This window comes from Kogia breviceps, chromosome 15, assembly GCF_026419965.1.
Source record: "Kogia breviceps isolate mKogBre1 chromosome 15, mKogBre1 haplotype 1, whole genome shotgun sequence".
Lineage (NCBI taxonomy): Eukaryota > Metazoa > Chordata > Mammalia > Artiodactyla > Physeteridae > Kogia > Kogia breviceps.
In genome coordinates, this window is record NC_081324.1 from 44,407,190 (window position 1) to 44,479,278 (window position 72,089).

Consider the following 72,089-nt stretch of genomic DNA (forward strand, 5'->3'; position numbering starts at 1 on the left):
ATAACATTAACTAAATTGTTTTAAGGTAACCACAATACAGAGTGTATTCACTCCTCATGGCATTTCCACTGATAAAAAAGTACATAATATGGGTGAGGAACACCTTTAAACCCTCATAAATATATTTATTGAGAAGAAGCTGAAATTGGAAACCTGAGAATTTAAGGGGAAAAGACCAGAGCAGCATCTGGATATTTCTGAAAATCATTTCCCTTTTTCATTTTTCTCTTCTCCTTTGTTTGTCTGGGTTTAGTATACGCATAGTTTTCTCATGAAAAAATTTCAGGCTGGCAGCAACACTCACAAACATAAAAAAGAAAATGTAGTTAAATGTTCTCTAATTGCTAATAGGTGTTGGTTGGAGAATTTTAAAGGGAGACCGCATTTTGCCTTCACTACCCCATCCCTGCAATTCAGAAACTAGGCAGATCTATCCCTAGTCAGGGAATGTATTCCAAATAACACTTAGTTCCTCTAGAACCTTAGTTTAGCATTTTTGCAAGCATAGGCAAGAATCTAGGCAATTGGAAGGCTGGCATAGTATTGTAAAATGAAGAGAAATGAATTATATGTTAAAGATATTTATGGGACAGAGAGCAAGAAATTATACTTAAGCAATGGGAAAAAAAATGAATTGTTATGAAGAGGCAGTATTTGGATATATCTGCCTAAGCCAAACCATATATTTGGGGATATCTGCCTAATTCAGAAATGTATAAGCTGACCTGATAAATCATGTATATGGTTCACATTTTAAAATATATCTTTGGGTGGTCCTCCAGATTGTCTAGAACTAATACACATACATTCACGGGGTGGATATTAACCCATTACTTCATTGTATGCTAGATTAGTCTTTAAAGCAAGAGTTATGGAAACCTATGCTTGAGTAAATAATCATTTAAAACATTCCCTTGTAACTGTTTATATCCAACTGAGCTTCCATCCTTCTGTGTTTTCATGAATTTTTGTCCAGAGGTTTGAAATGTGCCAACTGTATCTACTGTAAAAATTTTCTTTTATAGCTAGATCAGAAGAGCATTAAATTATTTTTACTCTTCAAGATATATCCTCTATCAAAGGTGTCAGTGAGCTTTGGGCTTTTGGAATGCACAGCATTTTCCCTTTGTTTTTGTATATATCGAAGGTACAAATTGTGCTACTGCTTGAGATTATTGCCAAGAGAAAGGGCGATGTGAGGGGGTTCTCTCCAATCCAGCCTCCCAAGGACCTTTTCATTGGCTATAACTGCACTGTGGCCTTGTTTTTATTTTTTAAAATTTAATTTATTTATTTTTTAGCATCTTTATTGGAGTATAACTGCTTTACAATGGTGTGTTAGTTTCTGCTGTATAACAGTGAATCAGCTATACATACACATATATCCCCATATCTCTTCCCTCTTGAGTTTCCCTCCCTCCCATTGTATGAAACATTTGACTTAGTTTTGAATAAAGAAGGATGATGAGAATCTGCACTGTATCAGTGAGTGGGGATATTTCTTGGCTAACTGAGTATTTTTCTATCCATAGGAACACACCACTAACAGCTCTGGAGATGGTTTGTGTCTTGTGGAAATGTAATGTGCAATACTGCTTAAGATTTGAATTACAGAAACATAGGAGGAAAAAATAGTGTCTCAAATAAATGGTATTTCAGGCTTAAAAAAATGTATGGCTGACACTCTCTTTCTGTGTGCTACCCAGTTTACCATGGCCCATGTACATAAAATTCTTTCTGGTGTCTGCCTCAAAAGGAGAATATGAGAGGACGGTAGAGAGCGTACAGGAGCTTCACTATTTCCAGTACTATGCACTGGGCCAAGAGGCAAGAATAAATGTGGGAGGTCTTTGATTGCAATGGGAGTCACTGCAGAAAAGTAGAGAATGGGAGAAGCCAGCAGGAATTTATAGTCCATAGAGGATTTATGGTTCTGAACAATGGGTGAGTCAGAGCTTAAGAAGGAACTAGGCGATCAGAGAGAAGTCTGTAGCTATCATGATGGTTTTATTTCCATAACAACTTCCAAGCAAGCTCTGAGGCAACCTCTAATAGTGTATTATACTAACATCATAATATGGAAAATTGACCATTGTTTAGCCAGTTAAAGACATTTATTTTTGTTTTATTTTAGTTAATGTTGAATTAGAATACTTGAATTTGCCTAAGAGAATTAATGAAACAGGTCTAGATCCCTATTGTTATTGTTTTTCACAAGGGGAAAATTATACTTTTCCCTTGCTGTGTCATATGGAGATATTTTACAAGGGTTTACCTCCCTTTGTTTATATCATGCTTGGTTGATTTCTTCTGATATATAAAATTTTCTATCGATCTAACTTGCTATTCATTGGGTGAATTTCAAAGAAAAGAAACAACAATCAGTAGAAATAAGGGCTATATAATTTAGATGATTCCTCCAGATTTCCCCATTTATAACTCCTGATTTCCATGCTCCCCAGAATTTGCTGGAGATTACTCTCATAAGCAGATTTAAAAGATTCGGCAATAACTGAGAAATGACCACTTTATGCCCTATGACCTTATTTGTACTTATTTTTGGGAGAGTTGAGGGGATTATCTCAAAGTAGAATCCTCAAAGAATTTTAGTTAGTGAAATCCTTTTCTAGGCAAAGCACATGGTTTTGAGCTTAGATACATAAACAGCAGCTACTTCTGTTTCTCTTGTGAGGTACCAGCCATCAATGACACAGAGCATGAAATATTAATGCTTAAAGATAACCTAGAGATTATTTATCCAATCTGTACCCTCTTCCTTCTCTTGTCTTGATGTTACAGTATAGCCCAGAGAGGCTGAAAAGTTTATTAGTACTATGAAGAGGGCAAGAATTTTACCTCCTGATTTATAGTCAATTTATATATATACCAAGCCACTTTTCAGTATTGGCTAGATATGTGAAGGCAAAATGGAAAAGAGTGGACAGCTGAACGTTATTATTTTAAAAAAAACCTTTCTATATTGTAGAGTTGACCAAACTATTGAGTTTAACAGCTGACTCTGCAAGCGGAAATTTTCAACTTAAGTTTGCCCTTTTATTTATGTTTGAAATCAAACCAGTGGTATTTCATTTGCTCATATGAAAGTGTACATTGAATTTCAGGGGTGCTTTTGATATTTAATTATTGTTCTTGTGCTTCTGTAATATTGTCTCATCCTGCTTCCAAAGTTGTAGGACATTTTCATTCCAAATGTCATAACCACCTAACATATAGTAAGCACTTTAACATGTATTTAAAAAAAATAATGCCACAGAGGACAGCTAATTCAATACATTCCAGTACAAATTCTTTTTGAAAAAAAAAAAGAAATCTTTTTTTATTATTTTTTAAATTTATTTTAATTTTTATTTCTATTTTTATTATTATTTTTTAATTTTTTATTATGAAAATGGTGTCAGGACAAAGTTTTACATCAAATTATCACAGTTTAGGGTTACTGGTGGATATTCTTTAAGTATCTAAGGGCAGCTTAATCTCTTGAAAACAGGTGTTAGAGGAAAGAAAATTTAGAAAATATTTATGGTCCCAAACTATGTCAAGTGCTACAGACAAGGAGGTTCTAGAGTTGACTCAAGCAAAAGGGTTTTCATTAGCATGGGCCTGGAGGGATGGATAAAAGGTAAACAAAGTAGTTACTGTGAATACATGTCTGTTCACCTTGAGATAACGGCATTGAAGATAAACAACCTGTCTCCTCCTTAAATCCGGCTTATGTATGGCAACAAGGGTGCTGGCAAACCAGGTTATTTAGTGGGTGTTAGAAATCATGGAATTAAATATCAGTTTTCTAAAGAGTTATGCTAATAACATAAGGATGATGTTAGTTTACACCCTAAAATCATACTTACCCACAGACAGAAGTGCCTTGTTGGTTCTCTGTGACTTCATGCCCTTGGTGTGGGATGTATTCCAAATAAAGGCAGAATGAGTAGCATGGCTTCTAGCTCTGTATTAATTAAAGTGCGTTACTTACATACTTACTGCATACTTACTACATACTCATTCCCCAAAATGTCACTGTAGTTCACCCCCGACTCCTGATCATGACAGCAGTGGCAGCGGTTCCACAATGTTGTAATTACTTAGATGTCATTCTGGTTACTTTGATGACACTGGCAGTGTCCTTCTCTGGCAAAGTTGTAATGTATATGTATATATATAGTTTGTTTTTGGTATAGTTATGCATCTAGTAGACTCTGAATGGGATCTGGGCTCAGGTTGTTTTGGAAGAAATCCAGGTATAGGAAGGTCAAAAGCTAGGCAGTGTTTTTAGAAATATATTTCTTGGGTCACTTGCAAAATCATATGGTCCAGTACATAACAAAAGCAGATTTCTCGGCCCAGATTTACTGAATCAGAATCTCTGGAGGCGGGAACTAGGATTAATTATTCTTAACAAGCTTTCTAGGTAATTCTGGAGTTGCAGGCTGAAGTTTAAGAGCTACTAAACCAGGTAATTAACCTGGACCTATGGGTAACCCGAAATGGCAGCAGGTAAACCTGGACATTTTTCTAACATGATAAGATTAGCACCTCTTCATGGGAGGGAAGCGGTACTGGCTATTAGTGTTTCTTTTTATGTAAAAAGCTTGCTTCCTTTTTCCTTTTTCCCATTGTGGTACTGAGGTCTTAATTATAGATTTATAAACTTCTTATGTAAGGGAAATTAACCTCTGTCATATGCGTTGCAGTTATTTTTACTTATTTTTTTTCTCTTTTAAGTTTGTTTTGGATTTTTAAAACATTTTGCAATTGAGAATGATTATATTTTTACATAGAATAGGCTGTTATAAACAATCCTGCTATCTCTTAGTACCCTATTGCTGCTGTAATAAGTTATCACAAACAGTGACTGAAAACTACACAAATTCATAATCTTACATCTCTGATGGTTAGAAGTCCAAAATGAGTCTCATGGGGCTAAAATAATGGTGTCAGCAGGGCTGCAATTCTAGAGGCTCTGGAGACGAATTGTTTCTTTGCCTTTTCCAGCTTCTAGTGGATGACTTCAGTTCTTTGGTTCATGGCCCCCTTCCAGCAATCCTATCATCTTTGCCTCTTTTCTCACATCTCCTTTATATCAGTACATGTACACAATTTCCCTGGGGCGTATACAAGGAGCAGAATTTCTGGGTCATAAGTTAATTTTCTTGAACTTGTTTTCCCAAGTGGTTATACTGACCTGGGCTGAGTTCCCATCATCAGTTTTGGAGAGTTTGCTTTGCTCACCCACACAGAAAGCAAAAGCATTGTCAGACTTTTAAATTTTATCCAATTTGCAGGGTGGGTACCTGTATCTCCTATGAATTTCTCTGATTTTTGTTGAGTTTAATATCTTTGCCTATGTTTATTGTCCATTTGGATTTTTTTCTTTTGTTAAAGGCATATTGAAGATTTATTTCCCCATTTTTAATCAGATTGTGCCTCTTAAAAAATTGATTTGTTGTTCTTTACATTACACATCTTGTGTGTCATTGTTGGATATATGCATGCAAGTATTTTTCACTCATTCTGTGGCTTGGCTTTTTACTTTTTAAGAAGATATAATGTATAGAAATTTTTATTTTTGAAATTGTCAAGTTTATCAGTCTTTTCTTTTATGGTTAGTGCTCTTGTGTCTTAAGAAAGCTTTTCACACACTTGTAAAATATTGACTTTCAAAGTTAAGTTCCTAAATCATCTGGAGATGATTTTTGTAAATGGTATGGGATCGATTTCATCTTTATTTTTTTTATGTGTACCTTAATGACCAGACACGTTCATTAAAAAGAGACTGCTTTCTGCACTGCTTTCTGTAGTACCAATTATAAAAAATCTGAGAGTGTGCATAAAATATATAATATACAAATAAAAATTTAAATAAATAAAATATTGAAAAATAATAGTGTGCATAAAAGTGTGTATTTGTTTTTAAGCTCTGTCTCTCCCTCTTTTTCCTTTTGCCTATTCATCTATTCTTATGTTAGTGCTAAGCTGTTTTAATTGCATAGCTTTGTTCTATTCAAGAGTGTTTGGCTGTTCTTGACCAATAGCATTTCCTGTACATTTTAGAACCAAGTGTTTCACAAACAAGCTGCAATTTTGATTAGGATTGTATAATATTTTAACAGAAATTAGAAAGAATTGTCAAAATTTCAATTTTGAGTCATGTATCGGAGTACACAAACAAGGAGATTTCTTTATATTTTTAGGTTTTATTTAACAAAGTTTTATTTTTTTCATTGTTAAGGTCTTACGGAGACCTTTTAAAGGTTATTCCTTGGTAGTAGTATAATAATATAATGTTATATTTTCTTCAATTACAATTTCTAACACATTTTTTCGCTTATAGAAGTACAATTGATTTTGGCGTTCTGCCATATCCAGCAATTTTGCTAAACCCTTATTTTTAATTTGAATGATATATCTGAAGAGTCTTTTGGATTTTTAACTACACAATCATTTAATCTGACAATAATGATAGTTTTGTTTCTTTTTTTCCAATCCCCATAATCTTTCCCCCCTACTTTTGTACCATCAGCAAAATAGTAAACAAAACTTTGATAGTGAACATTACTATTTTATTTCTCTATTTCATAGAGAAAGCTTTTAATATTGTACTATTAAGTATGATATTTATTTTGGGGATTTTATGGATAGTCTGTATAAAGTTAAGAAAGTCTCCTCTATTCATAATTTACTATGAGCATATGTTTTACTAAACATGTCCTATATATTGGGAAGATTATATAATTTTTCTCACTTAATTTGTTTCGGTGGTGTATTACATGGATTGAATTTTCTAATGTTAACCCAGCCTTGTGTTTTCAGTTATAAACCCAGATTTGGTCATCATCATTTTGATATAGTACTAGCTTCAGTTTGTGAATATTCTGTTTAGGAATTTTCCACCTATGTTCATGAGTGAAATTGGCATATAGTTTTCCTGTCTTATGCTAGTCTTGTTGAATTTTTTGGTCAAAGTTATGCTAGCCTTCTTAAATGAGTTGAGGATTGTGATGTTTTATTCTCTTATCTAAAAGAATTGTATTAGGTTGAAATTATTTCCTCCTTGAGTGTTTGGTTCTTAAGACAGTTTGAGTAAATTGTACTTTTTACTATGAATTTCTCCATTTTATTTAAATCTTCTAATTGATTGGCAATGTGTTGTTTATAATAGCCTATTATTATTTTCCTAATATCTGTGGAATCTATAGTTAAGTCCTATTTTAAAGAATTCTTGATATTTTAAATTTGTACATTCTCTTCTGTTTTGATCTAGTATAGTATACTAGGTATATGAATTTTATTGGATTTTTATTTGCTAGTACATGCCTGATGATTTCAATATATGAAGTGTTTTAAGGTGCTTTTCTGCATTCTGTTGTTTCTGCTGGTTTTTACTCATGAAGTTTAGTTGGATTGGTCCCTGGGTTACCTTGAATGTGCTATAGTATTCTCTTTCTTCCTTCCTCATGTCTATGGGGTCAGGAAGTAAAGATGGCATCTTTAAGGAGTCTGTCTTTCAGCTTTGACTCACCTACTGACCAGTGATATGGAACGGGTTTCCTATAAGAATGTTCTCTGACAATTCTATAACTTGCCTACATCACTGAATCTTGAAAGACTGTGTCATTTACTTTTAGAGAAATCTGCACTCCACAGGAGATCTGGAGGAATATTAACTACCTCTAGAACTTCCTAGTTTTGGTCCATATTTCAGTGTACTTAGCAGACATTGCGTGTGTGTGTGTGTGTTTGCTTTTTGAAGGTGGATTGTTATGTTCAACTATTATTTTGTTTATTGTTATTTTATTTCATAAAGTTGAGTAGAGTAAAAATATCTTGACTCAACTATCATTAATTGGAAATCTTCATTGTCTTCATTTTTATCACATTTGTTAGTTTTTATTGTATAGAAGTTAAAATATCTTTTAATTTTATTTATTTAAGGTGTCATCTCTAATTAGAGCATGTTGTTTGTCAAGCGTGTAGAATTCTCTATTTACAGTTAAGATCAATGTGCTATGCCAGTGTGGCATATTGAAATGGATAAAGATTTAGATATGGTTCAAATTCCAGGAATTTCACTAACTGGATTTGTGTCCATGAGTCAGTTAATTTATCTCTGTAAATAGCAAATTCCTTATCTGTTTTCTTCCCTGGAAGATTTTGGGACATTAAATTAGATACATTTTAATAGAAAAAAACTAGCACATAGTGCATTCTCTTTGAGTAGTATTCTTTTTTTCATAATTTATAGAGTGTATATATATTTAACAGACTTGCCATTTATTAAAACCTCTGGCATTAGGTGTAGATATAAGTTATTTTTTCTATATACTAGTATTCAGCTTTTACTGTTAGTCATTAAATATGATTTTCTTATTGTTTGCTACTCTAGTTTATAACAAATTAATTTCTGATAATTTTGCATCTGTGTTTAAAATTTTATTCTATTTAATTGATTTTTAATCCTCATTTTGGTTTTAATAATTTTTAAAATACAATATATATCTTAAAAATATATGGCTTATTATCCTTACTTTGCAAATAAGAATGTTTTAGAAGGAAAGCTTTTGGGTTGTTAGTGATGAGTGTTGCAAAGAGAAGTCCAGGCAGTTAGTCACCCAAATGGGACCTATTAATTACTTAACTTGCCCTGAGTTCCCCATTGCATTGTTTACATCTGAGTTTTCTAGGCTCACATTTATTTTTGTCTTTATATTGAAAACAGATAAGTTTTCCTGGTGACTGATGCTCAATAATCATGTTTATAGATGATTTATAAACTAAATATTAATTTATGAGTTTGCAGTGGGGGGGATTTTTCCATGGTGGGATAACTGTAAAGTTAATATTTTCTCTCCAGATGCCCTCTACTTGCCCTAGCTAGAAAGGTACCAACCCCCAGATTGTTTATTGATCATGAATAGAGAGCAAAGATGGATAGATATTTTGACATGCCCTTCATCTAAGCTGCAGGACTGTCTAGTAAAATATTCTTCCCCTGTGAGAAGGAATATCTTTAATTATTCTCCCAGAGAACAGCATGTGTAAAGGTCTGAACTTACATATATTTGATTTCATCTATCAGGTGATAGTTGTTATGATTTGTTTATCTCGTAGGGTCCTGGAAGCACTTTTCTGTTGCTACGATGATCGTTGTCATTTGAAGAAGGCTACATTCCCATTCCAATATTTTTGGACTCATTTTTCAAATATTTAGTTATATTTGGAAATAAACTATTCTTCTTTAGTTAACCGTTTAATTCTAACTACATATAGTAAGTTCTATATATCTAGTCTTTTTTAAGACATTTGGTAAAGATACATGTTACAATCTAAGAAAATTAAATTATATTGTCCCTCATTTTAAAGAGGCATCATTATGCCAAAGAATAACTTTGAAAGAGAAGTTCTATTGGGAATGGCAGGAATTTGAGAAGCTCTATGATGTAATCTAGGGTCTCAGTTCTCACAGAACCCAAGACAAGAATGGATTTTAGAAGAACTGAGGCATGAATGGATTGCATTTATTCATGTATCCAGCAAATATTTTTTCAGTTTCTGCTTGTCACTATGTTGACCTCTCTACATCATACATTAATTCAAAATTTTTAATTTAATTGCTTCCATATTCAAATCATGACAATAGAATTTTTGAGGTACCTTTTTCCATTTTTGCAATAATATGTCTTAGAAACAGAGTGAACTGTATTGTTGTCGTTAGAAATAAGCTATTAAAGTGTTTGGGCTATGTATACAAAAAATGATGACTTTGACTCATACATAGCCCTTGTTTTTTGGCAGTAAATAGACATCAAATCCAATTATCTATCAAGGTCACTCTTAAATGTGTAACAGTAAAGCTAAGTCATGTGTTATAGGAGAATGATTATATGTCTAAACACTTTACAGGGAGAAGCATCTAATTAACAGAAGTGATATAATATCATAAAGGTACAAATTAATGACAAGGGGAACCTGAAGACGTTCTTATTTTATACCATTGGGTTTCATTATCCAATCTATCGATCCATTCTTATTTACAGTGGAATGTTCAAGAAAGGCCTGTCAAATCAGAAAATTCTGAGGTTCCATGTCACATATTTCATCAGAGAATGCTCTGGAGCGCATACCAGTGGTTGTAACAAATCCTTTCGGTACCATTTCCATATTTTGCCCTTATCACTTCAGTGTCCACATGCCCGATTTCTAACTGCCAGCTCCTGTGTTTCTTCATTTCGTTGGCGCCATAGCCACTTTATCCACCTGTGCAACAAGCACAGGGAATTCTGTGCCCAGGGGCGGTCCTTAATTACTAACTGATGGTAGCCGTTGTCTGAATACAGCATCACCTTCATTTCTGGGACGATTTAGCTCTATGATGCAAGTACCATACCAGCTCCTAGGAAGGGTTTTCCCTTCCTAGGAGGGCTGAGCTTCAGTTGTCCATGGTGATCACTGGCTTTTAATGGCTGCTTCCCCTTCCCTCTTTCATCTCCCCATTTACTACCAGTGGTTTCTTCACCTCCATCCCTTCCTCCCAGATTGCGCTCACATCCTGTCTCGTTCAATTCAATTGAACGTGTGATCAAAACCAACTGAGAAGCCTGGGTCAATAATTTATCAAGCAGAAACTGGCATACATTTTGAAAGAGATATCTATTAATTTGAATGCAGCAAAGTATTTTCCTTTGAAAAATGTGACCAGTTACATTCTGGGTCCAACCAGATATGAACTTTGATAAGAATTGGAGCCTGATATTTTGAGCAATTGCGGGAAAGTTCTTGAGGCAGGAGCTTTCCTCCCTAGGTTTTATACAAGGAGGATGGCTGGGACCACACAGGCACAGAGCAGACCGGGATATCCCAAGTTTGGCATAATTAAGCTTTGTTTGTAAAATTAGGAAAAGTAAGTCTCCCAGAGTCAGCTGGAGTTTGTCTAATTTGAACACAATCAACAAGTACATGCCCAGAAACTGGCATCTGTTTCAAACTTTTTAAAGTCAACTTAATATTCTCCATTTGTATTTATTATGCTTCAGTTCTTTCAAGTGAGATTTTTATATATTATAAAAAGAATGAGATCGTTTATGTTTTATTTTTTGGCCACAGCTTGTGGCATGTGGGATCTTAGTTCCCCCGACCAGGGATCGAACCCACGCCCCCTGCATTGGAAGGTGAAGACTTAACCACTGGACCGCCAGGGAAGTCCCTATAGTAAGATTTTAATTTAATCTATTGCTCAGTGCCCTTTTTCCAATTTCTTTTTGCATGTTGCTATTAAACTATCTAGGGCTCTTGGTTTATTTTTGTCACCCGTTTTGCTACCAAACTGTATGGTCAAACCAGGTAATAGGACTGTCTCATAAGAGAGCTAGCAACCGGTGATCTTTTAAAAATACAATCCTGAGCAGAGCACTCCTCTGCCCAAGCTTTCCAGTGGCTCTCCATCTCGCTGAGAATGTCAGAATTCTTACAATGACTTGCAAGGTCGAACTCCATCTCATCCCTTGTTACTTCTAGGATTTTATTTCTTATTGCTTTCCTTCTTTCACTGCCACATGTAGGTCTCCTTCTTCTTCCTTGAATACCCCAAGCACATGCCTACCTCAGAATTTTTGCAGTTTTGTAGTCCCCTCTGCCTGAAGTGCCCTGTACCCAGATAGCCACAAGGCTTGTTCCTGAATGTTCTTCAGGTGTCTGCTCAAATATTGCCTTATAACTAACTCTGCCTCAATTGCCTTATATAAAAGAGTATCCCTCCCATCCTGCACTCCCTAGTCTAAGTTGCCCTGCTTTTTCTCTTGACCATTTATTGCCATCTAACATACTGTACACTTACTTGTTCATTGTCAGAACCCCCACCCCATCTGGAACATAAACTCCATGAGGAGATTTGTTCACTACCATATCATCACTGCTTGGCAAAACTATTAGGCATTTAATAACCATCTGTGGAATGAATCAATGAGTGAATCAATGAATGAACAATTTGGACAAGGAAAGAATTTATGAGGAAATGATACTTAAATTGCTACCTAAATGATGAAAGGATGCAACCATATGAAAATGAGGAGGGAAATGTTCCATGCAGAGTGAATATCATTTGCAAAGGCCAAAGTATTTCCTCAATCCATTTCCTCTCACATTCTCTATTATAACTATTATAGTCCAAGCCACCATCGTCTTCCCACCACCATCCTTTATGCCAGATCAGGCAGGTCCCTGTAGGCTGTTCTAAGACATGCAATGAAAATCCATTGAAATTCTTAAAATAGGGGATTGACTTAAGCCACATAGGCTCATCTGTAGAACATTGTTTAAATGGGTCCAGTGTGGAAGTAGAGAGCCTACTTAAGAGGCAGTTCTGGTAGGGTGGCAAATAGGGATGGAAACTATTTGATGGCTTGAGATATATTCTGGTTATAAAATCAACAGGGTTTACTAATGGATTACATGTGAGGAGTGAGGGAAAGGATAAAAGTCAAAGGACTACGTAGATTCTGGGTTGAGCACTGGGTCATTGTAGTCATATTTACTGGGATGAGGGATATTAGAGGATAAACTATAAGCTTCAATCCCGAACAGTTAAAAAGGGGCTTGGATGAGTTATCATAGAGGTAATGTAGAGTGTTAACAGGAGAGGTCTTGGGACAAACTTTAGGGGAACATTACCATTTAAAGATTGGGTAGTTGGAGAATAAACAAAAAATAATAAGAGAGAGAGTAGCCAATGAAATATAATCAATATCCCTAGAGGATGGTGTTATAAAAGCCACAAAAGAAGAATGTTTCAAGGGAAGAGAGAACAGTTACTGTTTTCAGATTCTTTACAACAAATAAGAAAGGCCAGAACAGAAAAGTAGGCCTTGTACTTGGCATTGTATAGGTCTTAGACAAATTTGACAAGGGCCATTCTAATGGGCTGATGGGTGAATGTAGTCTCACGGGACATGGTAAAGAAAGGAAAGCATGCGTACATGAGTCTTAGGAAATTTGGTGAAATAAACAAAGAAAAAATGAGACAGTAGCCACAGGGAAGGGTGCTGATGGAAATGTTCTGGGGTTGGGGAGAGAGTGAGAGAGAGAGAGAGAATAGGAAAGAGAGTGTTAAGGAAGGAGCGAAGTCCTTGTGCTTAAATGGGGAACTGTCTTTTTATATGAGTAGGACACTAACTCCATTGCAATATGGTGGGGGGATAATATGCATGTAATGGGTGGCTGTGCAGGTTTGGCAGAAGAAGATGAGTGGATTCAAGATTGATGACTTTTATTTTCTCAGTGAACAATAGGATTGGGTTATCAACTGAGAATAAGGAGGGAAGAGGAGGTGTGGGAGGGTTGAGGACAGAGACAGTATGGAATAGTAATCTGGTGTAAGGAGATGAGAAGTCTCTCACAGAATCAGCTAGGATTAGGGAAGCATTTGATGTTAACCTGAGATCTGAAATTGAGTATTTAAAATGAAAAAAGTCAACTCACTTGAATCATTTGTTTAGCTGTTTGTGTGCAGACAGAAATGTGGGGGTAAAGATTTGGGATATGAAAGGGGGCGCAGGACAAGGAGGTAGAAGGTATGCTCCAAGAGGTGACAGTAGTTGGACTCATGAAGTTTGATTAGACAAGGAGGGAAGTGAAGCTGACAGATACTGAGAAAGCGGTGGCAGTCCAAAGAATGGAAGCTTTGATGAAGTGGAGGAATTGCAACAATCGGAATTCATAAGCAAGTGAGCTGGAAGGATAGGAGGAAGTGAAACTGAGGCACCCAAGGTCCTGCCATGCTGGGTTATGACAAAGAAGCAAGTGACTGAGGTGGCTGGGGGAATGGAGGTGTAAGAGCTGAGAATATGGGATGCTGAGTGCCTCATCCATGGAGCTGGAGAAGCCACAGAAGACTGTGAGCCAGAATACAAGAGTCTTTAGTAAAAGTGGGGACATTATTAGGAGGTCAGGAAATGGCACAAAGAGAAGAGTGGGAGGGAGATATAAGCAGATCGCATGTGTCTGAAACGGGGAAGGTTTTGTGCACGACAAAGATGATAATGTTCTGAAGATGGCATTGGAGAGCAAAAAGGAGATGCACCCCATGAAAGAGGAAAGTGTTTGATTTTAAAATTAAATAAGAAGAAAAGCCATTTAAAAGAAATAAAATACTGGTGTAAACAAAAAAATTAGAATCTGAAAGAGAAAAATATGAAAGCGTAAAGATGCTAAAAGTATCAAATAAAAGCTGAAAATGCACATTATTGATCATTTACTTATTTGCATGAGGCTGCTTAAGGCTGTGTTCTGACATTACTAAGCAGCACTCTGGAGAGCAGGCTCCCCAGAAAACATGAGAAAAAACGATTTAGGAAACAGAAAATGAAAAACCTTAACAGTGTGAAAATAAAATAACGATTTCTATGGACTGAAAATAATAACTAGGTTTGATAATCTCTAATTATTCCTTATATTCTAAGACCCATCCCCACCTTGCAATTCAGAAAAGATAATGAAGGCATATTAAGCATTTTATTGCTGTAAACATAACTCGTCAGAAATTACAGACCAACTTAAAATAGCTAACAGATGACCAAGCAAGGAACTAGGACCCAAATAATCCAAGAGTTTTTATACTGAAACTTGAAGGAAAACACTTTGTTGTAAACATCACCCAAGATGAGTATTAAAGTCTAAAAATATGCGTAAAATAGCGAAAGAAAAATAGGTTAGACTAAGTACAGCTTGATGACAGTGTTTAGTAATTCAAATATAACTAAACAGAGGCATATAGACACCTAAACAATAGATTATTCATTGTTTTAAAATTATTTGATGGAGAACAGGTTGATCCATTTTTGCTTTTGTCCTAACATGAATTGAATAATCTGGAACTGGAAGACAGATTCTGTTTCACGGATACGAATAATCTGTATGGACCGGTGTATTCTAGTGCAATGTGAAATAGGTCTTACAAACACCAGAAGTCTCCTCAAAGGTTGGAATTGATTAAATAGGCATGGGGAAATGTGGCAATACTTTCAAAAGTTTGTTTTGGGCTTCAGATGTCTTTCTGAAAAAGCCAGAGCCATTTTAGCCAAGATTATAACACCTTTAAACTCCTGCTAAAGTCAAAAACTGTCATATGTGTTATACACTGGCTGACTTTCAAATGTTGGTATAAATTCAGAAATGAATTGTGTCTATAACTAGAAACATCCAATCAGAGTGAGTATGTAATTTTTGAAGCTATGTAATTAAAATTCTGTCAGAACATTATACATTGAATGAACATTATGAGGCTAAAAACTTTATATACAAATGTAGAACAGATGTCCAGATGAAGCCCTGGAAATAACCTGAAATAGATACTTTTTCCGTAAATTTTTCGGAGCAGATACATTTACATTAGGCAACGTACAGAGAGGCTAATAATCTGTAGCAGATGTATTTGGAATTCAATGAATAATAAAGTATTTATAATATACTAATTTTTGCCTCTAAGGACTACCTCTTGGGAAAGTGAGATGTTTTATAAATATTAAACACTTTGTTTTCAAACTATATATACACATAACAATTAAATCACTCTTTTTTCCTTCTCTTTTGTTAGGAGCAAGTTGATCTGAGACTCAGCTTGCATTATGGGTTTGAATTATAACTATTCACTTATAAAATAATTTTCATATCTTTACGTCTATGGAATGACGTAAAGTATGTGAGTTAGAGTAAAGCATCTGAAGAGAAGGATTAAGTTCTTTCTAAAGGCTGTTCATTAAAAAAAATTACATGCCTTTAAATGACTGTTAGAATGGTTGCTGTCTTAAAAAGGTAATTTTTAAATTTAGGGATAAAGAGTTAGAACATCAATGTGTAAACATGAAAAAAAGAGTCTGATTTGAAAGTATCTTCCTAGAAAGATTGATGACTAATACTGCCATTTTTTTTCTTGTATCTCCCATGGTTTTATGTAACTAATGGATCTTAATAACAATAGTTATTAAAGATGGTTGCAGTGGCATTTGTCAGACAATCTAAAAAACATTTCTGGAAGATATCAGGAGTTTTAAGAAAACACTTCTGATGATATGTCTTATCAAAGTGACAAATACTAACAATTAATTAATAACTATTTTTATTTCTTCAAACTCCTGGACCCAGGCATCCTCAAGTATATTTCAATAAGTAGCTTTTGACTTTATTTCTGGAAAGACTACCCATTATTAATGGAACCTCCAAATGGGGGAAAGAAATAAAAGAAAGACTCCCTGTGAATGATTCTATTTACACCTCTGCATTTTGGCATGCTACAGACTATCAAAATTTTACATAGTCTACAGAGTTAAAATAAGATGTGTATTGTGGCTTTGAAAATATTGACATCATCTGCTATAACACAGAGTGAAATAGCTCTGGGTAAAATAATTCACTCGCCATCCCCCTTTGACAAGTGTTGGAAGTCCAATAACTATTCTTTGATCTTGTAACACTCTGGGAAATTTGAGTAACTGGGGGGACTAATCCTTAAAATATTTTTGCCATATCCAGTTTCACATTAGTGAGCAAATATTAACATTGAATTTAGAAAAGAGAAAAAAATTCCTCTACCGTACAATAGTAAATTTGCCTCTAAGAATGCTTTGATTCTATTTAGAGATTTTAACCAGGTAACACTATGTAGCAAATTCACAGAAATGACTCATCATAAATAGGACATTATTAAATTTTGAAGTTAGAAAAGTATACTATATAATTTAGACACTATCTATAAATTGGAGCATATATAATCCAAGAGCTTATTGACAAATCAAATCAGGAATGTAAAATTTAGGCTAGTGAGAAAATTTGGTTAGGAGGTGGGATAGAGTAAGGAAACTGGATTGTCTAGTACAATTTCATTCCCATTAACACAATGTCATAAACTCTGTTAAAAGTTCCCAGCTGATCTCTTCAAAATAGCAGCAGAGGGTTATTTTAAAAAGTACTAAACTCAATTAAAACTAATAGTATGGTATTATTTACTGAACAATTCTAACTTCCCCCATTAAATATTTTACATGGGCTAAAAACATGTTTTTAGATCCCCTTAAAAAATTTTCCCAAAGCGTAACTATACTGCAGGCTTTTTTTCGCAGCTCAGTCTAAGTCAATTATTTTATCTTAGGAGATGTGTAATAAAGAGCTGGATATAAATGAATAACACTTACTAAAAACACAATCTGAAAATACAATGTGATTCCTGTCTACTTCTTTGGAAGGTAATTTACCATGTCAGGTGTTACTTGCTCCAGCCTGAGAAGTATACTTGGCAGATTTTCCTTTATTAAGTCAGAGTCACAGTGGTAAAGGGAGAAATGCTTGTGATATACTGCAACTTCACCAGTATGCAATATACATCAATATTGCATCTTCCGCTAGACACAAACTAGAATCAGAGAAGTCCTTGACTCCATAGGAATTATAGCTGAAGCCCCATCTCGAGATCTAGACTCAGATGATGCCAGTTCACTCCCAATCAATCTCACTATGTTGCCACCCTCTTATGGAATTTCCCTCCCAGGAAAAACTTCCTAATTTGAAGTTTGTTTTATCTAGTGCAGTTATTAAGGTGGGAGTGCTTGGTGGCTTGTGGACTTGGCTGAGTAGCCATTTTTTTTTCTTTAATGGTTAACCCTGGTCTAAATATGTGATTGGATTTTTATTTATATTATCTGCGAAATTGACAAGGCATTTGGGGCATATTTCAAATCCTTCCCACATACTTGAGTGCATATTGCATGTTTAGTTTTATTTAAATATTGCCTGGGCTACATGGCAATTCAAAACAGAGCAAGGAGACTGATGCCAATTGCCATCTTAAGGCCAGTGCTTTTACATGACCAAGTTTTATTTATTCTGTGTGCTGGAGATACACTACAGTCCACACAAAAGCCAAGAAGACCCTACAGGCCATCCAGGCACCAAGAAGAGCCTGTCTCAAGTTTTAGTTCACGGTCATGATTCTGTTAGTATGACTAGAAGAAGAAAGTTTACAAATGCTCAGGAGAGCTCTTGCCCAACAGCACTATTTCCATCTATTTTTCTCACTGAGGTGTCTCACCTTGTACCACAATTTTCTTAGCACCCGATTGTCATAAATCACATTGTTAGTTTTTGGGTGGTGGGAATTAAACCTAAATCACAATTACTGAGAAGAAGCGTGCTGGGGTCCTGGCTACTTGGCATATTGTCCTGTACTGTACTTTGTGATTCGACTTTGGGCTGTGATAGGGGAGGCAGATCCTAGGGCATTGCTAAAGTGATGCTCAGAGGAGCCCCTCAAGTGGCCAGTGGTGGATGTGCCCCCGATGCTGCTACTCAGGCCCCCGCCCCCTTCCAGGCTGCTCAGCCCAATGCCACCACCGTTGCCCATCAGGCCACTGCTGCCTATGCCACTGCCTCCACCTAACCCAGCTGGGCCACTAATGCCAGTTATACTGGAGCCTGAAACTACCTTCTCTGTCACAACCACATCGCGGGTGTTTGATACATCGGGGTGCACACTCAGATTGCCCACCAGGCCGGAAGTTGGCTGGATTACTCTTTCTGTCACGACTACATTTGAAGACTCTCTAGGATCAGGGATGGTCAAAGTGGAGGGCAGGCTTGAACTGGGTGTTATCACCCTTTCTGTCACTATAACATTTGACCCATCTCTCAAGTCAGGCATCTCTAACATCCCATTCAGATTGGCACCAGAGATTGGGCTGACCACCCTCTCTGTCACCACTACGTTTGATGCATGTCGGTTATCGTGAACGTGGACAGAAGGCTTCAGAGTGCTCAAGGTGGTGTAAGACTCAGTTAAAGTGACATTACCATAGCCCAGAGGATCAGGAATAGGATGCTGTACCCCAGGTTCCGAGGGGTAGTTACTCTCAGAAATGATGGTGGTGGTGCCGAAATGTGGGGAGATGTGTGGGTGTCCACTACCAATGGGCTCTGTTCCCTGCAGAGGGCAGATCAGTTCAGTGCTGTCAGGTGGCCAAGAGGGATCAGGGTCTGGATATGGTTCAACCTCTTTTCCCAGGCTGATATCTGCCAACTTCTTAAATTTAGTCCCCAGTGTATCCAAATAGCTGTCATCCAAGTCTTCTCCAATGAAGCTACAACAACCCACAGAGCCTGCAGGGGAACCTACCCCTTCAATATCATATATGAGCAAACAGTCATTGGATGGGCGTGCTTCGTCTTCATCTGCATAAGCATATGCTTTCTGAATTTGTAGAAGAAAGAGAAAATGAAATGATGAATACATTTTTAACAGTAATAGAGGTCTTTATCATTTTTTTCCCAGAGCTTTACCCCCCAAAATATATAAAACAAAATTCTAACATCTTCTAGAGACTCTTTAGAAGTTATTATATAATTACTTGAAAGAATTTGGTTAGGAATTATTGTAACTGTAATTTGGATGATACATTTTGACATTTATTTAGATGGACTTCTTCATCTTAGTGCACTTGGGACACAAAAGCACAAAAAGTATCACATGAATGATTTTGCAACCAAGTTAGAAGGAGGTATACTTAAAAACACTGAACTTAAAGTATACCAAAATTGTGTATGTTTTTGGATTTGTTTAAATTAGGTAGTTCATAGTTGATTTGGGTTCATTCAGAATTGTGCTTTTCTTCCTTCAGATGAAGTGAATATGGTGTTTCCATGAAGATTTATTTCAGTGTGGCTTTTTAGGCAAAATAACAGGAAAATTTGACTCTGGGTCAATGCCACTTTTGGATTCAGAATTGAAGGTGACCAAAGACAGTTCTTAAAAATAGAATCTCCTCCAATTCAAAGTGAAAGCTCACAGACATGTGTACTTTTATTTCATCTCTTTTGTTTGTAATATTGGATTGCAAACTTTCAGGTTAAGCAGAAATACCTTTATTAGCAAACCAACTCACTGTGCCATTTCAGTTCAAAAATAGTTTTTGAGTCCTTACTGTTTGACAGACACTCCCTTAGGAAGTTGGCAATAAAGTAATCAACAACATCAGATAAAGTCGCTCTCTCACAGGGCTGACATTTCAGTAGTATGAGCCAGACTACACATAAATGTATTTGTTAGGAGGTGCAGAGTAAAGGAATAGAGAGGGATAGGGTTGCTCTTTCAGACAGAGTGGTCGCGGACAGCATCTCATAAAGTGATGGTTGTTCAGAGACTAAAGTCACGGGGACAGTAAAGCAGAGTGTGTTCTGGGCAGAAGGTGATACAAGTGCAAAAATTGTGAGGCAGAAATGGAACTTTTCATGAAAATGATATTCATTTGTAGGGACATGGATAGGAGGTATACCTATGGATTTCAGCAACAGTCACCTTATTATTTGCTGCTATTTGGAAGGCTTTTACTAGTATTTCAGTTCAAAATATCAGCCACCCTTTGATTAGGAGAGTTAATGACTGTATTTTAGGCCAGAGTGTAGGACATAAATGTATCGGAGACAGTATCAGAGGTAGGAAATATCTGAAGGTTTAAGTATCATATGGGGTATATCCACGGGCAATTCTGTCTCTACCTGAAGATGGCAAAATTAATTGTCTCTGGTTCTTAGAATGTCCTGGAAGTGTACTATGGCTCTTGGACCCACCCTTATTGCGTGTTTACTCTGCGCTTGGAACTGAGCCAGGTACTAGCAACATAATGTAGAGCCCATGCAGGCGAGGCACTAAAAACGGTGGTGGACATGTAACCAACAGATTTTAGCAATGGTATGTTCTATAAAATGTACAAACAAAGTACTACAGAGATACACATAAAGAAACATCAACACTATTTTGGATTCACAGTAAAAACTTCAGAAAGGCAGGGGTGTTTGAACCGGATAGAAAGATGAGTGTGGGTTTGTGAGAGAGAAGATCAGGTAAAAGCATTCCAGGATGAGCACAGCATAAGCAAAGACATGGAGGGCAGTAGACCAGTGTGAATAAGGCAAAGGGGCTTGGCAAGCGGGGTGGCTGGTAAGAAGTAATTGGAGGTGTGAGGGTGTGAGGGAAGAGGTCAATTGGTTAATTGCTGTATGAAGGAGTTTGGATTTCACGCCACAGACAAAACAGAGCTGGGAGCCACTGGTTGTTTTAAAGTGGGGAGTAAAGTGCTCAAGTCAGAGTTTGAGAAATACTATTCAGCAGGAATATAGATTGTCAGGCGTAAAGACCAGAGGCTGGGAACCTAGTTAGGAAACGCCCACCAAAGCCCTGTTGGGAAACAGCGGGAGCCTGGGGTAGCGATATGGGTGCAGCATGGAAAGGAAGGCATGGGGATAGAGAGCTTACCTGGCAGAAGTAATTTTCCATGAAGTTCATATTCAGCCCTCCTTGTCTACATTCCCTTATAGAACTTCTTCTTAATGTTCCAGAATTTTCTTGACCTATCTTACGTGTTCCTGATGTTTTACCTGCATCCAGTAGTTCCAATGTTGTCGTTCTTTCTCCTCCTCCCAGATCTTGTATTTTTCTGCCACGATACTCATTTGTGTAAACCCCTAAAAGTGTTGATCAAATTAAATTTTACTTTCTCCTGTAAACTGTTTTTTCTCTAGTGTATTGTAAACTAAAAATAGTAACTTACTGTAATGTATAGTTTCTCCATTTAAGTACGCAGTTGTGAGTGAGCAAAGAAATAAAATGAAGGTAATACGGGACTTCCCTGGTGGCCACAGTGGTTAGGAATCTGCCTGCCAATGCAGGGGACACGGATTTGATCCCTGGTCCAGGAAGGAGCAACTAAGCCGGTGCGCCACAACTACTGAGCCCGCATGCCACAACTACTGAAGCCCACATGCCTAGAGCCTGTGCTCCACAACAAGAGAAGCCACCAAAATGAGAAGCCCGGGCACCGCAACAAAGAGTAGCCCCTGCTCGCCACAACTAAAGCCCGCGCACAGCAACGAAGACCCAATGCAGCCAAAAATAAATAAATAAATAAAAAATGAAGGTAATACATAAAGAAAGGAGTTGCAAATATGATATTGAGTTCAAAATAATATTATTAATTAATTTGTTAATTCAGTAATTATTTGAGACACTACTATACGTTGTGCTGGGATCGGGGGCTCCACAGAGGTTATAAAACCCTATCTATGCCTTAGAGAGTTTGATTTCAAATCGGGGGAAAATACCCAAATTCTAAAACTTAAAAAAAAAACTGTATAAGGATACTCAATGTATTATTAGAAGCACAGGGCCTCCAGGGCATTCAGAGAAGAGGCCATGGCTATGGTGAGGGGATATGTTTGCATGAAGACTCTGGGATATGCACTTGATTGTGAGGGGTGAGTAGAAGCCTGTTACAAAATTCCAGGCAGGTTAGATAAAAGGATGGCCCAAGCTATGGAAGTGCCATGGACAGAGAAAGTGTTGACAATGGGGTAGGTGTCCTATGGCTTTCATATTTTGAAGATCTTGAGTTTAGGTACAATGTTTCATACAGTGTTGCATACTGCTTACTCTGGTGCCTCTCACTGTGCTTTGTTCAAGGTTTGTAGACTTAAATGCATACATAAATCCTGGTGGATGTGAGGATTTGACAAGTCTTGAGAACTGACTGTCAATGAATAGGGAGATAAGAGAGTCAAAAATGAGTTTCTGCTTTTGAGGTGGAGGGTGTTGGGGTCATTAACAAAAATGGACACCTCAGGGGGAGAAATAAGTTTATAGACTAGCATCTCCAGTCTTCTGAATGTGGTCCAGTTCTATAAGTCATAAACATTCCTATGTCTTTTACATTTTGAAGAGTTCAAAGTGGAAAAGTCATGATCACAAGTTTGAAAAAGACTGAATGAAAAATAAGAGAATCAAGAATATTTAGTTACCTTGAAATAAGGCAAGATGGTACAATTATTGTCAAAGATATGAGTTTTTAAAATTTATTCCTCTTTTTCTTAGACTGATTTTGTGAACTGTGGAGGCAGATGCTAGCCTCAATAAATGAGCATACATCTACTTAATAGGGCTGTACTTTAATTCAAATTAGTGGTTTTTAATAAATAACAATTGCTCTATTAGACAGAAAAATCTCAGCCAAAATTGACTTCTGGTTACAATTCAGTACTTCTCTCCTATTTATAGAAATCCTAATCAGGTCATCTCTGTGAACTCTCTGATGATTGAAGAAGATTAAAAAAAATACAACCTAAAAGAATAATAAGTATTGTAGGTTTTTCTTTATCATTTAATTTTCAAATTAGTCATTTAAGAAAGAATGATGGGGGCTTCCCTGGTGGCGCAGTGGTTGGGAGTCCGCCTGCCGATGCAGGGGACGCGGGTTCGTGCCCCGGTCCGGGAGGATCCCACATGCCTCAGAGCGGCTGGGCCCGTGAGCCATGGCCGCTGGACCTGCGCGTCCGAAGCCTGTGCTCCGCAACGGGAGAGGCCGCAACAGTGAGAGGCCCGCGTTCCGGAAAAAAAAAAAAAAAAAAAAAAATGATGGGAACGATTGTAAAGATAAGACAATTGAGAAATTGTAAGGTATGCAAAGACAGATAATAGAGTTCCTCGTTAGTCATTTGAAATACGAAAACTTAAAAAAAAATTTTCTTACCTGAGTTGTCAATGCACTCAATAATATCTGCATTATTGGGTGGTATTTGTGGTGCACAGATATTGGTCAAATCCTAAAGGACAGGAAACATTTTCCCATTTGTAATGATTCTTTTCTTTCAATAATTATACACTGGATTTGTTCTCAAATTACCTCAGATTTTCTAAAAGGATACTAAAAGTAATCTGAACCTCATTTAGAAAGGCTTCCCTGGTTACTGTCATCTAATTCTGCTGTACCTTTTTCTTCGTTTTCCCCATCGGCTATCCCAGAACAAAGAACAACCTAGACTGTTAGTGAACACTTACCGCACGTTTGGGCTGCGCTCCTTCCACTGCCCACGAATGAATTGCTCCATCCAAACATTCAGGAACAGGCTTAAATCTGGCCCCAGAACCAGGGACACCTCCACAGTCACAAAACATCAACAAAACTGGGACCACTCATGGTGAAAAGATAGGAATATTGCAATTAGCAGTGGGACCATATTAAAACAAAACAACCTGCTTTTATGATTAAATTTGAACCCCCTAATATAACTCCATTTGATTCCGACATTATTATGAAAGTTTCAGAAAACAAGCTGAATAATGGTGAGATACCAAAATCTATGTGAGCCTCAGACTGCAATCAATTTTTATTTGTTAGATAGTATTCAGATTACAGATCATAGTATACTATTAAAGCAGATGAGTCTTTTCCCTATCATTACTTAGGAAAATATTAAAGGAAAAATATTCCTCAGAGACTGTAGCATCTGGCTCATCGCCACTCTAATTTCTATCATCATCCAAGACAATGTTAAAGACCACCTGAAGAATCCATTGGATATTATGCCCGCATGTCTATATCCTTGACTATTTCCACTCTAGTGACCATACAATGTGGTCTATCTCTAAATGCTTCCATGCGTGGTACTTCCTTTTCATTATCTAAGTATTGTTGTGAAGTAAGTTTTATTATTTCACAGATGGCAAAAGCAAGGCTCAGAAAACTTGGGTAAACTTTGAAGGACTCAGACAGTGAATTTAGAAGCTGGAGTTTAATTCTTCATCTATTTGGCTCTCCTCTCCTTAGGCTGTGCAGCTTTAGCACAGCATGAAATCCCTTCAAGGTCTAGCCCCTGCCTATCGTTCTAGTCTCAACTCTCACCATGTTATCAAGCACATCCTTTATTCCTTCTATGCTGGAGTCCTTTATTTCAGTTACTTGCACTCTCATTCTTTTGGGATTTTGCACATGGATTTTTTTTTCTTCTTGTATTGTGTTCCCCTTTTCTCGTCCACTAGGCTAGCTCCTATTCATCTGTTAAAACCCAATTCAGAGTTTACTTTCTCTATGTAGCCTTTTCTGATTGTTTCAGTCAGTTGTTTCTGACTGTCTTCTTCACTCAAATAGCAATTTGAACCTGTCTGTTATGGTACTTTCCTATTACATTGAGATACAAAGCAAAAAAGTTTTTATCCTCCACTGCACTCTAAGGGGTCAAGTTGTTTGATTTTTTTTTCATGTCATAAACCCAACACCAAACATAGAAATTTCTTGATAATTGCACAAAATAAGAATTTGTAAAATATATTTCATCAAAGGATCAGAAAACTTATTTCCTCTCCACAATTTTTTAGGGGGCACATAAAAACAGGACTGTTAAAGTACTTACATCCTAGGATCAAGAATCCCATGATGAGTAGTCCAATGCTAGCAGGACCAAAATGTATATTATTTTTGTTTGTTTTCCGTAAAGCACTGGTGTGACCTACAGAGGCATTATTTGTTTGAATCCTGGCACTGTTTATGTAGGTATTAGTAGTAACATCTGAGGAAGTAAGGCCATTTGTGCTAGTACTGGTATTATTTTTATTAGACGATGAATCATTTTTCCAGGAACTACTTTCAAGATTAATAATAATTGTACCAGTAGAAGTTCTTTGAAGAGCATCTGTAACAAGGTTTAAAATGAAAGAAATATTTTATACATTTAGCGTAATAATTGTTGGACAATACAAAACTATTTCCTCTTTGCATCAGTACTTATTTCAATGTCTTTATTCCCACCGATTCGGTAACTCCGCATATTGTCTCTTGTCTGTGACTCAGTTTTTAAATCAAACCATTATGAATAAATATTAGTGCTTGAGAAAAACTGTCCTATGTGTTGAGAAACATACACAGTAAACACCACATTATGTATTGGTCAGCAGTGTGTCATAAGCCACTGTGGAGACATCTCTAGACCATGTGTTGCACACTTCTCCATGTATTAGACTAGATTTTGTTTGCTGTTTTACTGTCTTTCATCTTCAGTTCTTGTCTTTTTTCCTTTTATGGGCTGACAAAACCAACAGACTTTGCGCAGATTGGTCAGTCATTTGTATAAAAATCTCCTACTGATAAAGTAGCATATCCTAAAGCTCACAACCAACAGTTCAAACAACTCATAGGAGAGGGAATTTGGCACTATTGGGGGAGGGGAATCTTCATTTCAATAAAATGAAGCACTTTTGTTTCACAAGCAGATATTCCAAATTTGCTTTTTTCTTATCCTTCAAAGTTTCAGTAAATTATTGTGTTTGTTGACTAAACACAGGAGGAGAGACATTTGTGATTTGTTTCAACTTAATGGTTCCACACTTGCTGTTGGCTTCAGCAAGTTACTATTATTGTTATTACTATTTCTATTATATAGATGTAAGCGCTGTTGTCAGACTTTGTCCATCGCGATGTCACTCTAGAATCTGGCACAATGGCTGACGTTTGGTTAGAATTTGATACTTAGTTTCTGGATAAATGAATAAAGATAGCCCTGGAAGTACATAACAGAGATAGGTTTACATACAGTCTATCTGATAACAAAGCCCATGCCCTTTTAGCCCAGCTATGCTGATTCTATTGTTACTGTTTTGTTGGAATACAACAGTTCTATTGTACTGTTACTGTTTTTGTTATTTTTATTATTATCATCGGATCTAATGTTTATCCCCAGAAGGTGGTATTTTTTAATGACAAAGGGAATGCTCCCTATTTGCCATCAGCCTACCGTTTAGTAAATTAAAGTTCCAATTTCTCTTTCATGTGTCCAATTAAGCTTGATGTTGGATGTAGGAAAAGGAGTAAACTAGCAATTGCTTAAGACAATTTCAGCACTGAAATAAACTTTATATGTAGATGGAATAAACATTTCGATTTGTAATAAACATTTTTAATATTACATTTATTTTGACTGATTGTGGAAAAGACCAGCATAATTTGGAAAAAAATTCTGAATTGTTGAATGACTTTAAAGAAATTCTGTTTTGAAGGAGAAAAACAAATACCGTATGCTAACACATATATATGGAATCTAAGAAAAAAAATGTCATGAAGAGATTAGTGATAGGACGGGAATAAAACACAGACCTACTAGAGCATGGACTTGAGGATATGGGGAGGGGGAAGGGTAAGATGTGATGAAGTGAGAGAGTGGCAGGGACATATATACACTACCAAATGTAAATTAGATAGCTAGTGGGAAGCTGCCGCATAGCACAGGGAGATCACCTCTGTGCTTTGTGACCACCTAGAGGTGTGGGATAGGGAGGGTGGGAGGGAGGGTGACACAAGAGGGAAGAGACATGGGAACATATGTATATGTATAACTGATTCACTTTGTTGTAAAGGAGAAACTAACACACTATTGTAAAACAGTTATACATCCAATAAGGATGTTAAAAAAGAAAAAGCAATGCTGTTTTATTTCTTTTAAACTTGTGAAGCAAGTAGAAATTGTCAATCACTTTTTAGGACAATTGAAAGAAAAAGAGGAAGAAAGGGAGAGAAGGAGGAAGAAGGGAGGAAGAGAAACTGAAGTAGCAAATATTGCTTAGAATTAGCCTCGAGGAACTTCCCTCCTAGTGATTAGCCTAATTTAATTTTGTTGGTATTGAAAAGTAATATAATCATGCTGATTCCAAATTGTTTACACGAAATTGTACATCAACTTTCCAAGGATCATGTAAAGTTAAGTTAGCTTGGCTTTGAGTCTGTTTGAAAATAATTTTACAGTACAATTAAAAATTTCAATTACTGACATTAATACGAACTAACATTTATTGAATGTCAGCACTCGTCTAGTGCTTTACATGTAGTAACTCCTAACTTCTAAATCCATAATGTTATTGGCCCATTTTATGGAAGAGAAAACTGAGGGATAAATGGGTTAAATAACTTCTCTAAAATCTTAGAGCTAGTAAGTGATGGTACGAGATACCAATCCAGTCTAATTCCAGAGCTCACGGTCTTAACCCTAAATTATAATGCCTCTTGTATCATTCAGGATTTGATTGTATAATACCCAATATGATAACTTTTGTTGGAAAAAGGGTTAGTTCAAATGACAGTAATTAAAATGTTAGTTTCTGAATGTATATATAACTTCCAGTAGATGGGAAAAATTAAATTGACTACTTACCATCTATAGCTAGAATTGTTCCTTGGTATTTTCCCCTAAGTATTTTATATTGTTGAACTGTAGCTTTATTTCTCAAAATAATTATGCCTGTTTTTGAGTCAATAGTGATTAGGCCAGCTGGATTCCTTGCCATTACATATCTGTATTTGAAAGACAATGGTACAAATTAATGTTAGCTATCTAAAGGCAGGGGGGAGAGAAAGAGAGATTTTGATTTTAAACCATGTTTCCAGCCAGTAGTTGTAACTCCTGGATATAATTTTCAATTATTGGAGACTATATTTTTGGGGGGGGGCAGTTTCAGCTGTTTGAGGACATTCAGAAATGTATGAAGATTTAAATTTAAGAAAAAAGAATTACTGAGCAGCCACCTGTGATGGAATGTCTATTACAGCCCACTTAGATGTGCGAATAATCCTGATACCTGCGGTCTCATTTTCATTTGATTTTGGTAGCATCAGAACTGTCCTGAACAGCCCAGATGCTGGGACTTCCTGGGCTGCTACTAATTCTAAACTATTCTCTTACCAAAGAAGTTACTTCTTCAGCAGCTTGGCTTTCATCCCTTCCCTATTTCCGCTCCCCTCCCCATATACACAGTGAATATACAGGACTTCTTGTGGATTCCAAACTCTGTCCTTGTCTTGTGCCTCTATCCTATTCTCTATTCTCTTTCTCTTCTCATCTTTGACTTCGAAGTTTTCCTTCTCATTTATATGTTCGTTAGACAAACATTGGTTAGATAACTCTCTGTGTCAGGCATTGTGCTAAACTCAGGAAATAGAACTTGGAAAGCAGTCAGATAGGGGTGTGGTCTTCCCTCATTGAACTCACATCTGTGGAGTACAAGAGAGCTTTTCAGTAATGGCAGTGCAGTGTGATAAGAGCTATAACTGAAATACTCACATGGAATGAGAGGAACACAGAGAAAGAACTTTAAAAACTCATTTGTGAGGTCTTTCCACTCCACCATTATTCCTGATTTTGCAAAATACATGTGCACATATACACACAGATTTTTCATGATCAAGTAGAAACACTCGGATACGTAGAGTTAAAAAAAATTACACAGCTTAATTTTTCCTTAATGTAACCAATTTTTCATATCAAGGTTATTGTTGACCAATATTACATGCTGATTAAAGAGAGAAAGTAACTGAAATGCGTTAACTAAATCTAATTGATTTCAATCTGGGCAAATTTGCAATGGGAAAATCAATCCATCAAATCTTCCAAGGGGAATAACCATGATATGTAGTAATCAGCTAACTGGTCAATAAAATATATAAACACAGGAGTGTCAAACTTTCCAGATACAATATTTTCACATTTTAAACCTTCACATTTTTCCATCTTACATTTTGTGCAAATATTTATATTTTCTTAAGTTAAACAGTCTAAATTAGGTAACAATTCCCCAATTAGTACATTTTATGATTGAATTTCAAAAATGGTGACAAATATTTTAATTCAGATACTTCAAATTTCTAAAAAGAACATATTTACTTAAGCTCAATATGTGGTGAAAATTAGTTGGAAAATGTCAGTCTTACCTAACAGTGGTTGAAGGTAGACCTGTGTCCAGATCAGTAGCTATAAAGTCTCCCAATTGATAGTTTTGTCCCATCTCTCTAGTTACTACAAATGTCTTTGAACTTGGACGGAACACTGAGCCTTCAACTACATTTAACACAGTCACAGAGACTACAGTTGCTCTGAGTTTATATTGAGACATAATTGATTGATGAAATTCAGCTTTATTTCTAACACCAAGACTAAGTTGCAGATTCTTCACAGCTTCATAATCTAGGGGCTAGAAAATACAGAGTGAAATAGTTTTACTATAGGGAAAAAACATTCTAGAGGAAAGAGAAATTCTTTGATAATAGGCAAAAAAGTTCTTACATCTTTTTCTTTAATTAAATATAAATACATATAAATACACACTCTATTCTTACTTTATATTCAATTCAATACAAACATGAAAATACAGTAAGAAAAAGCCCAATTGTCTTAGATCCTTTGTTGAAAAGTTGAAAATGTATGAGTTCTAATTGTCCACCAAACTAAGAAACTTAAAATAATACAGGTGGTCAAATCCATGCATTTTGTAGTGCAAAGAGAGCTTATGTTAGATGCTATCATTTCAGCTTTCTCAGAAAATAGCTCTATTTATTAGGAAGAATGGTCAAGTATATCATAGGTTCAATCATTTGACTGATTTTATCCATAAAGAACTATTTACAAGAAATTTTACTATGTATATGTGACTTCTTTCAATAAATCAAGTAATAGAATGTAGTATATAAATAATAAAAAGAAATCCGTATTTTATTCAACATATCCTGGAAAAATTCAATTTATATTATAAAATTATCAAGTAGTCATTTTCATTATGAAATGCAGTGTCAAAATCCACTACTCATAAAACCACAACTATGCATTATGCCTATAAATACCAACTATATTTTTTTGAATTTTCACATAACAGTAATTTAGATGACCGTCGATTCACACACTGAGATGTCTACTTAGCTAAAATTTTCAGTCTTTGCTCTAATATTAGCTTTATTTGCAACTCCAAGAATGGCTATAAAATTATGTATACATATACATCGCACACACATATTACATATATATATAATCCTAACAAAAGAGTTAATATATGATGTCATGTCTGGGAGAAAAATCAACAGTATTCCCATTTTACAGACAGAGATATTGAAGCCAGATAGATCAATTAATTTTCTAAAGTAATATCATAGTTTGGGGTGAAATAGATTAGGACTCAGTTTCCCCAGCAGGGAAACCTAGATAGTGTAGTGGAAAGAATGTGAACTTAATAGCTAGAGAAGCCTAGGTTTGAATATCAGCTGTCCCACTTACTAGTGATGAGAACTGAGCAGGTTACAAACTCTCTCTGAATCTCAATGTATTTATTTGTAATGTGGGCATATAACCTATTTTACAGGGATGCTGTAGAGAATAAACTAAATCATCCGCACACTGCCTCAGTGAATGGAAGCTGTGGGCATGGTGACACTTTATGAAGACATATGAGACAAATGATCACACATTCCTATGGGGACAGAATTCCTTAGGAGTTTATTTCCCAGAGCAATTCTGAAAGAAGAAAACAGTTAAAAAAGTATTACATTTTACCATGAGGAATACGTATTGCATGCATCACGTACAATCCATGCACAGCTATTGCAGATTTTAAAAAATAGACTGACAAGTCTTGTAGCACAGGGTGAAATCTTCACTATCAGCTCCCTAGGAGTCAGATATTTTTCCCCTTCGAATCTCAGAAAAAATTCTACTTCAGGTAAATGTGGTGGATCAGTAATATAGAGGGGACACAGGAGAACTGTGTTGACTTGGACCAAATCTCTATGACTTGGACAAAGTCTCTAGTATACTTATGTCTGTAATAAACCTGAGTCAGCTGCAGAAGTGAGATGAGAATGTGATAATCCTACAATTACAGTAATTTAATTTTAATTCTGTGAAAACACACTGGATGAACTAACAACTTTTAATTTATGTGGTGAATGTTATTAATGAATAATAATTGATGTACAGTGTTGACAGGGACACTTTTTTTTAGGCAATGTTTAATCTGCTTTAAAAAATATTCTTCAAATGTATAAAACAAAACCTTAAGGATTAATCATATTTTGTTGTAAGCATAAAATAAGATTTGTGTTTAAAAATGTATGATCTGTGAGGGAATATTGTATTGACAGAAAAGAGTTTCAAGTAAAAAGTTCAATGCCTGTCTTTATGAAGTTATATAAGCAGAAAAACTCTATAAAAAAGCTCTATATCATGTATAATTCTAAAACACAGTAATTTTTATTCTTTCACCCACTCAAGTTTGTGAAATGTTAACATCATTTTAAGATTAACACTTTGAAAAAAAACCAAGAAAACAAAATATTTAGGATAATTATTCCATACCTTAATAACCTTTAAAGTTCCTACATTTGTTCTTTCATTCATTTCTATGTCAAACCAATTTCCCTCATTTCCAGAGATAAAGAAAATGACTGCCATCCAGTTAGCTGAGAACTCCTCATCCAAATCAATTATTCTTATCTGGAGCAAATTTGAATTTAGAACATTTTCTTCAATATTTATGGAATACTGAAACAAGAAGTAAAAAATTTTAGCACAAACTATGTGAGAAATAGGACTATATTAGTTTTATATAGAATGTTTATAGTTATTCATGATATAGAAAAGAGATCTATGTTTGTGGTCTCACTTTTCATTGTTCAAATAGGGTTTTAAAATATGTATTATATAAACAAACATGAGATGAAATATTTGTGTACATTTGCGTTGTGTGTGACTAAAGATAACACGTACATATATAAATAGAATTGTTTGAACAAATTTTAGAAGGTAATGAACCTAAAGTTGTTAAATTCAAGGACTAAAACTTACTGCTGACTGTTCCATGTATGGGATGTTATCATTGACATCGAGGACTTTAATGCTGCATTCACACTCTGCTGCCATACCATCTGCCCCACCATCTCGGTCTGAGCCTCTTACAACTAGAGAGTACTGGCCATATTGCTAAAAATACACACAACAAACATTACCACAGCTGATGTAGACAGTTTTTATTTTGTCTCATAAAAGATCTTTTAAAATGTTGGATCAACATTTACATAAATCAATGATGAAGATAGAGGTAACAAAGAATATTGAAAATTTGCAAATCTCACATTAATCAATATGAAGTTGCCACTTCAATTCCCAAAATTTCTTTTCCAGCATCATTTAAAAGAAGCGAAAATTTTAAAAGACATCATTCCTTATTAAATGTTGATAAAGTTTATAAAGGGTGAAGCAGAAGAAAATGATCAGGAGGGGAGAGATTAATGTTTACAAAAAATTTATGGAATTAAAATTCTGTACCCCAAATTATCAACCCCTGAAGAATAAAGAGATAGCAAATGGTTTGCATTTTGGGGGGGTGGCAGTACATTTATTGATGATATGTTTTCTTGATTCTACACAAAGGTATTTAAATTTTTAGAAGCTGGTAAAAGCCATGAAGCCTTTTCCAGACACATGCATATATGCATCCTCACTCAAAGTTGTGGATATAATTTTAGAGGATTCATAGTTAGAGACGTCTTGAGGGCTCTCCACAAATGCCAGGTTAAGAATATCTTCTCTGAAAAAAAGGGAGAGGGCTCAAATGATGAAGATTGGAAATGAAAAAGGAGAAGCTATAAAGGACACCACAGAAATACAAAGGATCATTAGAGACAACTACAAGCAACTGTATGCCAATAAAATGGACAACCTGGAAGAAACAGAAAATATGAACAGACCAATCACAAGTACTAAAATTGAAACTGTGATTAAAGAATTCCCAACGAACAAAAGTCTAGGACCAGATGGCTTCGCAGGCAAGTTCTATCAAACATTTAGAGAAGAGTTAACATGGATTTCTTCTTCTGAAACTATTCCAAAAAATTGCAGAGGAAGGAATGCTTCCAAACTCATTCTATGAGGCCACCATCACCCTGATACCAAAATCAGACAAAGATACCCCAAAAATAAACACTACACGCCGATATCACTGATGAACATAGATGCAAAAATCCTCAACAAAATACTAGCAAACAGAATCCAACAGGATATTAAAAGAATCATACACCGTGATCAAGTGGGATTTGCCCCAGGGGTGCAAGGATTTTTCAATATCCGCAAATCAGTCAGTGTGATACACCACATCAACAAACTGAAGAATAAAAACCATATGAACATCTCAGTAGATGCAGAGAAAGCTTTTGGCAAAATTCACTCCCCAGAAAGTGAGCATAGAGGGAACCTACCTCAACATAATAAAGGCCATATATGACAAACCCACAGCCAACATGGCTCTCAATGGTGAAAAACTGAAACCATTTCCACTAAGATCAGGAACAAGACAAGGTTGCCCACTCTTACCACTATTATTCAACATAGTTTTGGAAGTTTTAGCCATAGCAATCAGAGAAGAAAAAGAAATAAAAGTAATCCAAATTGGAAAAGAAGAAGGAAAGCTGTCACTGTTTGCAGATGACATGATACTGTACATAGAGAATCCTAAAGATGCTACCAGAAAACTACTAGAGCTAATCAATGAATTTGGTAAAGTAGCAGGATACAAAATTAATGCACAGAAATCTATTGTATTCATATACACTAATGATGCAAAATCTGAGAGTGAAATTAAGAAAACACTCCCATTTACCAATGCAACAAAAAGAATAAACTATCTAGGAATAAACCTACCTAAGGAGACAAAAGACTTGTATGCAGAAAGTTAAAAGACACTGATGAAAGAAATTAAAGATAATACAAACAGATGGAGAGATATACCTTGTTCTTGGATTGGAAAAATCAACATTGTGAAAATGACTCTACTACCCAAAGCAATCTACAGATTCAATGCAATCCCTATCAAACTACCACTGGCATTTTTCACAGAACTAAAAAAAAAAAATTCAGAATGTGTATGGAAACACAAAAGACCCCGAATAGCTAAAGCAATCTTGAGAAAGAAAAACAGAGCTGGAGGAATCAGGCTCCTGGACTTCAGACTATACTACAAAGCTACAGTAATCAAGACAGTATGGTACTGGCACAAAACCAGAAATATAGATCAATGGAACAGGATAGAAAGCCCAGAGATAAACCCATGCACATATGGTCACCTTATCTTTGATAAAAGAGGCAAGAATATACAGTGCAGAAAAGACAGCCTCTTCAGTAAGTGGTGCCAGGAAAACTGGTCAGCTACATGTAAAAGAATGAAATTAGAACACTCCCTAATACCATACACAAAAATAAACTCAAAATGGATTAAAGACCTAAATGTAAGGCCAGACACCATCAAACTCTTAGAGGGAAACATAGGCAGAACACTCTATGACATAAATCACAGCAAAATCCTTTTGATCCACGTCCTAGAGAAATGGAAATAAAAACAAAAATAAACAAATGGGACCTAATGAAACTTAAAAGCTTTTGCACAGCAAAGGAAACCATAAACAAGACAAAAAGACAACCCTCAGAATGGGAGAAAATATTTGCAAACAAAGCAACTGACAAAGGATTAATCTCCAAAACATACAAGCAACTCATGCAGCTCAATATCAAAAAAACAAACAATCCAATCCCAAAATGGGCAGAAGACCTAAATAGACATTTCTCCAAAGAAGATATACAGATTGCCAAAAGGCACATGAGAAGATGCTCAACATCGCTAATTATTAGAGAAAGGCAAATCAAAACTACAGTGAGATATCACCTCACACCAGCCAGAATGGCCATCATCAAAAACCTACAAACAGTAAATGATGGAAAGGGTGTGGAGTAAAGGGAACCCTCCTACACTGTTGGTGGGAATGTAAATTGGTACAGCCACTATGGAGAAAGGTATGGAGGTCCCTTCAGAAACTAAAAATAGAGCTAACATATGATCAGCAATCCCACTTCTGGGCATATATCTGGAGAAAAACATGGTTCGAAAGTATACATGCACCCCAATGTTCATTGCAGTGCTGTTTACAATAGATGAAAGCAACCTAAATGTCCATCGACAGATGAATGGATAAAGAAGACGTGGTACATACATACAATGGATATTAGCCATTAAAAAGAATGAAATACTGCCAGTTGCAGGAACATGGATGGACCTGGAGATTATCATACTAAGTGAAGTAAGTCAGACAGAGAAAGACAATATCATATGATATCACTTATATGCAGAATCTAAAAAAAAAATGATACAAATAGACTTATTTGCAAAGTGGAAACAGACTCACACACTTAGAGAATGAACTTATAGTTACCAGAGGGGGAAGCGTGGGGTTACAGATAGATTGTGAGCTTGGGATTGACATGTACACACTGCTATGTTGAAAATAGATAACCAACAAGGACCTACTGTATAGCACAGGGAACTCTGCTCAATATTATGTAACAACCTAAATGGGAAAAGAATTTGAAAAAGAATAGATACATTTATACATATAACTGAATCACTTTGCTGCACACCTGAAACTAACACAACATTGTTAATCAACTATAATCCAATAAAAAATAAAAATTAGAAAGAATAAAATATCTGCTCTGGTGGTTTGCCAGTGATTGCAGAGTTCCTTTACTTTTTAGAGCTCTTCACCATTACATCTCTTTTCATGTTAAAGGAAACCCACTGGGCTCTTTAGGAAAGTTTGAGAGAGAAATACCTAAATAGTCAATTTCTTCTTATGGTAATTTTCAAGCAAGTAAAAAAGGACATAGTGGTAACCTAGAAACTGATGGCATTTGGATCAATAAAGAGTGTTAAAATAATCTGATTTATCCTAAGTCTAGGAATCATTAGCAGGGAGATGTCATTTTAAAATAACTATAATACTTAAAATGAAATTTAATTAAATATCATATAGAAAATAAAACTTTCTCATTTATAACCCCCAAATATATGCACATCAGTTATATTCTATCCACATTAAAAAACGTAATGGGAAAAGTTGGTATTTTAAAATTAAAACAAGGGACCACATGGCATTATAGAAACTATGCAATGCTGGTTCTAATTTGGTAACAAGCAATAATTATTTTTTTTATTTGTAAATGAAGAGACAGGTCTGGATGTTACTTAATTCTTATCCATCATTCTGATTCTGTGATTCATTTCCCAAAGTACTCAGTGGGCTGTCAGTAGGTGAGATATAGGAAGAGAAAAAAAAAAAAAAGTGTTCTCTTAAATGCGCCTAGGATATGCTGGCTTAAAGAAAGATAAACAAACAAATAAACAGAACAAAAAAAAAGAAAGATAAACAAGTTTCTTAGCCTGTAAAAATTCTTGGAGCTTCTACCGTGTTCACACACATTGACTCACCAAGATGGGAGACATAATAGCAATTGTTTCTTTTTTTTTTTTTTTTCCTGTAGTACGCGGGCCTCTCACAGTTGTGACTTCTCCCGTTGCGGAGCACAGGCTCCGGACGCGCAGGTTCAGCGGCCATGGCTCACAGGCCCAGCCGCTCAGCGGCATGTGGGATCTTCCCGGATCGGGGCACGAACCCGTGTCTCCTGCATCGGCAGGCGGATTCTCAACCACTGCGCTACCAGGGAAGCCCGCAATTGTTTCTTAAATTTATTTCATTTTAGGACATACTTTAAAAGAAAAAAAAGAAGGAGCTTTTGCCTCTACCTGTGTGTATTTTTATGTACTCGCAGATGTAGTTTGCTTAAATTGAGATAAATGCTAAGTAAGATTAAATGAAAAATGAGTATAAAATCTATTTGAGGGATTCCTATTTTTTTCACCTCACAGATATTTATGTCATTACCATTATGTGGAAAGGTTATGTAATTAAAATTTTAAAGTACTGTTTTCTTTTTTTTTCTTAGAACTCTTGCTTTTAGAATCAATTCCTTTGAGACTACAACTCACTCAAAGAAAAAAAATTACCTCTCTGTCCAGAAAATTATTCATTGTTCGAATTTCTGCAGTGTATCTGTTGATAATAAACATTGCTGAATCAGAAGGTTCTTGTCTTACAATCTTGAAGGCTATTTTTGAGTTCAAATTATTCGGTTCATCTGCATCAGTAGCATTGAGTATCATCACCAGTGTATCTAGAAATCAAGAGAAATTGATTGCAAATGGACAGTTTGCATTTTTGTTGTAGTATAATATATATTGTTTTTCCAACAAGGTGGTTAGGGTTAGTTGGTCCATATAATGGGCACTCTACCATTTTCCCTTTCTACTGCTTTGACATACCAATATCTTAGCTCCTTTCTATACATTTGTCTTGATGAAAAGATCACATTTTACCAGGGACCTTAGACATTACTGATAGCTAGAAAACAAAGAAATATTTTCTTCTGCCTTTCCATTTCTTATTCTAGTATAATTCTTTTTTTAAAAGGCTGCTATGGTGAAACAAAATGATATAAGGCCAGACCAACTCATTCCCAACTATAGCACTTTCTAGCTATGTGATCTTGGCCTCAGTTTCCACATCTATAAATAGGGATGAAAATAGTACCGTCCTCATTGAGTTCATGAAATAATTAAACATCTATATGAAGAAAATTATGTGAAGTTCCTATTGAATAACACACATTCAATAAATATATATTATTGTTGTATTTTGCGTGGTCTCTAGTAAAATGCTAGGTAACTAGTAGGTTTAAAAAGATGCTTATTTAATTACATACTTTATCCTACCCCTCACTTTTTCCAGTAATCTTATTAGCAGTTTTGATGAAGAAGACTGGAGAATGTGAAAAGCTGCCAGCGTTCATAAACTAGACTTCTCTACAATCAACTCTGTTCCAAGCACAATTGGCCTGTCTGTAGACATCAACTACCAGCTCCCATCTCTCTCTCTCTCAATCTCTGTGTGTGTATTCATTTCAGCATCATTTAAAAAATGTTTTCAGAGGCAATTAATTCATTAATTATGGTGTGTTCATACAACGAAATCTCATGAAATTGTTAAAAGGAATGAAGAAACATGTATTTCCTAATACGGAAATGTGTTCAAAATATATTTCAATAAAAACTCACATTGTGGATAAGTATGTAAAATATGGTCACATTTGTTTCTTCTTTGGAAACATGTTTATATAAATTTACATGATTATAGAAAGTATGTACCTAAGTAGCTAGTGATGGTACTTGCCCCTGAAAAATGGTGCTAGGGAGAGCAAAGAATGCATTTCTATTCTGTTTTTACTCATATTTTGTGAATTTTTACAACAAACATTATTTTTTTAAAACATCTTTATTGCAGTATAATTGCTTTGCAGTGTTGTGTTAGTTTCTGCTGTATAACAAAGTGAATCAGCTATATGCATATGTATATCCCCATATCCCCTCCCTCTTGTGTCTCTCTCCCATTCTCTTTATCCCACCTCTCTAGGTGGTTGCAAAGCACCGAGCTGATCACCCTGTGCCATGCAGCTGCTTCCCACTAGCTATCTATTTTACATTTGGTACTGTATATATGTCAATGTTACTCTCTCACTTCGTCCCAGCTTACCCTTCCCCCACCCATGTCCTCAAGTCCATTCTCTACATCTGTGTCTTTATTCCTGTTCTGCCCCTAGGTTCATCAGAACCATTTTTTTTTTAAGATTCTGTATATATGTGTTAACATACAGTATTTGATTTTCTCTTTCTTACTTCACTCTGTATGACAAACTCTAGGTCCATCCACCTCACTACAAATAACTCAGTTTTGTTTCTTTTTACGGTTGAGTAATATTCCATTGTATACATGTGCCACATCTTCTTCATCCATTCATCTGTCGATGAACACTTAGGTTGCTTCCATGTCCTGGCTATTGTAAATAGTGCTGCAATGAACATTGTAGTATATGACTCTTTTAGAATTATGGTTTTCTCAGGGTATATGCCCAGTAGTGGGATTTCTGGGTCATATGGTAGTTCTATTTTTAGTTTTTTAAGGAACCACCATACTGTTCTCCATAGTGGCTGTATCAGTTTACATTCCCACCAACAATGCAAGAGGGTTCCCTTTTCTCCACACCCTCTCGGCATTTATTATTTGTAGATTTTTTATGATGGCCATTCTGACTGGTGTGAGGTGATACCTCATTGTAGTTTTGATTTGCAATTCTCTAATGATTAGTGATGTTGAATATATTTTCATGTGTTTGTTGGCAATCTGTATATCTTCTTTGGAGAAATGTCTATTTAGGTCTTCTGCCCATTTTTGGATTAGGTTGTTTGTTTTTTTGATATTGAGCTGCATGAGCTGCTTGTATATATTGGAGGTTAATCCTTTGTCAGTTGCTTTGTTTGCAAATATTTTCTCCCATTCTGAGGGTTGTCTTTTCATCTTGTTTATGGTTTCCTTTGCTGCACAAAAGCTTTTAAGTTTCATTAGGTCCCATTTGTTTATTTCTGTTTTAATGTCCATTTCTCTAAGACATGGGATCAAAAAGGATCTTGCGGTGATTTATGTCATAGAGTGTTCTGCCTATGTTTTCCTCTAAGAGTATTATAGTGTCTGGATTTACATTTAGGTCTTTAATCCATTTCGAGTTTATTATTGTGCATGGTGTAATGGAGTGTTCTAATTTCATTCTTTTCCATGTAGCTGTCCAGTTTTCCCAGCACCATTTATTGAAGAGGCTATCTTTTCTCCATTGCATATTCTATCCTCCTTTATCAAAGATAAGATGATCATATGTGTGTGGGTTTATCTCTGGGTTTACTATCCTGTTCTATTGATCTATATTTCGGTTTTTGTGCCAGTACCATACTGTTTTGATTACTGTAGCTTTGTAGTATAGTCCGAAATCCAGGAGCCTGATTCCTCCAGCTCCATTTTTCTTTCTCAAGATTGTTTTGGCTATTCGGGGTCTTTTGTGTTTCCATACACATTGTGCAATTTTTTTGTTCTAGTTCTGTGAAAAATGTCATCGGTAGTTTGATAGGGTTTGCATTGAATCTGTAGATTGCTTTGGGTAGTATAGTCATTTTCACAATAGTGATTCTTCCAATCCAGAAGCATGGTATATCGCTCCATCTGTTTATGTTATCTTTGATTTCTTTCACCAGTGTTTTCTAGTTTTCTGAATACAGGTCTTTTGCCTCCTTAGGTAAGTTTATTCCTAGGTATTTTATTCTTTTTGTTGAAATGGTAAATGGGATTGTTTCCTTAATTTCTCTTTCTGATCTTTCATTGTTAGTGTATAGGAATGCAAGAGATTTCTGTGCATTAATTTTGTATCCTACTACTTAACCAAATTCATTGATTAGCTCTAGTAATTTTCTGGTAGCATCTTTAGGATTCTTTATGTATAGTATGATGTGATCTGCAAACAGTGACAGTTTTACTTCTTTTCCGATTTGGATTTCTTTTATTTCTTTTTCTTCTCTGATTGCTGTGGCTAAAAATTCCAAAACTATGTTGATTAACTGTGGTGAGAGTGGGCAACCTTGTCTTCTTCCTGATCTTAGTGGAAGTGGTTTCAGTTTTTCACCATTGAGAACGATGCTGGCTATGGGTTTGTCATATATGGCCTTTATTATGTTGAGGTAGGTTCCCTCTATGCCTACTTTCTGGAGAGTTTTTATCATAAATCGGTGTTGAATTTTGTCAAAAGCTTTCTCTGCATCTATTGAGATGATCATATGGTTTTTCTCCTTCAATATGGTGTATCACATTGATTTGCCTATATTGAAGAATCCTTGCTTTCCTGGGATAAATCACACTTCATTATGGTGTATGGTGCTGCTGGATTCTGTTTGCTAGTATTTTGTTGAGGATTTTTGCATCTATGCTCATCAGCGATATTGGCCTGTGGTTTTCTTTCTTTGTGACATCTTTGTCTGGTTTTGGTATCAGGGTGATGGTGGCCTTGTAGAATGAGTTTGGGAGTGTTCTTCTCTCTGCTATATTTTGGAAGAGTTTGAGAAGGATAGATGTTAATTCTGCTTTAAATGTTTGATAGAATTCGCCTGTGAAGCCATCTGTTCCTGGGGTTTTGTTTGTTGGAAGATTTTTAATCACAGTTTCTATTTCAGTGCTTGTGATTGTTCTGTTCATATTTTCTATTTCTTCCTGGTTCAGTCTCGAAAGGTTGTGCTTTTCTAAGTATTTGTCCATTTCTTCCAGGTTGCCCATTTTATTGGCATATAGTTGCTTGTAGTAATCTCTCATGATCCTTCGTATTTCTGCAGTGTCAGTTGTTACTTCTCCCTTTTCATTTCTAATTCTGATGATTTGATTCTTCTCCCTTTTTTTCTTGATGAGTCTGGCTAATGGTTTATCATTGTTATAGCAGCGTTTTTAAAAGTTTAAACTGTAGGTATAGTATTTTAATGAATAGAATTAAAATGTAAGAATTATTTGAACTTACAAGAAATTATACTGCTTAACAGTTAAAAGTAACTACGGTAAGTTGAAGTTTTGAATTCAAATGAGACATTATCTCTCCTTTTTAAAATATATCTAGGACAATCTTCAATGGTACACTAAGCAGTTAATATACTATCCCGCCCAAGTGACTGAATATTTGGCAGTTAAAATATTGCCTTTTACAGTAATCCGTAAGGAAGCAATTGCACGTTTAGATTTTTAAAGCCCTTGTGTAAATACTGGTTCTAGTTTCTAGATTTTCTGGTGCCCCTCCACTGTCATTCCTTGAGATGGTCAGCTTTAAATATGTTGTACATGGAGGACCAAAGAGGATTAGGTTTGTAATACATTTCAAATACATACTATCAGTGACTTGAGTAAAAACAAACAAAACCCATATTTATTAAACCATATATAAGAAGGGGAAATAATGCTTGTTTTGCATTTATTTGTTGTCAGAGAAAAGCTCTTTAAGATTATGGCTACCAAACAGCTTGTCTGGAGTGACTTTAGAGTCGTTAAAATTTAAAAAAAAAAAAAAAAAAAGGCAGTATGAATAGAAATGGATGAGATTCTCCTTCAAAGTAGTCTGGTTGGGAGGCTAAATTCTCCCAGAACCTCTGTCACCACTGTGCAAAGTACTTTTGGATTTTTTCCTTAGGAATCTACTACAGAGTTGGTGTGTGAGAAAATGCTTCCTATTACTATAGAGTTGCTCCTTATGTATGGCAGTTGGAGCTGCTTCCACAGTTGAAGGGAAAGCCATTATGGAGATTTCCTCATTCCTTCCTGTTCTACATGCTTTTCCAACCTTATCTTTTACATTCATGATGTAGTACCTTGACAGAGTTTAGCCTCTAGTTGTCTGGCTGTTAAGAATGATCTGGAAGCCAAAATAGTCTTGTTTACTTAATAAAGTAGACTACTTACTGGCATTAGAATTTTCTTCTATTTGTCCTAGAAAAGTAGACATAGAAAATACTGGAGGGTTGTCATTTATATCCAAAACCCTGACTCTGAGCTCAAGAACTCTCTCCAAATCTTGGCCCAGTGAATTCACAGCCCGACAATAGATCTAGGAGAGAAAAGAGGAATAATTACGTGGTGCAACACATATTTATTAAATTCTTGCTTTCTTTGAGCACTATGCTAGGCATTGTGGGAAACTAAAAGAACAGTAAGACATATTATTTCCTACTTGAAAGTAGACACAAGTAGTACTTATAATCAATAAGGGGAGGCAAACACTAACTCAAGATCCCATTTGAGAAAAGGTAACACGATAAGTTACACGAAAGAAGAATAAAATTACTGTGACTTCATAGGAGGATATAATGACTGAGAGATCTTCAAAGAAAATTTCAACAGGTGGAGCAGGGAATTGGCAGGGCGTTTCAAGCAAAGGGATTCACGTGAGGAAGGAAATGGAGTGGTGAAAACTCGTTGTTGGGAATTAGGAATGGGGTTATGGGGCTTGAGAATGTGACAAAGGAGAGTCACACGGGGGCTTCAGAGAAATATAGCATTCATGGGATAGGTGTGGCTATGTGGGTGTTTATATTATTATTTGGTGTATGTAAGTGTAATGTATACTATTTTACCTATGTGGTATATTTCATATAAAAATGCATTGTGCATCAAGAAAAGCTAATAGTCTGGCATGTTGATTTAGAGTTTTCAGGGAAACATTGTGGGAGACAAGGCAGGAATACAGACTTGGAACAGAAGACTAAGGAATTAAAGTAGTTTGAGGCATACAGAAAAGCAGTATGATTGAAAGCCTGCAAGCGTAGATTACTATTTGAAGGCATTTTGGAAAATTATGGGGTTTGAATAGAAGAGGTTACAAGATCAAAGAAAGTTTTAAAAATGTCTTTATTTTTATTTTTCAAGTATTAACAAGTGTTGACCCTAATGATAGATGGAAATGGATTAGCAGACAATGGAGCAAGCAGAAGAAAGATGAAAAAACAAAGTTGATTGATTAAGGTTCTTGGACAGGTAATTATGGGAAAATAGCTCTTGGGATAAGCAGTTGAGAAAAAGAAGAAAATCGATCCCGTTTTTGGATTTAATTCAGAACATTTCTGAACTGGAGGAGAGAGAATTAATTGTGGGAGTTTGTGATGAAGGCCCTCAGAATTTTTAATGAAGTTGGTCACAGGTCAGCTTCATAAAGTGGAAATGAGGTGGAGGGTTTGAAGTTTTGTCATAGCAACTGTAAAGAATAGAGTGAGATTCGTTAAGGGTGAATTAAAGTATCTCCAAGGCACATTCTGAGCTCAGGTGAGCTTGAGCAATGTGATTTTATCATAAAGTATGTTCACTCAGGAAAGGCTCCATCAGGAGCTCCAGAATCATCATTTGGCATTGGAGTTAAGAGGAACCGATATTCTCAACTGAATTAAAGTAAAAGAAGTTAGGTGCTTGCCCTTCCAAACAAACACTTAGCTTGACACCAGGGACTGACCAGAGGTAAGCATTTTTGCTAAGGCAGTTAAGCAAACACTCCTTTCTCTCTTAATCTTTTGTTGCTTTGGGGTCATAAGATGCTCATGAAATAAGGGACAACCAAAAATGCCTAATATTGAGACTCTTGAAATCAAATCAAGTATGATCTGAGCTTAAGATAGTCCAAAAATAATATAGGCCTGAACATACATATTCACCCACTTACAATGAAAAAAGGGGTGACCTCTCGATCAACTTTGGCTGTTATATTAATTTCACCAGTTTTTTGATTAATAACAAAGATTCCGTAAGGTGGTTGATCAATTCCTACTCCAGAGATGAGGTATGTAACTTGCTGGTTTGCAGCACAATCTGAGTGAATCTGCAGAAAGAGCACAGGTGAAAACATTACAGGGAGCAAATCAAGAGTGCTATGTTTGATATAAGACAGCTATCTTTCTTGAGAATTGTTGAATGTACCTGTTATCTTTTGAGAAATGCTGGAAATAGAGAATTATTTTCCTAGATAAGAGGAATAACAGCTCTATATTTTCAATGGTAAATGACAATGTAATCAAAGATATTCAATTTCTGTTTCTACCAAATTAGAAAAAAGTAAAATATCACCCTAATAAATGTAAATCTATGCAGTCATCTTTCATGCATTCATTCATTCAACATTTACAATTGATTGTATTATTTTTAGTCTCTGTGTTAACGTTGGGGCTAGAGTAGAGAACTCCTTTGCAGTCTTAAGGAGTTTACCAATATTATTACATAACTTTGATCTTTTGATTAAAAATTTTTTTTAATGTAAAGTTTTAGAAGAAAGTTTAAAGTAGATTTATGTAGGTGACAAGTTACCTGATGCTGTGTAGAAGATTTTAATTTTGAAAATGAGGAGGATGTGAAACCAGGGCTCTCTTTGAAATAAAAAATTGTATGACTGTAAGCAATCTTATGGGGAAATCTCTGTGTAAATTTGTGTATATATGTTTGTATGTGTGAATCTGTGTGTGGGGATATGTTTCCATGTGTGTGCATGTGCACATGCGTGTGAGCACGTGTGTGCAAAAGGAAGAAAAGGGAAAATAAAAGGAAAAGAGTATGAAATAGGGTACATTGTGAATGTTCATAGCAAAGCCAAAAGTAGGAGTTCAATTCTAAGAAATTAGGAGGCAGAAGTAGCACACATTGAAATAGTTCCTGTGAATGTGCTGAGTATTAAATTCATTGTATAAATCACTATATTTTTTTTCATCTAGAGTTTAGGGTGACATATGATCATGTATATTAATTTCACCAGTGTGGTGAGTCAATGTTTAACTGTTTACACTAGTGCCTAAATTTCTTAATATATACTTTTAATGGCTTCAATTTTCATAATCTGAATGGCTATAGTTTTGTTCTGTATCATAATTTTGTTCTGTATCATAATTTCTCAGTGAGATGCGTTCATAAAGTATTTAAAAGGTTCTTTTGAAAATTTAACTCTATCCATTCTGATTTTCGATTTTATGCTTTGGGGTTGATACTTACTTTGGCAATTGGGTTCCTCTTTGAGTTGTCCTCACCTTCACGGCAGGCTGCAGCAAACTTGATCCACTCACGTTTTTGCCTCCTGATGGAATGCCACTTGATGGTGCCATTTTTAGTGTTATAATCTCTAAACTTGGGTGGGCAGGATAAAGTAATAGTATCTATTAACTTTTATTCATAATTCACATTCCACTGGAGCTTTTGGAGGATGGGGTAATTATAAAGTCAGAAAGAGAGGATGTTTCATTGGGAAAATTGGTAATTTTGATAATCTATTAATTTTAGCATAACATTAACTTTACTTATAAGGATGAATTTTTTTTTGGAAGATATGTTGCTTCTCCCAAACCATTTTTCTTATTTTTAATTTGGAAAAAGTTAATTTGCTATATGTTACCTGGATTTGAAATTCACTGTTAACTTCCAGCACCACCTATAAAAAAATAAGATAACCGTAATTAATTTTTAATTGAATGCTTTGTAATTCATGCTATCTCACTGCTTAAAAAAATTTAAGCAATAGTCTTGTGGATCATTAGCAGGTGAATCTGGTTTAACTCTCAAGTTCTAGATGCTAAGGATTCCTTTTTGTTTGATTTTTACCTTTCAATTTTGCTCTTTTTTTCTTTGGTACGCGGGCCTCTCCCGTTGCGGGGCACAGGCTCCGGACGCGCAGGCTCAGTGGCCATGGCTCATGTGCCCAGCCGCTCTGCGGCATGCCGGATCTTCCCGGACCGGGGCACGAACCTGTGTCCCCTGCATCGGCAGGCGGACTCTCCACCACTGCGCCACCAGGGAAGCCCTGCTCTTCTTTTCATTACTTTTATTATTAACCTCTTTTTCATTCTTAGCCTATGCAGATACTTGTAATCATATGAACTAGAACATGTGAAACTAGAACCCAGGGAGAATGAGAGTTGGGAACTCAGGACCTCTTAGTAAATCTTGTGCCTGAAGAGCTGGAGATACTCGGATGCTATTTAGTGATTCAACAGCATGTTATGATACTAAAATATTTGATGATAGTTTTGGGATCTGACTAGCCACAGATGGAAACAGAAAAAAAAAATTTGGAGTAAAGAAAGGATATAAAGCAGAAAATATCAGGAAAGCTTTGGAATATTTGCTTTTTCACTGTCCAATTCTAGATGGGAGATTTTGTAGTATTTTTGAAAATCTTAAGATGTTAAATCTTTAATTTGCTTTGAAATATGAGAATAAAAATTCTAAAATAAAAACAATTTTCTTTATGTAAAAATGAGTTCATATTTGATATTTTATTGTTGGCACTAAACAAAACAGATGATATAAATGCATCCTTCCATAGCAATGAAAATAAATTACAAGACTGTAGAAACAAATTGCTGTGTAAGCAACTTTCATTAGTCTTTTCTCCTGAATGAAACAATTTCCCAGTCAAGCAAGTGAGCTAGTCAAACAGAGCTCTGCCTAGTTTCAGCTCTGGCCTTGATCTTTACATATGATTTGTAGTGAAAATCATACATGTAATTTAAATTACTTTTCTCTAAAAACAAAGGCATTTCTAAAAACACACACACATATATTAAGTCTAATATATCAATATGCTTAAGACATTGTAAAATATCTAAAAATTAGGTGTGGATTTGAAAGGTTTGTCTACAATTATTAAATTTTAAATTTAATTTAGAATCAATTAAAGATAGTGTAAATTCTTAGTTTTTATTTTTCCCTAAATAAGAAATTTTGAACTCTATCTGGTTTTTTTTTCAGAATTGTTAATTACAAAAACGATTATCACAATTAGACTTTATCTGGACTGTTGATAAAAGAAAATTATAGTTTGCATTTTAAAAAATACTAATAATAGTAATTTCAAAATATAGTAAATTACTTCTTTTTTTGGAGGTACGCGGGCCTCCCACTGTTATGGCCTCTCCCGCTGCGGAGCACAGGCTCCGGACGCGCAGGCTCAGCGGCCATGGCTCACGGGCCCAGCCGCCCCACGGCATGTGGGATTCTCCCGGACCGGGGCACGAACCCGTGTCCCCTGCATCGGCAGGCGGACTCTCAACCACTGCGCCACCAGGGAAGCTCTAAATTACTTTTTATAGTTAGTTTCAATTTCACCATTAAAGAAAAATAAAATTTTAGTCACTAAGTACATATTTTTAAAAATTGCCATAATTGATAATTCAGGAAAATATATGTTTATGGTTAATATGAGTGTGTAAAGAGATAATGTTTTTATTATAGGAATTATACACTCCTGGTATCTGTTTAATGTTAATTGTTATCATTAATCACCATTACAGTTCACTGAATGATAACTAAGTACTAAGCAATGTGTTTAGAGAAATCCATGCATTCAATCTTCATTAGTACATGTGGTCAATACTATAATTCTCTCCATTTTACAGATGAAGAAATTGAGGTTTGGATATTAATTTAGGGCTAAATACAATCCAACACAATTCAGCCTAAATTTGTTCTTGAGGTGTGGGTTTTAAAATAAAGTATAAGAGCCTATTCCAAGTAAATTGCTAAGTAAAATATACTACAAAGAATTGACATTATTACAACTTTGAGAATTCAAAATAATTCTGATTTTAATCTAATCTCATAATATCCTTGTGAATTAGGAAGGCTTATATACAATAATAACAACAACAATAATAGTAATACTATGGGGTAGGGGAGGGGATAGAAAAATAAATGGCCCAAATCATCCAAGTTACTTTGGACAAGTAACTTAAATGTTATCGTAGAGTCCTTCTTGGGCACAGAATTGAAATGATGTTAATGCAAATGTGTATTTCTTGCTACCTCTGAACTCTTGAACACTTTTTGCTCTTGTTTGCAGAAGTGGGACTGGGGTGTGGGTATATCTAATTTGTCTGTTTGGAAACTGTTTCTTCATAGCTACAGAGTTGTGTATGCATCTGTTACCTGTCTTGTTCTTCCCTTACCACACTGAAGTGTCAGTGCCTGCTGTTTGTTCTGGAGAACTATGCCAGATATCTAAGAAGCCTTGTAACTTTATGGAGCTGGGTCATTCTTTTTCCCAAGAGGAGCAACCTAGGCGGAAGACCAAGCAGGTTTCCCCACAGTGTCAGGCTCTCAACAGGATTAGTAGTTAAAAAACTGCTGAGCCTGCTTAAAAATGTGTTTTGTTGACATAACCTTATTGTGATTTGCTCAGAGTCCAGAAAAAACTCTGAAACAGAGTCACTCTTGGACTTTCAAAGAGGCAAAACAATGAGATAGAAGGAGGACTCGGTAGAGTCAGAAAACTCTCAGTGTACTTCCTTGATTCTCTGAGCTTTGGTTTTCTCATTTGTGAAATGATGGGGGTAGACTAAATTATATACAGTTACCTTTTCAATTCTGACATCAAATCCCTGGGTGCAGTAGGAAAATATGGAAGTTTTTTGATCACGGTAAAGGCATGATAAGATTGTGGGTTTAAAAGATTACTCTGCCAACAATTGGTGGGAAGAGTCAGTGATTACAGGCCACCAGCAGCTGAGTGTTTTGCATGAAATCAGGCCAGAGATGAGGAGCTGAACAGGAGCAGTGGCCATGGGAACAGAGGGGGCAAGATCAAGGAGAGATACTGCATGGTTGAAATTGACAGGGCTTGAGAACCAATGGGATGTGGGAGTCAAGAGAGGGAAGAATCTCAGGTGGCGGCAGTTTTAAACCGGCAGATCAGGAACAAGGCCAGAGGAGAATTTAGCTGGTTAGAACACATCAAGTTTGAGATGCTAGAGAAAGGCCTGGGCAAAGATGCTTAGTGGTTTGAAATACGACGTAGCACCATGAACAATGGTGGTCCAAGGCTGATATATGGAGGACTATCTTCGCAGGTAGGTTAGTTGAAATCATGGGAGAATTTGAAATCCCTCAAGAATACAGCAAAGAAACAGCCTGTGGGTGAGAATGAAACTAGGGGAATCCCTACATTTATATAACTGGGAACAATGACAAGAAAAGAGAAACAAAAAGAGAAAAAAGAAGAAGTGGCTGAAAAACATAGGAAGAAAATATCATTGGATGTCAAGGATGTCAAAGGAAGGGAAAAGTGAAAGACAGATGGGTGTGAACTGTATCAGATATGAAATAGTTGAGCAGAGTGAATCCTGAGGAAATCTGAGATTTTCTGTGACCTTGAACAGGATGCTTTCAGTTGGGTGGAACAGGCCCTTTCTGACTGAAAGAAACTGGGGAATAAGATGGAGGGGAAAAGGACATAAACCATTTTATTTTCTTTTACCCGTGCTGCGAGACATGTGGGATCTTAGTTCCCTGACTAGGGATCGAACCCATGCCCCCTGCAGTGGAAGAACGGAGTCCTAGCCACTGGACAGTCAGGGAATTCCCAAGAGGGCATAAAGATAGTCACTTTTCTAAGAAGTTTGGTGATTTAAAAAAAAAACACACAGAAATATGTGATGGTAGAATTAGACGTAGTGTCCAAGGAAATATTTTAGGAGAGGGAGACGGGTTTTTGAAGGAGGAGAAAGAGGAGAGTAAGAAATTTTGATTTGAAAGTGGAGAGGTTCAGAATGAAAGTCCTTGATGGAGATGTTGTGGTGGGGAGTGTGGGAGGTAATAGGCAGAAAGAAAGGACTTTGAAGACAGAGAGTAGGGAAGAGAGGAGGATGGAGATGAAAATCACTTGATTGGAGAAGGAAGTTGAAGGACACTATCCTGAATGATCTAGACCTTGTCCCTAGAATAAAGATAAGGTTATTTGGGGGCAATTAGGGGGCTAGTTTGGATTCTGAAATGAGTTGGGAATATGTTCTGTGGAGACTGTGACAGAGAATCACTTAGAGATGAAGACAGCGTTGGCAAGCTGAGTACATCTCAACTCTCTTGACCTCTGCCTATGGGTGTTGCAGTGAGTCACTTAGCCATTCTGTGCCTCAATTTCCTCATCTATATACGAGACTAAAGCCCTTTCCAATTAAGACATTCTAAGAAAGCAGTGCATAATTCACTTAAAGTGCATCCTCAATGAGTCCTCCCTGAATCATTATTTTAGGAGCCAATCCTCATGTTTTTTAAAAAATCCACAAGACACAAAATTGCATGCTAATTTCAATGACTCTCCAATTATACTCATTTTTAGTTATTTCTTTTGATATTGAGGTTTACATTTCTTTGCATATAATAAAAATGGTCTTGAAAGTAGTAAGTGATTTTTATAAGGAAAACCTCTTGCATTTAATAATTGTAAGGTAGTCTTCCACAGTCTCTTGACAGTTTTTGAAGCATCAAATTCTGATGTGTTTAGCAGTTATATACATCACAAGGATGAACCTGAGATAAAGCTAAAATATAATAATTTGTTTCTTTAAAAAAACCTCCTGTTGTGTCTTTCCTTTGTATTACTTGGGCAATAGCTATCAGTCTGGAGTTGACAACACCTTGATAGCTCATTCCTCATATATGTTTATTGGTTTATTTATTTATTTGACAAATACATATCAAACGTATATCCATACTTGGGTGTGGACCCAAGGCTGGATTAAGACTTTCAAAGGGCTTAAGCCCTAAAACTATTATCATAAGCCTTAGATTAAATGTGAATGTAATAGTGCATCATAAAAATACATGTTAGGGAAATTCAGTGTGGTTATTTTCATGTTTATACCCTGATGATTTTTTGGAGTGTGTGGGGGGAGGAAAAGATAAACTATCCAAAAATTCCCTTTTGATGCCTCTACTCTGTGAATTAGACATCTACTGAGCAACCTTGCACTGGTGCAAGGCACTGTGAAGGATACAAATGTGCATCAGAACAGAACCTGCCCTCCAATAACTTACAGTCAAGTCGTTTTATGAGCAGCAGGCAGCCATTAATTTCTGAAGATGTGGTTTTTCATTAGACAAGGTTGTGCCCTGCGCTCATAGACCAACTGAGAGTATGGATCAGCAGCCAGTGGCATTTATTTATTTTTTATTTTTTATTTTTTTGCGGTACGCGGGCCTCTCCTGTTGTTGGAGCACAGGCTCCGGCCGCGCAGGCTCAGCGGCCGTGGCTCACGGGCCCAGCCGCTCCGCGGCATGTGGGATCTTCCCGGACCGCGGCACGAACCCAAGTCCCCCGCATCGGCAGGCGGACTCTCAACCACTGCGCCACCAGGGAAGCCCCCCAGTGGCATTTAAACCACTTTGACTTGCCTAAGTCCATTCAAGGACCTTGCATGCCAAGCATAGGCAGCAAGGGCGACATGACCCAGTGTTCTGTAAGGGTGGTCCCTCACTGAGGGAAGCATAGTGAGTGTAGCTGCAGTACAGAGCATGCATCTTGCTTCTGTGTTAGGCAATGCCTGTTAGGACACAGGGAACCTCAGCAACAGTGTCCTCAAAGAATGTGTAGTGGAGAAAAGAGTTATCAGAAATTAAGTGCTCTGGGTATAGACAGAGTGTTATTTTTCTAGATTCATGAGCCTTCTTAAGTAGGTAAATCTTGTCCTTTAGGGGTCATGCCTTCAGATTTATCCAGTTAGCATTTCTCAGTTCTTTAGGCTTTTCTATTACCTAAGTCAAACACAGCAAAATGTTTTACTCTGTGGCAACTCAAACCATTTAAATGATGACAAATTTGTACTCTCTATTGTCATAAAAGTGAAAGAACATGCTGATCCTAAATCTGCTGTGAAATTGCAAAGCTTTTAAGAGCATCATCATTTTGCTTAAATACAATTTATAAACTTAACACGTAAACTGAAATGCTGCTTCCATTTTCTATAAAATATTTTACTGAAGTTCTAATGTCTATAATATGTATCACTGTAATATGTGCACAAGAAAGCATAAAGAATCCTCTGTTTTGCTTCTCTTCCGTTTGGTCTGTACTAGTTTGTTAGTCCTTCTCTTGCTTTGGGCATCAATGAACACAATTATGGAAATTTAAGATGACTGGTTCACATTAAGTTGATGAACTATGTAATAAAGTATATATTACATTCTGTGTATTTTAGCCCTGGTCCTGAGAAATACTCTAAAAACACTTGCTTTATCCTTAATAATTTCAGCTAAGTTCAAATTGTGGAGTTAGTTTATCAGGTAGTCAGAAGGGTTTTTTTTTTTAAAGGAAGTATTAACCATGGAAAGAAGAGAAGCTAGGCTGGTATGATGAACTGAAAAACTGATCAATCCTGGTAATAGATAAAGATAGGTTTATTTGTTCTTTGAGTGTAAGCTGCAGAAGTTGGCTTTTATAGAAAAAGACACCTTGAGATTTGTATTGATTTGAGGTGACGGATTGGACCTGGTGAAGTCACAAGTAAGTTTTAGAAATGAATAGAACTATAAAACTACTGGTCCTACTTTGCTTTCCCACAGTCACCATGCCATACCTTATACCACTGTTACAACCATTCACAGAGATTTCTTTTTTCTTTTCTTTTTTTTTTTGTGTTAGGCTGGCCTCTCACTGTTGTGGCCTCTCCCGTTGTGGAGCACAGGCTCCGGACGCGCAGGCTCAGTGGCCATGGCTCACGGGCCCAGCCGCTCCGCGGCACGTGGGATCTTCCCGGACCGGGGCACGAACCCGTGTCCCCTGCATCGGCAGGCGGATTCTCAACCACTGCGCCACCAGGGAAGCCCGCACAGATATTTCTTAAAGGTAACATTGTTTTCTGGTCTAGAATTCATTCTAACCACCCCTTAGGCCCCTGCCAGCCACACACACTAATCTCATGGAAACAAAAAAGAAAGAAAAATAAATGTAGCTTCAACAACATTTATTTGGCTTGCAGTGTTATAACAGCTGCAAACTATTGTCTGTCCAGCCAACTTGTCTAAATAATGGAATAGTCGTGTGACAGTCTTGGTCTCTGTAAGAGCAGGTTCTTCAGCTTTATTCTCCCTGACCTAACCCATTAATTTGAACAAGGTCTAAAACTTAAAGGTACATTGAGCAGACTACACAACATACTTGTAAATACATGGTTGCCCAGCTCTCAGTGGGTTTGCATTAAAGATACTACCAGCTTAAATGTCTTAAAGGTCTTCAAAATTGTCCAAATATACTCCCTAATGTAGATTTTTACTTACCAACTTTGAGCAGAGAAGAATATAAAGACTTCACATAGATTTCTTTCTTTTTTTTTTAACTGGTAAAAGCAAACATTCAGAATAAGGCTAGCAGAAAAGTAAGAAGAAGAGTTTGCTATAGTGACGGTTAATTTTCAGAAAAAAGTATTTTAAAGCAAAAATAGGTTGGATAACTCCAAAGGACATTTATCCAAATCATCTGGTAAATCAGTAGTAAAAATAAATTGTGATTTTCTAAACCTCAGAAAGTGAAATGTTTTACAAAAAATGTTATGATGACATGAAATGAAACATCTAAACTCTATAAAATAAGTTCTTTGAGAAATAATTTTCGTAAGGTGTATGATAAACTTATGATTGATTCCAAAGGAAAATATGGCAACAAACAACCTACACATAAACAAACAAAAACTCTCCAGAGTCAGAAAATAAAGTACAAATGCCCAGAAATCTCTCTACAAACAAAGTTCAATGAGGATACATGATTTTGATAAAATGATATGTTGTACTGAAGAACAACTAGTTACAATTGGCTGTTTACAGGAATTTTATAGGATGTAATTAGTTAGAAATAATCATAAAAATAGTAAAAGAAGGCATCGTGTAGATTCAATGAAAGTACATAAGCATCTGAATAAACTTTAATCAACTGACACTATAATAGGCCTTAATTGGATCAAGTTTATATGAAATTAAAAATAAAAGTATTTTATTATTGCATAATTAACAAGCGCTCCTATGTTCAAATGATGTACTCTGTGGTGCTCATTAATCCCTGCTGTGTCCCAAATTATGATATCGTCTGATCCTCAGGACCACGTCCATGGAATAAGGCTAATGTTTGAAGGGCAGTTTGGAACTACAGCTACAGCTTACTGATGCTCATTTACAACTAAATTCACTGGTTATGGCCTCTCGATTAAAACTGAATTCAAGTTCACCAGCATATGTTGAATCAAAGATCTACCTTGTTATTATAGAAAGCCAACAATCCAGTTCAAAAATAAAGCAAGTTAGAGACACATATGCACCACAGCAGTACATCTGGCCAAACTGTAGGATAATTTACCTGGCACTCGCCTCTTTGGATTATATTAATCTTATTGTGAGAAAGACTACGATTTTCAATTTTTCAACATAAGTAAAATTGAGGCAACACACTGGTGTTGCCCTTAGAATTATCTCTAAAGAGAAGACTAGTAACATGTAGGGGGCAATGATAAAGCATTCTGTTACATTTCTCTGATCATCAAATGTACGACTTTTATGTCAGTCATTACCGACTTTCCAGTAGTAAGAACCAGTATCATAATAATTATACTTAGTCCCTAATTATAGCCATTCCTTCACCTCCTGTCATTTATAAATCTCCTGTACTGCGATTCTTTTTGAAATTAAAAAGTGTTGCTTTAAATGAAGTTACAGTTTAGCACTGTGGGGCTTCTGCTATTAGTGATATGGACCCCCAACCACATATGGAACCGTTGAGACTGTTTGGATGGTGAAGCCAGTCACAAACAGCTATGATTTTAATTTGTATGGATCCTAATTTTATGTTTTAAAAATTAGAGTGCATCTACTAGCAAAGATACCAAAAGTATGGGAAAATGTCTAGGTTAAAAATCAAGATACACCTGTGAGATTAGTTTTCAAAGCCCACCGGCAAAAGAGAATTTGAACAACAAAACGCTATTAAGTAGTGATATGACTTTCCCAAATTCAGTGTTTTCCTGGCATGACTTAGCAATGACTTCGATATCAGAGATGTGATATGATGAGTTGACACTGGTGCATTAATATCATCTTGAGTCTTCAATTAAGGAGAGAAACACTATTTAAAACTCTAGTTCATAAAATCACCTTATCATTAACATAAACCTTTAACAGGTTTAGGTTGGAAGTAACATTAAAAAAAAACATTTAAAGTCCTCATTTGTTTACAATGAAATGATGATGGAAAGTTTTTAACAGGATCCACTTACCAGGAAAATGAACAGCACTGCAGCTGTTCTGAAGAAGGACCAGTTCATTGCTGCTGGGTTCTCTTACATCCAAGACCACGGGAGTTTTGTTTGTTCTCCTCTGTTCTTTTTCCTCCCCCCACTTAGCTGGTGTCTGCTTAAAATAATTTCTCAGTAGATGTTCTTACGTGCAGGCTTTGAGATGTTTCTTTCTTCTCTGGGAGCAGGTCTGAAGGTGCGTATAACCCATCAAGATCCCCACCCTAAAAACCTGGGCTGGCCTCATTGCAGTGCTTAACAAGATCATCATTGCTCACAGGTAAACGCTTGGGGACACTCCCTCTTCTAGCCGAAAGGCAGCTCTTTGTGAGGCATGGAAGATTCATTCCTTTATTGAAGGTTTCCAGTGGCAGGCATTTAAAATGATCAGAAGTGTGGAGAGTTGTACAACTGATAGGGGCTTTTCACCCTATGCTTTATTTACAGGTTTTTTAGCTTCTTTCCATGCTAAAAAGGCAAGCGGAGTCTGAAAGTTTGTATTATTCAAAGAGGATTATCTGGCCCATGCTCCTTGGCAGATCTTCAGGTCACAGTAGAAAATTATAAACTTTCAATTTCAGTGGTCGTTAGGAAACAGTCATTTTCTAAGCTATTTTTTAAGAGACAGAAAATTTGCTAATGTAAAAGTGAGGATTTTTTTTTAAGCATTAGTTCATACAAGCAAAACTGTGATACTTATAGTGTTCCTTGCATAAATCACAATTCCTTTTAAGTGACCAGCCTAGGTCCAGGGAAGTCTCTGTTTTCTCTCTAAATGAATATCCTCTCTCCTCAATTATTTTTCTCTCTTTAAGTTTCTGTCCTCTTCAAATTCAGTAAAACAAAATTTAAAATATCACTAAGCCAGCTTAAAAGTAAACAATCAAAACCACCAATTAAAGTCCTGTTGATAATATTTAAAATGTGGATCAGAGCCTGAAATACTAATGGAAACACAGAAAGCTGTTCTTCAGGTGAGGTGGGTTAAAAGTCAGTGATGATTCCTGAGCCCAGAGCCAAGAATCTGTATAGTCAGCCAACTAGAGCACAGGGAATACACTGGAGAAAAGGCTGCCCACACATGCAAATGGGAAACTGAGTGCAGCCCTGAAGTCTGTGAAAATAAATAATGACTCTCACAGGGAAGCCTTTGGAAGTGTTCTGGGGGTAACCTCCTCTTCACCTGGCAATGTCTCGTATAAATATTGTGAGTGGCAGGAAGTCTATGGAGATCGAAATGGCAGTCTGGAAAAAGAGATCTATCTGATAAGATGTTGATTATGGTCAAAAGGTGTTAAAAATTGTCCCAGAAAGGAAGGATATCTCTGAGGGTCAGAGTTTCTCTAGAATGCTGTCATTTCACTGCAGATATGTGGCAAAGAAGGTTACTCCACACTGACTTGAAATTTCATGCTATTCATCATGGAGTTTAGAGGGAAGGAGACAGGCTCCCTGTATTTACTTGCAGTGCATAAGAATGCTTATGATAGGAGTTGGTTGATGTGAATAAATAAAATAAAAGGAGATGATCAGGCCAAATTTCTCATTCGTCAGGTAAGATAGAACGTAAGTATCGACCTATGACAGTCTGAGTAATGTATTAGTAGTAGGACTGTCTGACCATGAATAACTGAAGACTCATTGGGCACTGGAGGTGAAAGGACTTACTCCTGCAAGCTTTCCAGTGGCCAGTGAATGTTTGATCCACCTTGAATTCTGGGCATGGTGCTAAGATGTACACAGGACCTCTTCATCCATGGAATGACTCTTCCCCACACCCAATTCTGACCCCACCCCTAACTCAAGGCCTTGCTCCACAGCACCAACCAACTAGAGCATCCTAAGGCAGCAAAATCTCCAGCAGCTTTCTGGAGAGGAGGTGTGACAGAACGCCGATGTTGCAGAACAGTGGCTATGTTAATTGTCACGGGAGAACTAGTGACATTAAGCAAGAAGTGGGGAAGGGAGTTTATGAATCACCATCCTTCCTTCTTCATCTCTTTCTCTGCCTTTTACTTCTATTCATCTTAATGTCCTTAGAACAGTATCGTCCAATAGAAAACTTCCTGAAATGAGGACATGTTCTCTATCTGTGCATCCAGTATGGTAGCCACTAACCATATGTGGCTATTGAGCATTGGAAATGTAACTAATAGGACTAAGGAACTGAATTTATTTTTTTTTTTATTTTTATTTTTTTGCGGTACGCGGGCCTGTCACTCTTGTGGCCTCTCCCATTGCGGAGCACAGGCTCCGGACGCGCAGGCCCAGCGACCATGGCGCACGGGCCCAGCCGCTCCGCGGCATGTGGGAGCCTCCCGGACCAGGGCACGAACCTGTGTCCCCTGCATCGGCAGGCGGACTCTCAACCACTGCGCCACCAGGGAAGCCCTGAATTTTTAACTTTAAATTAAATTTAAATAGCCACATGTGGCCAGTGGTTACTATATTGCCCAGTGCAGAGAGGTTAGAGCATCATTGCTTTTATTATCTTCCATCTTATTCTAAGCCTTAATTCCAGCTCTTTATAAATTCAGCTCCTTCTAATTAAATCTACCCTATTCTTTTCCTCAGCTGAGGGAACTCTAGCTTTCTGCTTTTCCAGTCAGCACATTTGATTCCTTTTCCTTTATGCATTTCTATTATCTCAGTTGCCAAGTCCCTTATTTTTGACTCCTTGCTGATCCTATTTCTTAATGCCAATGAATTGAGAAACTTTAAAACATAGGTAGGCAACAGCACACACCTCTCTCATTTCTATGGTCGTGTTTTCTCAGGTATTTCTTCCAGGCCCCTTATCTGTAACCTCACACCCCACTGTGGCATAAACGCTGTATAAGGTTCCTTCTTCTCTCTGGTCTCATGTACCCTATTTCTACTATGAACAATGTTCATTATGTGCACCTCCACTTACATGCCAACAGTTCTCACTTCATGGGAATTTTATGAAATTTGGGGTGATTTTTCTTTTTTTTTTTTTTTCTGGTGTTTTCTGGTAAGCTGACAGATTTTCTCACAAGGATCAAAATTCCCCTGGGAAATAATTTTGCTCTCTCGTAAGGCACTGCACATCCTAGAATGTCATCCCAAGTGTCTACATTTCGATATTTTTTCATAGCTTGGGATACTATAATACCCTCTTGAAAGACAAAATAATCAGCATCTTTCACAAGAGGTGGTGGATTCTACTGATCTAGAATTTCTTAAGCCTTATTAAAGTGACTGTTCTATCTCCCTTCATTTACACTGCACCCATAGCATGGACTCATATATTCCAGAGAAAGACTTTGGTATATGTTTTTATGTTATATGTGAGCCTCTGGTGTCATATATGTGTCTAAATTACCTTAATCAGCTCTAGAAATTGTTTAAAAAATAAGTGAAAGATTTTTTTAAAAATCTTAAAAGTGGAGAATTGAGATAAATGTTAAGGATAATAGGAACAGAAACTTTTGTATTTCCCTCTATATTAATGCTCCTGTGAGATGTATTGATTCCAGGTTTTTTTAAAAAATAAATTTATTTATTTTGTTTATTTTTATTTTTGGCTGTGTTTGGTCTTTGTTGCTGCATGCGGGCTTTCTCTAGTTGCGGCAAGCAGGGGCTACTCCTCATTGAAGTGCATGGGCTTCTCATTGCGGTGGCTTCTCTTTTTGCTGAGTGTGGGCTGTAGGCGCACGGGCTTCAGTAGCTGTGGCATGCAGGCTCAGTAATTGTGGCTCGCGGGCTCTAGAGCACAGGCTCAGTAGTTGTGGCGCACGGGCTTAGTTGCTCCACAGCATGTGGGATCCTCCTGAACCAGGGCTCGAACCCGTGTCCCCTGCATTGGCAGGCAGATTCTTAACCACTGTGCTACCAGGGAAGTCCCTTGATTCTAGGTCTTGCTCACATTGTTTAAAGTCAGACTATTCCTCAATGAGTCACATAAAAAAGTCTGGGGGATGGAGGCTGCTTTAGATTAAATGAGACTCTATGTATAACAATCAAATGCAATGTCGGATACTTAATGGGATTCCTGATTTGAACAAAACAGCTACAGAAATAACTTTGGGAACTAAAAATAGAACTACCATATGACCCAGCAATCCCACCACTGGGCATATACCCTAAAAAAAACATAATTCAAAAAGAGTCATGTACCACAATGTTCATTGCAGCTCTATTTACAATAGCCAGGACATGGAAGCAACCTAAGTGTCCATTGACAGATGAATGGGTAAAGAAGATGTGGCACATATATACAATGGAATATTACTCAGTCATAAAAAAGAAATGAGTTATTTTTAATCAGGTGGATGGACCTAGAGTCTGTCATACAGAATGAAGTAAGTCAGAAAGAGAAAAACAAATACTGTATGCTAACACATATATATGGAATCTTAAAAAAAAAAGGTCTGAAGAACCTAGGGGCAGGACAGGAATAAAGATGCAGACGTAGAGAATGGACTTGAGGACATGGAGAGGGGCAAGGGTAAGCTGGGGTGAAGTGAGAGAGTGGCATGGACATATATACACTACCAAATGTAAAATAGATAGCCAGTGGGAAGCAGCCACACAGCACAGGGAGATCAGCTCGGTGCTTTGTGGCCACTTAGAGGGGTGGGATAGGGAGGGTGGGAGGGAGGGAGACACAAGAGGGAGGAGATATGGGGATATATGTATATGTAAAGCTGATTCACTTTGTTATAAAGCAGAAACTAACACACAATTGTAAAGCAATTATACTCCAATAAAGATGTTAAAAAAAAGAGAAAGAAATAACTTTGGGGATATTTGGGAAAATTTAAATATAGACTGTTGGGGAATTATAAATTTTATTAGTACTATGTCCTATTTATTTATTAATAATTTATTTTCATTTATTGTATCAATTAATTTATATTTATGATGATATTTATTTATAATTATATAAAATTATACAATTGATTATGATTGGCTAATTATATTTCTATTTATTAATATATTTATTGATATGTATTTTTAAATATACATGCTAAATTATGTAGGAACAAAATCTCATGAAGACAGAAATTTTTTTTTTTTTGCGGTACGCGGGCCTCTCCTGTTGTTGGAGCACAGGCTCCGGACGCGCAGGCTCAGCGGCCATGGCTCACGGGCTCAGCCGCTCCGCGGCATGTGAGATCTTCCCGGACCGGGGCACGAACCCGTGTCCCCTGCGTCGGCAGGCGGACTCTCAACCACTGCGCCACCAGGGAAGCCCCTATTGTAGTTTTTTAAAAAAAATATTTGAAAATATTTCTAAGTGAACATCCACTGCATGCTCAGTACTATGCTTGGTGCTATGTAATGTTCAAAATAATTTTGAACCCTATTCTTAAAAAGGTTGCACCATAGTTGCAAACATCCTGAAACAAAAGTATTACTACTCATTTCTGGAAGACTGTCCGACTCACACACATTTGTGTATCAGCTACCACCCCAGGGTACTCTTTGAATTTCATGGGCAAGTTCAGTCCTCCCTTTTACCTATAATAAATTGTCATCAATTCAGTTCTACAATATTTTTTTCTGTGGCCTTCTCTGTGCCTATACTAGGCACGGGAGTTACAAAGATGGATGCATCCTTGCTCTTAAGTGGCTTCAAGCTAGCTGGGATGAGAAAGAAAACACACGTTTTCCCAACTTGCTAAATAGAAACATGCACAAGGTGCTTTGGGAATCCTACACATTTATAATACAATAGAATTGATCCCTAAAATGCTTGATTTCTACTTTTCTTTGTAGCTTACCTAAATCAACTCTTGATATACTTTAAATTTGTATCTGTGCCTTTCTGTCTTCATTTTTGCTGTCATAGATCCCCTCCTGTCCCTCTTCACCTGACATTGCCGGGCCACACCTCTAATTGTGCCTCTGCGTTCATCTCTTTAGCTTTGTATTCCTCTTCCAGAATATTGTTTCTGAAACATTGCTTTCCTTATGTCATGCCTCTTCTTGGGTAACTACAGTAATCATATTTCCTCCCAGATCAAAACATCTTAATATTGCAACCTCTCAGAGGCAAATTTATGTGTCCAATTTATTTACTGTATCTGGTGCAAACAAAATGCAATCACCCTCTAACGTTTCAAGATTTTCCACCATTGCCTTTCACTTTTGAAGACTCTGCTTTTGATGATGATGATGATGATACTGTTATGTTTCAGGGTAATATATTCATTGATAGCTGTCTAGAATATTTTCCATTTAGGGGTGACCATATAGCCTATGAGATGGTAAAAATTTACTCATTTTCAGAAACTGTTATTTGACTGCAGTTTAAAAAATTCAGTTCCACCCACATTCTTCAGCCCTACTAAGGACTGTACTAGTTTTTAGGAGAGGTAAACATGGGTAATAGAAGTTTCTGTCTTGATGAACTGGTTTGCAAGGCAGAAATAGAGACACAGACATAGAGAACAAACGTATGGACACCAAGTGGGGGAAGGGGAGTGGGATACATTGGGAGCTTGGGATTGACATACATACACTAATATGTATAAAATAGATAAGTAATGAGAACCTGCTGTATAGCACAGGGAACTCCACTTCGCTATACAGTAGAAACTAACACAACATTGTAAAACAACTATACCCCAATTTAAAAAAATAAATAAAGCAAAGCTGAAATACTGAAAAAGAAAAAAGGAGGTTCCTGTCTTTAAGAAGACTATAATCTTGACTGGCTCTCAAAGGGGTGATGAGTTTTGTCTCTATTACAAGGCACATTGATAGATGTGTGGTAGGAAATGCATATAGTGAGTGTTCTGAGTCCTACAAAAGGGAAATGATTTCCGCATTAAGGGAACTGGAGAACACTTCATGGAAGAGGTAGATTTTGAAATTTTTAGGATGAGTACATTCTCAATAAATGGAGATGTAGATGGGAAAGGAGGCAGAAAGGGATATGTATTTTTCAGGCCAAAAAGGAGTCCGTTGGACCTAAGTATATTATTTATGTTGTTGAAGGTAGCAGGGCTGATGAGTTGGCAGCATGTGGAGGACTTTGAATGCCCTGCTGAGGAATCTGCATGGTATTATATGGCAGACAAAGAACCACTGTGGGCTTTTGAACAGGTATTTACCTAGTCAAATCTGTGCTTAAGGAATTTGTCTTGGAAACTTTGTGGTTAATGGATAGAGAAGAGACACTAGAGACAGAACGATAAATTTGGAGGCCACCATAATGGTTTAGCTAATGAAACTGAAATAGTGTGGTTTCAGTGGGAAGGGAAAAAGAGATATATGATGGAGGTAAAATGGACAGTAATGAATGATAGACTTAATGGAGGTGGATGAATAAGGTATTGGGGACTGGAGGGGAACACTTCCCTCCTTTTGAAATTGGGTGCAATGGAAGAAAAAGGAATCTACCTGAGGTTTAGTGTAAGAACTGATCCGTTTTTAACATTTTGTTTGTGTTCTGTGTTTTATTCCTTTTCTGCTTAAAACGATTCAAACTTTTATCTAGACTTAAAATTTGTTAATATTTTGCCACATGAACTCTCTCTTTATGTACAAATACACTTTTTTTGGTATATTTTGTATAATTTGTGTATTTGAATATTTTCAATAATTTTAAAGTTGCATATATCATGACACTTCATTTCTACAGTATATATCTCCTAATAACAGAGACTTCTGTGTATAATCAGTTTCAGTGTCCTTGATGCAAAAAGCATCGAAAAGAATAATGATGTTAATGAGCTATGACACACTGAATAAAAAAGAATACGTGAGTTCACGGTGTTCCTCAGAAGGGATGGTGGTGATGAAAAGTAAGGTCTTCTTTAGAGAAGGCTGTCAGCTAATAAATATAGAACAAATAGTAGATTAGAAAATTTTAATGTTGCACCCAGCAATGTAATACGTGATTCAGGTAAAGATCATCAATGGGTGCTAATATTATTGAGTGAAGCTTTGTTGGGAAACCAGGTATTTACGTGGTCTCCATATATCACATCATCTCACCAACGGGGAAAACTAAGCAGTGCCCCAAATGGGACAAGCTGAAAACATGCACCTCCTTGCATGATGCAATCAAAATTATATAATGTCACCCATGTAATATTCTTGCCCAAAGTGTTTAACCTGAATCTTCAAATGAGAAAACAATCTCAATTTTTTTGTTAGAAGAAATCTCAATTTTGGAATGTTCTATAATAAAATGACCTGAATTTTTCAAAAATGTCAATGTTATGATATACAAAATATAGTGGGGGATTGTGCTAGATTAAAGGAGACTAAAGGGACATCAAAACTCCACACAGTATTCGATTCTTAATTGGATCATAGAACATTCAATGGCAATGAAGAATAGCAATAAAGGGCATTTATGAGACCAATGAAAACAATGTGAGTTGTGACATTTTAAACTCTAGAAAATATCATGTTTCTACTGTCCAGTTTTCTAAATATTTTTAGCACCAATATACACAAGACAGAAAGCAGGAGTAGCATTATATATTATTGATAAAATTTAAATAAAGACATTTTTAAAGGAGACAATAATTAAATATGGTGAAGATGTCATTAGCATGAATATTTTTACATCAAATAAAATAGCATAACATGTTCAAAGGGAAAAATGCAAAGGAAAGAGGTAGAACTAAGAGATTTTAATTTATATCTTTAGTCATTGATAGATTATAAAAATATGATTCTGAAAATAAGTTAGACAAAGACAGCAAAAACAAACAGCAACCCAACAACAAAACCAAATGGAACAATATTAATTCACTGATAAAGTTGCTAAAGTTTGAAATAATATATTGACATATGAATTTGGGGAGCACATTAAAAGAATAAGTCACAACCAATTGAAATTCTATCTAGTACAGTAAGGTGATTCAAAGTTAGAAGCATCTATTACAATATTTAACCATCGTAACAACTCAAAAAAAATAACTTCCATAGGTGCTTAAAAAAGCTTGATGTAATTCATCAGCTATTTTTAAATGAAAGAATGAAATATAAAGAAATGGAATGATCATTAACTTTATAAAAATGATGTATCATACAAAAATCTGCCATTATGCTTAGTGTTAAATGGTAAACACATTTTTTTAAATCAGGAAAATGATCCCACTATTATATAATATTTTCTGGAAGTAATAGCCAAATACAAATATTGGAAGGGAGGGCTTCCCTGATGGCTCAGTGGTTGAGAGTCCACCTGCCGATGCAGGGGACGCGGGTTCGTGCCCCGGTCCGGGAAGATCCCACATGCCGCGGAGCGGCTGGGCCCGTGAGCCATGGCCGCTGAGCCTGCGCGTCTAGAGCCTGTGCTCCGCAATGGGAGAGGCCACAACAGTGAGAGGCCCGCGTACCGCAAAAACAAAACAAACAACAACAACAACAAATATTGGAAGGGAGTTAAAATTATGATTATTCATAAAACATACATTTTTCTACATGGGAATTCCAAGAGAATCATTTAAAAATTAATGCAAACAATACGAAAATTTATTAAGTTGGCTGAGTACCTAATTAATAACAAAATTCAATAATCTAAACAATTATTTAGAAATATACTAGTTTATAGTTGCAACTATAAATGCACTACCTCATAATGAAGCAGAGAAGAAATGTGTAGAATCTGCATGATGAAAATGTTAAAGTTTTCCTGAGGGACATAGAGAGGACATGAACCAATAGAAAGACATACTTGTTTTTGTGCAGAAAAGCAATATGAATAAAAGACTCCCCAAAATTCTTTTTTGTGGAATTTGACAAAATGATTTCATATTCATATCAAGTAACAAATAGTTAAGAATAGAAATTTAAATTCTAGTATATGAAAAGTATAGTTATGAGAGAAGTCAAGCCTTACAAAGTATTAAATATGACTCTACACTAATTAACACATTTTGGAACTTGAAAATGAATAAAAAGATCAATGAAATAGATTAAGAATTTCAGGTATAGATTTAATGTATAATTAAAGAAAGATCTCTGGTCTGAAATACAGGTGACATCTCAGACCACTAAGAAAACGTACATAATTCAAAAGATGGTATTGAGGCAGGTGGCCAGCCACTTAGAACAAAATTAACCTACTTCTTTTTTTTTTTTTTTTTTTTTTGCGATACGTGGGCCTCTCACTGTTGTGGCCTCTCCCGTTGCGGAGCACAGGCTCCAGACGCGCAGGCTCAGCGGCCATGGCTCACGGGCCCAGCTGCTCCGCGGCATGTGGGATCTTCCCGGACCGGGGCACAAACCCGTGTCCCCTGCGTCGCAGGCGGATTCTCAACCACTGCGCCACCAGGGAAGCCCTAACCTACTTCTTATACCAGAAAAAATTCCAGATGGAGAAAAGATTTAAATATAAAGGAAGCCAGTCATAGAAGAAAAGAACTGAGTAAAAATTTAAATACCTTGAAGTAGGGGATATTGATCTAAATCCCATAGAGTTAAGGATTGATGAATTTTAGCAACATAAAAATTAAAACATGAATATAGCAAATAAGCATAAGCAAATAAAAAAGAGGGATAAGCTAGAAAAAATTTGTTTACATGTGTAACAAAGTTCAGTTCCCACCATAAGTAGTGAGCTCTTGCAAATCTGTAAGAAAAAGTTGACAACACAAAAGATAAACCAGCAAAGGACATAAGTAGATCTTTCACTTAAAAGAACATAAAATGATTCATAGGCAGAAGTTGCTCAATCTTAGTCATTATTAGATATATAGATAATAGCAACAACAACAAAAACAAGTAAAAATATGTCACCAATCAGATTAAACATTTGATAACAAAAACATTAGATAATACCCGTTGCTGGGGAGGAAGTAGGAAAATGGGAAATCATCTCCTTGACTGAAAATGGAAGTTCCAGTCGGTAAAATGATTTGGGAAGGTGATTTGACCATAGCTAACAAAAATTTAAATATACATGCACTTTGATGCAACAATTTCTATTCTCTGAATTCAGCCCATTCGATGCATTATTTTGTGAGGCTTGGTCCTACGTTCCTTTTCCCTCTCTGGAGTCTCTAGATTGGTCTCATGCAATAAAAACCTACAGGTAGATCTACAGAGTCCAGGCCTGTTTTACTCTGAACTCCAGACCTATACATCCAAAAGCCTACTTGACGTCTCCTCTTGGAAATTTCAAATGCAGCTCAAACTCATCGTGTTGAAAACTTGGGTTCTCTTTCTCACATTGAACAGTGTCCACTTCCCAGGCAATAAGACCACCATCTATCTCTACCTAGTTGTTCAAGACTGAAGCCCAAGAGATGTTATTGACACCTTTTTCTTTTTGACCTTCCATTTCCAATCTGTCACCAAATTCTTTTGATTTTACATCTAAAAGATCTCTCAAATTCAATCCCTTCTCTCCATCTTGACCATCACTGTCTTTCTTAGGCAAGTTATTATGGTCCCTCACCTGGATTGTTATTGTTGTAACTTCCTAACAGATCCGCATCCATTCCGGCCAGCCTCCAATCTGTTTACTACTGATACATGAGTGCTGGAAAAGGCATTTTCAAGAGCAAAAACCCAAGCCTATAAATATGTTTGTAAACCATTCAATGGCTTTTAGCATAAAAGGAACACAAATTTTTAGTTTAGACTAGAAGGTCCTGGATTATCTGACACTTGTCCACTTTTCAGTTTCACCTTTTACCACATTCTACTCGTAAAGAGTTTGCAGGGCTCTTAAACAGCTTCTCCCTTACAGGTCTCATAGTTGCAAGTTTACATGTATTTGTGTGATTGTTACTCTCTGTCCTCACCACTAGACTGTTACATCCATGAGAATAGGAACCATTTTTAAAGTTTTTGGTCAAAATTGTATTCCTGGAACCTAGCACACAAAAGTACTCAATAAATATTTTTGAATTAATAAATACATGAATGAAAGCAAAAGGTACTTTCAAGAAGAAAGAATGTGTGTTTCAAACTTGGTTGAAAGATCTACAAGGATAATGGTAAATTCTAAGAAGCGGCCAGCAAATTTGAAAATAGATGATTATTGGTGAATTCCAGAGGTGAAGGTAGGTATTGACAAGAGAATCCAAAAAGGCTATGGGTTATGCTCTGGAAAGGGAAGAAGGGAATGAGGAACAGATCACATGAGTGATTAATTTTGGAGAAATGCAGGGTATAAGGGTATGGAGGTCTCATGAGATCAAAGACATATGTATTAGGAGCAAATGAATGAGATTTATGGAAGAATAATAAGTTGTGGTCCTAAAACTTTCCTAGAATTTAAATGTTAGAAGTGGGAACAATTTTACAAGGTTTAGGGTGTGGCATGCATAAGAACTGGTGTTTATGATGATGTGAATTGTACTTTAGATACTATGTACATGCTTCTTAAGAAATTAAAATCTCCTTAAAGTTGGAGAGCATATCTTCTTCCCTCTGCTTCCTTCATGTTGCCTGGGGTCCCATAAATACCCAATAAACATTTTAAGTTAAATTGAATTAAAGCCCTATTTTAAAGAAATTCTACCACCCTAGTTCTTACAGCATTTTTCTAAATTCATCCCACAGTTACTTCCATCACAACATCTTGAAAAGAAATTAGTATCTGTTGTATCCATTTTCTCATCACTTGATCTCAAGCAGTGATTTTTTTTTTTTTCATTTTCATGCCATTGAGGAGTTCCAGAATAAATTTGCTGTTGCAGTCAGTGAGCAGTGCATATTTTGGGGCAATTATGACAAATTTAACAACAAGAAACCTGGGAACAGGTTTTTAAAACATGCGTCTGGTTCTTGGGAGGGTGTTTCAACTCAAGCAACTGCAAACATCATCAAAATTCCATGATATAATCAACTAATTACTATGAAGTGCTGATGACTAAGCCCTGGAACTGCATATCCAAGCAGTCAAATTAGTATGAGTCACAGAACTGTGGGCTTAGGGTCAGTGAGAAGAACACCCAGGAAAATCTGCATTGATTGTGAACTAAGAATAAGAGAAATGCCCAGTTCTATCAGAAATCGTGTGTCAATATTATATCACCAACTCTTCTCTTGGACTAATGACATCAAGGAGTAACTACAAGATCTTACGAAAGTTTTTACCATCAGACATATTTACTTCCATTCAGAGGTGTTAAGTTTGATTCCTTGCAAATTAAATAAAGAATATATAGAAAACTGTGTCTCAAAATGTTCTTAAAATGTTGATTCTCAGGCCTTATTTTATATTTACTAAATCCATATTTCTAGAGAGTGGGAGCCAGACAATTATATTTTTAGTTAGTGTCTAAAGTGGATTGGATGTACCTTAAAGTTCAAGAACCCCTGACATAGAAGCTTAGCTAACAAGATTTTATTCCTAAACTGTCTTGGTGCATATATCACAACTGTTACACAAATGAGTACAGACACAATGATCCTGGGGGGTATTCTATGATTTAAGTTGTTATTGCCAGTTTCTGACATTTTCAGCAATGGAGAACAATCTGAGTGTTTCTGTTAATAAGGAGAAATTGCTTGACATAGAGGCAAAGAAGACAAACTTTGGAGTCAGACAAATTGAGATCAAATCCTGGATCTTCCACTGCGTGACTTTGGCCACATCAATCACTTTCCTAGAGTCTCAGTTTTCTCATTTGAAAAATGGAGATAATGATGTCTGTATAATAGGCAAGAGTTTATAGGAATTAAATGAGGGCATGAGAAATCATGGTGAATTAGGCAGTTCCATAGAGGTGAAACAAAGCCTGTGAAGGGACTTGGTGAGGGATAAAACCAGAAATATAAGCAGGAGCCAGGAGATGAATGGTCTTGTAAGAAGTCATTTAAGCCTGATGATGGATAGTTTTCCAAATTCCAGAACGTTGCTTGCTGGTCTTTATTTTGTTAATGATACCCAGGTAGTTCTTCCCTCTCCTTGAATAATCTCGGCCCCATTTAACCCAAGCCTCACTATCTAAAAATTCTGATGAACGTGATAAGGACAGGGCTTCAAGAATCCTTGAGAACACAGGAGGGAAAGAGGTAGTGCTAACCTTGCTGCCAGCAGGAGGGGTTGCAGGTGATAACTTGAGTAGTCTCAGTGGAGGCTGCCAGGTATCAGGGAGAGTTATACACACTGGCACCGAAGCATCAACCAGTATTCACTGAGCACACATTGGGCAAGGATCTGAGGATACGAAGATAAGTGAGGTCTGTGTGCTGTTAACTAACACAGTCTATTGGGAGAATATATGCAGGTAAAAATGAATTACAATGTCACATGACAACTTCTATAATAGAGGTTTGTACAAAATTCTCTAGGAGAAGAGTAAAGAGCAAACACTAATCTGCTTTAAAGAGTGAGGGGGTCTTAATAAAGGAGTCAGCATTTGAGATGAATCCTGATGGGATGTGGAGGATGTCTGTAGATGGAGAGGGATGTGAGGTTGGGGGAAGTGCAGCATCCTGGAGGGAACAGATTATGCTAAAGTCACAATGAGCCAAAGCCTGGAGAGTTGAAAGAGACAGAATTTGGCAAGTAATTGGTCTTTAGGTTAGCTCTACTGTAACTGGCTGTGCTTTGTTTTACTCCAAGAGGAAACAAGGGTGAACTTCCTTTTTCTGCTATAGAGTGGGTTGCAAAGGTCCCCACAGGCATGGCCTTCCCTCAACCATTGCCTCATCGGGACACACTGTGGCAGGTGTCTTTGCAACCATCACTCACTTGTTCACATCAGCCCACATCAGATTTATTTTTCCGAAGGCCAAGCACTACTTTTCTGGTGTTTGGTTTAAGTTACTAATCTGTGAAGCACCTTAAGATGCCCTGTGATAAGTTGCTTCTCCTCAACACAAGTTGCGGATGAGACTCTGGATGGGAAAGTTTCATGCCCATTTTATTTCTACAACCAGAATCTAAAGCAACTCTCTTAAATGCTGGATATTCCTCTCCAAATATTTGTTTCACAATTTATTACTGTTGTTTATCTGTTTTGTATCTTCCTCCTGGAGGATGGATGATCTCAGCCTCTGTGTGTGTGTGTGTATGTGTGTACGTGTGTATTGGTGTGTATGTCTTTGCTGTAAACTCCTCACACTATACTAAAGATTCTCCTTCTCTCATTGTCTTTTGTTTATCGTCAAGACTTTTAGATTTAGAAAAAGTCTCATGGGGCTAGATATTCCATTGTGAAATCTCCACAGGCTTTTCTTCCTAATTCTAGAAACAGGGGCTTTTGGGCATTGAATATGACCTTACTTATAAAGCCTGCTAGGGCCTGGGTTCCTCCATGACAGAATGTTTCATAAAAAGCAGTTTGACTTCAGCAGTTAGTTCTTCTTTAAAGAGAGCATTTCTCAGAGGCCTTCTTTTTTGTGAGGCAGGGGGTACAAATAGGACCACATCCCCAGCATGGTGTGGTCCATGAGCCAGCAGGCATTCCACCTGCTCCTCAGAATGCCTCTCTTCCACCTACGCTCAGGTCCTAACAAATACTTGGTATAAGAACACCCATCAATTATTTAAAAAAAAAAAAAGTCTGTCAGTGGAATATGTTGGGAAAGTGATGGATAATGAATTTATAGACACCAATTAATGAAATTCAATAATTTATTTATTCATGCAATAAACTGGGACTGTGTTTTGATTATGTATCAGATGCTATGCTAGGTGTTGGAGATCCAACATATCCATAAGAAGGTCACAGTTCAAAGAGCATGATGCCCTTGTGGAGAAAATGACAGTATTGTTTTATAAATATATTTATATTATCTATTTTCCTCAGGTCAGTGTAGCCTAAGCTGTAAGCCAGGAACTTGGCAGGCTGAAATTATTGCAAGGAGCCTCTGATATCTTACAGTTTCTCATCATTGTCTGTAGACTAAATATATAGACCCAAATTTATATATTATCCATTTATTATTTAAACAGTGATAATACCAAAAATTAGTTTGGATTTTCAAATATTTATCAAATAGTTCACCTATTTATGAAAATTATCCTATTTGTAAAATTAATAAAATACAAATAAAATTAATTAACTGTAACTATAGTAATTGAGTATTTCCTTGACAGATTTAATTAATGGTATTACTATCCAGTAAAAAGCTTTTATATAAATGCAAACTATATAAATATTTAAAAGGAGAGCTGTATACCTTAAAAACAGAAACCGCTAAG

General features: G+C 36.4%; 1 protein-coding gene across 1 annotated transcript; it reads right to left on the reverse strand.

The window, feature by feature from the left end:
* Positions 1-18,205: 18,205 nt before the first annotated feature.
* DSG1 (desmoglein 1) lies at positions 18,206-56,020 on the reverse strand. Its single transcript, XM_059040265.2, has 15 exons — positions 55,973-56,020; positions 46,336-46,371; positions 45,939-46,070; positions 44,626-44,781; positions 42,879-43,023; positions 37,517-37,683; positions 32,473-32,607; positions 31,984-32,169; positions 29,574-29,833; positions 28,021-28,160; positions 25,234-25,512; positions 23,882-24,015; positions 23,574-23,646; positions 21,308-21,516; positions 18,206-19,246 (listed from the first exon to the last, which is right to left on the reverse strand). Exons 1-15 carry the CDS (start codon positions 56,018-56,020, stop codon positions 18,206-18,208), a joined length of 3,141 nt encoding a protein of 1,046 aa, XP_058896248.1.
* Positions 56,021-72,089: the final 16,069 nt, after the last annotated feature.

Coding starts and splice junctions, on each gene's coding strand:
- DSG1 (XM_059040265.2), bottom strand. CDS start 56,020: ATGAACTGGTCCTTCTTCAGAACAGCTGCAGTGCTGTTCATTTTCCTG. Junction 43,024..44,625: donor AGGTCACCCCTTTTTTCATT/GTAAGTGGGTGA, acceptor TTTCTCTCCTAG/ATCTATTGTCGGGCTGTGAA. Junction 28,161..29,573: donor CTACCTTCAACCACTGTTAG/GTAAGACTGACA, acceptor TTTCAAATACAG/ATATGTAATGGCAAGGAATC.